At 39.2% G+C, this 53,393-nt stretch overlaps 1 protein-coding gene and 1 long non-coding RNA gene across 2 annotated transcripts; one reads left to right on the plus strand and one right to left on the minus strand.

The window, feature by feature from the left end:
* Positions 1-23,215: 23,215 nt before the first annotated feature.
* LOC133836649 (myosin heavy chain, non-muscle-like) lies at positions 23,216-24,546 on the minus strand. Its single transcript, XM_062267239.1, has 2 exons — positions 23,843-24,546; positions 23,216-23,768 (listed from the first exon to the last, which is right to left on the minus strand). Exons 1-2 carry the CDS (start codon positions 24,544-24,546, stop codon positions 23,216-23,218), a joined length of 1,257 nt encoding a protein of 418 aa, XP_062123223.1.
* A 7,328-nt stretch (positions 24,547-31,874) lies between these two features.
* Positions 31,875-47,620, plus strand: LOC133837406 (uncharacterized). The gene is made up of 3 exons (XR_009893806.1): positions 31,875-32,045; positions 46,913-47,022; positions 47,079-47,620. It is a non-coding gene; the product is annotated as an uncharacterized LOC133837406 (long non-coding RNA).
* The last annotated feature ends 5,773 nt before the right edge of the window (positions 47,621-53,393 follow it).

Below are 53,393 nucleotides of genomic sequence, written 5' to 3' on the forward strand. Positions count from 1 at the left end.
AACAAAAGTTGATTTCAGAATTTTTATTTTTGATTGTGATGATTGTGCATTGAAATTTGATACATTTTAGCCTCAACGGAGTGGGATGTCAGGCAACATGTTGTTGTAGTTGTTGCTGTATGCAAAAATGTTGGCTAGTCGACAAGACTTCGGCTGAGACTACCAAATGCCAAGCCAGCAATAACAAGATGGACTAACGGTCAGACGGCCGGACGGGCAGGCGGAACACACAACCAAACAGACAGTGCAGCAAGCAACATTAATAAGATTGGCATCTGCTGCTTGCTGTTCAAATGTAATTTCTCATAAACAAAACTGGGCTGACTGGGTGTGTTGTGCCTCTGGATAATCTGGGTTTGGTCCTGGTCCTCGCTCGCTCTGGTTCTGGTCCTCGATATGTTTCTTCTCAGCAATTGTACTCGTATTTGGTCATCAAGATAGATATGCTATTTTAAATAATAGTGGGTGGCTCTGGGGTTTCTGATGAAAATAGTAAAGTAGTAAAATGGCAAGTGGATCTGGTAGCCGATTCAGCTTGTTACCAAAGTCTAATTTGTCATTTTCTGGCCACTCACTAATCAATAAGAGAAAGTGTGGCTAAATAGAAAAAATACGTTTTTTCTATTAAAAATCTAGAAGTGGTTTCGTTAAAATACAATAATTAAAGAAGAGTGTAAGCTAAATAAATTTTAATAAGTTTAGTGGACAAAAGTCGAAAAATATATACTTTATACCGCACTATTTTGCTTTTATTTAAAATGGGAAGCTGGTATCTCAGAGTCGAGCACACGAGCCATGTTCAATATTTGGGAGCAGACTGTTCTTATTATAAATTTCATGCAAAGGAAACTCAAAGTCTTCATAAATATTCTGAAGGAAAGACAAACTGAAGAATCTAGTTAATACCAAAGTCGCTCATTTTCAAATAACCCCCAAACACAATTTCTGGTAGGAGGAGTCTGTCCGCAATCGATATCGGAATATTGCCCTACCCTCAACTGTTTATGCTAATTCGGTTCCCCTCTTAACGGCCAACCGAATTCCAAGTTTCAAAAATTTAAAATCTGTTTTTCCTGAATGCTATATGATACTATGAGTGTATGTGGCTGTGGATATGGATACGCATGGGCACAATGCTTTTGTACAATATTTTCAACACAAAATGAACGAAGAAAATAAATCAAATTGATTAAATTCGAACACACCAAAAATGATATCTAGCTTGGGGAAGTCTTTGAGCGGCTGAGGGACTTAGGAATTGTGGAGACAATAGCTTGAAAGAGAGCTAAAAACTCATTTAAATAATAAACCACTAAAAACCTTAGAAGAAGACGAAAATAAAAACAGATACAGAAACAGAAACAACACAAGCAATTTAAATAGAAAACCGTTCACAGCATTCGAACAAAGTGGACGAAAAAGTAAACCATTAAAAATTACTACTAATGTGCACCTTACACAAAGGCCTCAAAAAACTGACTCGAAGTCGGAGTCGGAGTTGGAGTCGGAGTCCGAGTTCGAATGAGAGTGGATTGGATCGCATCACATCGGATGGGATCGCAAAGCTTGAATGGGGGACAAAAGCGCCTCACAACAAAGTCACGAACTTCAACTGAGCTAATGTCTAATAAGTGAGCCCAACTGAGCCGCTCATCTGCGCCGAGACATCTGTGCGACCCACTGCGGCGACAGGGCATTAAAATAAACGAGACCCAATTCATCTTTGGACCTTTTTTGTTGAGCCGCCAGCACCAAGCTCTACACACCGCCATCGTCGTCGTCCCCGTCGTCGTCATCGTCATCGCCGTTGTTTTTGTCAGTGCTTGGCCCACAAGTGCACGAGCATATAAATTGCACAACGAGCTCTGGGAGAAGGGAAAACTAAAACCACTTTACTTAATGAGCATCAAATATCTGCTTGCCACAATTCTCGATACAAATCTATTATTTAGGAGCTGCTTTTGTAGCTGCTGCACTAACGTTTCAATTAATAAACCACCATCATACGCATGCCCCTCTCTCCCCCTAAGTACAAGTGTCAGTACGAGAAGCACGCAGCACACTCCCACGACCCATGCCACAAAGAGTCGGAACAATGGCCAAGTATAATCACTTTGTTTGCACCTTTGGGAATAACCAGTGACAGACGCCGTCGCATGAGTGGAGCTCTGAGCTCAGAGCTCTTAGCTCTAGCTACAGAGGAGGGAGCGGGCATCATCAGAAGAACATACAGGACTCTCACTACTCGCTACTCGCCACTAAAGGGACCCACAGAACGGACCAACGGTCGCATGCAACACAGCAAGCGAGAGGAAGTGAGAGGAGCGAGACAAACGAGGTTTGCATTTATGAAAATGAGCTGCAGCTCTGCGTCGTGCAATTTGTTAACGAAACAATTGACCAAATGTTGCCCAGAGCTTGTTGTGACTTGATTGCTGAAACAACATTTCTCTTGTAGGGCATCAGGTGGATTGAGTCATAAACAACAAATTAGCACCGTGTAATATTTATCCCAATTATTCTTGACTGAATGTTATTTTAAAATGTAAACTTCTCCATCATTTAATCTAAATGGATGCGTTAAAAGTAGTATACTTAAAGGAGTAGTAAGTAGTAAGTAAGTAAGAAAATACCAAATAATTTTCTTAAGATCAATTCACTTGAATCAAGACATGTCATTGCAAAGAGTGTAAACTTCAGAATAATCAATACAAAATGTAAACCTAAATTACGTTCATTCCATACCATAATAAATAAATTTATCGACTATCATCCAGAATGACGGTTTAATATATTTGGATTGGTAACTCGTCATATATAGTATCAATTAAGAGTTCTCTGAAACGGATTATCACCCACAATCATGGCATAAGATAGGCAACCAAACAATAGACCAACAATATTCGAAATCGTAGTGCCAAAGAGCGGCTTAAGCGATTGTCCACCATAGACAGACCCATTTCTAGCAAAGAGAGTGGCAGCGGCTCCATAAGTCTCAAGACAATGCTCTCGCTGATGCTGTTGGCAATTGGGCAGTGGCTTTCAATGGCGAACAGCACGACGATTTCTATGGCGATGGCGATGTCGATGTCGATGGCGTCTCTTAAAACAGCAGCAACATGCTCTACAGGGTATACGAGAGAGGTAATAAAAGTGAAATTAACAATCACTGAGCGCTTTACGGTTGACATTTCACATGACAGTTTAGTAATGCGATTTAGCAGGATAAAGGACAGCCACAGGCTTCTGAGCCATTTAAGGCAGCTGCACTGTTTGTCCCTCACACTTGCACACTATCTATCTCTATTGCTCTCCCGAAGCTTGCCTAGTGTCAGAGAATCGCAAACACTCGCCTCATCTCGGTCGTAACTGTTGTAGTTGCCGGTGTCGATGACGTTGTCGGTGCCACAGTCGCTGTCTCAGTCATAGTCGCAATCAGAGTCAGAGTCGGAGTCGGAGTCAGAGTCGGAGTTGATGTCGGTGTTGGTGGCAATGTCGATGTCCGTGGCAACCGCACCGAATGGTTTTGTGAAGAGAAAGTTAATTAAAATAATGAGTTTTCGTGCAAATGTTACGAGCTGTGCGCCATTCGTTGTGTTGATGAATGTCTGGCCTGTCAAATAAGGCAGCCAGCCTTATCCAACCAATCCGAGCCGAGCCGGCTAAAGTCCCACTTCGAGCTTGCATGCTGTTCTGTTGGTGTTGTTTTACAGAACGGGTATGGCAATAATATAATAATAATGCACTTTTAATTAAATGTAAAACTCGCTCGACTGCATTCAAATCAACGAGCATTTCTGGAAAATTGCACATTTGCGGATTTATCCTTAGTGTTTTGTGTTTTGGCCCACATCACCGAGGGCGGGCGCTCTGGGGCCTGTGGGCATTTCTAATGGGCTAAATTGATTTCAAATTGTCAGCATTTCGTGTGGTTTGACTATCAATATTAGATAAGTGGGCGATTACATTTAAGACTACATTGGAGTTGAGTTGTTCAAATTGAGATAAAGGAAGCGGACGAGTGGTGATCCCTTACTTGAAATTAATGTTTTCCAGAACTATTTAAGAGATTGTGCAATACAAAAATAACCTATTTATTATACTACATTGTGTTGTTATAGTATCTTATTTATACTATATTTTTGAAAAAGAGCGTTACTGTGGATATTTGATAAGGAAAGTTGAGTGTATATTTGCAGATACTCGTAGATTCCTTCTACAGCAACATTCGTAACTCTAGCTTGTTATTGTTAGGCTTGTTATTCGATTTTTGATTTGCGGGGGCGGTGGGCGTGGCAAAAATTTGTTTATTCGAATTGTTTTCGGACTCTTCCTATATCCGCTACATCATAGAGTAGAAGGCTATAATAGGTTTGTGTCGATAAGAAATGTATGAAACACACTTTTTTTGTTTTATTTTTCAAATTAAGTTTATTAATATCTCCACTTTCGCCCATCCAAATCGAAAAAAAGAAGCAAGGTTGCGATGAAACAAAATTTTGAAAATTATTCAAGAAGTAATATAGTACATCGATAAAAGAAATATACCTTTTGGTATATTTTTGAATTTTATATATGTCCATAGAGTGTATATATTTATTTCATTATAATAGTAATTTTATTTTAGTATATATATTTACAATATTTCTCATAATGAAAGGAATATGTCTAATTTATATCGAATATATTTTCTGAGTGACGCCAACAGTTCCAAAACCTACATTTAAGTATGTTTATACAATCTATATCATTAAAACTTACCAATCAATTTATCATTCCAAGTCCTCTTGTGTCAACAGCATATTTGTATGTCTCAGTGTAGTGTTAGCTAGGAACCATTAGTTAGTCTTATTTAGCCATTTGATTACATTGAATAAGCAAAACAAATCAAGTTGTATCGAATCATATTAAAGTTGCACTTAGATTTTCATCATTTTGTACCACTGTGCTGACACTTGCAGCTGTCAAAGTTTGCAACAGAGAGAGCCGTTTGTTGCCAAAACATAAACATGTCAACTGCGAGAGCGGCTGACAGTTAGAGAGCGAGCACGCACTAGCAGGAGAGTAAGAGGACGCGCACACACACACACACATAGACACGCGTGAACTTATCCTTGTGAGAGAGAGAGACACTTTGAGAGAGCGGGCGGGTGAGCGATTGAGCGAGAATCTCTCTCAAATTAAAACACTACGGCACTATGAATACGTTAGTTGCGAGAAGGGAATCAAAATTGGGTGGGGGCAAAGTGCGGGACACGGCTGGCGGACTACGCTACTTTTCTTTGCACGCGCGCGCTTCCTTTCCTTTACATCAGAGCCATCCAAGTCCAATACTTAAATGCGTGAATCTTAGCTCCATGCCCACATGGCACCCACTGGGGCCAGCAACCCAGGTATCCGCGTCGAGACTCCAACTTGAGTCTATCGACACTATTTTCGTCCTTGTGAAATCAGCATCCTGGGCATGACCACGACGGCATCGTTTGCAACGTGGCGGCGGCGACAATAATAACAACAAGAGGTCCCCAGCATGGCAGGCTTGCTCAACGTTCCTTTCCAGCCCTGGTGACGTCTCTCAGTCTGTTTATGGGCCTGGTCCTGGTCCTTTTCCTTTTCCTGGTTTGGCGACAGACACCAATAATTTTTTAATTTCGCGACAACTTCGATTTTGTGACACGAGAAACACGACAAGCGCTTTGTTGTTTTTGTTCTAAGTTTTTTTTTTGATTTGGCAACGTTACATTTTGTGGCCAATTAACATGATTGCCTTGAGTTGCGAATTCGGTACGATTGATTAGAAAAATTTAGAAAAATAGTTGCGTGCTGCTCTTGTGTTTTTGGTTTTTTTTTTTATTATTTTTTATGCGGTGCACAACAAAAAAGTTGGCTGACTGTTCACTCGCGTAGCGTCGCGTTTGTCAAAGAGCAGAGCAGCGAGCGACAAAAGCCAAAATCTCGCATCTCACAGCGAGCATCGACCAACACCAGACCGGGGGCATACACAGCAGCTAAACAGGCTGCCACACAAGGACCAAACGTTGCCGCCATCGAGCGTACCAAAGGCAGCAACAACAACAAATCCACGAGCACAGCAAAAGCAATTGCAAAAAAACAGCAACAGCAACAACAAGAACATGAACACATACACCGAAAACAGAAAACAGAAAAAGTGAAGTGAGCATCAAAGCGCACGGGACAGAATAGTTTTCAACCCGACCAACAGCCCACCAACATCGTTTGAGTGTCATGTACAATGCGATGCGGTACGGTGTGGTGAGGTGAGGTGAGGTGGCGCCTCGGCGCAGCAGCCAAACCCCAATCCAGCGTAACCCCTCTGCGGTGGGCCGCTCTTCAATGGCTGCTGATGCTGATGCTGCTGCTGCGTCTAAAAACCGAAAACAATAAAAAGCTCTAACTGGAGCTTAGGCAATGGTGGCCATTGTCTATACTCTACACAAGCGAATCCCGAAATAAATTCTATGAACTTATCAATACTTATTAAGTGCCAAATACATTCAAGCGTTCTAATGAGAATATGATCTCTTGAAATTAATAATTAATAATGGTTAATAAGGACAACAGTCTGAAAATTATTAACTGTCATCAAACTCGACAAACTATGTTAAATATTGTTCGTAATTTCAAAATAAATAAAAAAAAATTATCATTATTTATATCAATAAGAAAATTAAAAAGTGCCATTTTCCTATATGGCAGAAATTTAAGAACAGTATTAGCTAGCCCATATGCTCAATCAAATATTTGTCTAAAGCCAAACGAAAAAATGCCAAAGCACGCGTTGACACTTTGCGCTCAACACTCACAAACACATCTACATATACATAGACACCAACACAGACACAGACACACACTTCGACACTCGTAGGCAGAGACAGAGACATAGAAAGAGAAAGAGCTGTGTCAGGACATTGGTTTGCTCTCCTGCATTGGCACACTCTGGAGAGAACGCTCGGGGCCATTGGCAACGTATGTCCTGCAGCCCAGAGCGAAGCAGCTGAAACTCTGTGCTGTGCCATCATTTGTAAACAAAGGATACTTTGATGCTCTCAGGGCTGCCAACGAGATGCTGAGAGACGTACTCACTGCGCATCGCATTGAATCGCATCGCGCCCTCATGAAGCTGCGGCCGAAGCTTTTATGGAACGTGCGCGACAGGGAAAAGCTGTCGCCATCGACGTCACCGCCTATCGATTTTCAGACCGCCAATGCGCATGCAAAAGCGCTGCATTTTGACAGCTGTCAACACGCCAGCGATGACACTTTGGGGCCCAAAGACCGGCAGCAGCAGTGACAATCTGACAATCGGACGACGAACGATGGACGATGGACGATGGAGGATGGACCGTGGGCAGGGGACATTGTGACACGCGACAAGAGTCAAGAGACAAGCGACAGGTAACTCAGGTAAACAAATTGAAATGCAAAATGCAAGCAGGAGGAAGCATGCAACAAAGAGAGTGGACGATACACGTTCATTTATCAAATGTCCATCGGGTTCATCAGCAGATAAGCCGATGGCGTCGCCGGAACTTGGATCGCACCATGGCAATTAAACAATGTCACCAAATATTTAGCTGGCAAATAAATGTCACACAAGACAGGGAACAGTGTCGCCCTGGATGAGCTAAATTACATGAGAATTAATGAGCAGGCGTCGAGCAGACTCGCATCACATCATATCAACAGTGAACCCATTCTACATTCCACCTTCTTACTATGAATTTTTGATAATTTAATTAGAGTGCCGGCCAGATGGTTGACCAATTGCTTGTAAAACCTGCGTTACGCCCCAATGCCCAATCCCAGCTCAACTCACTCCTTGGAAATCCTCAACGCACGCACCCGACTGGACACGGACACGGACACCGACACGGAAAAAAAAGAAAGCCTCAACAGGGCAGGCGTTGCAAAAGGAATTTTCATAATTAAGCAATTACCCATTTACCTATTTGCCTTTTCTCATATTTTCCCATTTCTCGCATCGTGTATCGTGTATGGTGTGGGCGTTGTGGCCACTTAGGCTGACCAGGTTGCCATTTGTATTCATTTCGGTCGTGTCGCACAAATGTCATAACCACTTTCTGGGTCGCCTCGGCCCCAGTAAAAATCGAGTCGGCAACGCATTTCCTAACGAAGATGAATTGGTTTTTTTATTTAAATTAAATTTATGCCAAGCCAAAAGCATAAACAGCTCAGCCCTCCATACAACAAAGTCCAACTCGTTTTGTGGCCTAATAGATATTTCCATGTTTGGGCCCATTAAAATCGCAAAAAACAATTGAGACACGTGATTTAAGTGCCGTGCTCTCCTAAATATGCGTGCTTGCCACTCATAAGACAAAGCGTCTCGGCAAAAGCTAAAGTGCCAGACTGATGTCAACCAAATATCATCACCCAAGCCAGGTCAGACTACTCTATAGGCCAGGCCGAGGTGCGCCTGGCCTACAAGCTGATGGTGATCCGTTGATAAGAGACGTTGGCAATGTGGTGTTCGGGGTTATTTGTTAGGTGCAAAAAAAATTATATCTGCTGTCCGAGTGGACAGCACGAATCCATCACAACCAAGTACGCATTCATATCTGTAGCGTGATTACGATTACGGATCCTTCTAACTTTAGCCTGATGGCTATATTTCTCTGGAAATTAACTTGTGACGTACGCGTTGCGGTTGAGACATGTGTGGTGAAGTTCTTTATTGACTATCTAATGCGAAATGGAAGCCAGATGGTCTAAAGATTTTTATTCTTTTTTGGAAGAAATATAGTCAAATTTATATATTTATAGGCTATTCCAGAAATCTACTTTAACAACTATTTCGAGGATTGTATGAAAAACGTTTGCGAAAGTGTATTGTGGCCGGGGGATTACTTTGAGGGGCAGAAATAGATTTGGCCGAATAAATAAAGTATTTTAAAATTATGAACAAAGTCTTACTACTTACTACTTACTACCTTAGAGCCATGTCCGTCTGTCTGACTGAAACACTGCATCTCACAGACTATAAGAGATAGAGCTATATATTTTTTGACAGCATTTCTGATGCTCGCACCCTGATCAAGTTTTTTTCTAATTTTTGCCACGCCCAAAATTAATGATGATTCCTAAAAATTCGGTTGCAATTAAATATAAAATTAAAGAAGTTATTAAAAAAATACGTCTACTGCAATCGGGTCCAAGCTGCCTTAGCTGACAATTTGTTATATTTTTTCGACAAATTGTTAATGCTCCGTTTTACGTATCTAATCCAAATATTCAGATCTTTGTAAATATTCCAATCATAAAAGAAGAAATGAATAAATTTAGTAAGGAATAAATTGATAGACTCCATAACCCCGAAAATAATTTAGCCTTAAGTTTAGTAGACAGTAAGAAGACTGAAAAGATACCACATAATCGATCTCCCCGATAGATAAATCCAACCAAGCAGGGCTCATTAGAAAACTGATGTTTCTGTTATATTAATATTAATTAAATAATTTATTTATTGTTTAAACAGACAGATTGTAAATAAAGGAAGAGAAAAAAAAATTATCTATGGTGTTTTTTTTTATGTAGTCCATTATCGATATACCAAATATGGCCTTCGGTGTATTTTAATATTTTTCAATATATTTATATTATTTCGAATTGTTGAAAGTGGGTAAAAAGTATCTTACAGTCGAAAACACTCGACTGTAGCTTTCTTTCCTGTTTTAATATTATATAACCTCCTTCGCTCAACGTAATATTTTAAAATAAGATTTAAACAAATTCGAAAAACAGACATACATTTAAAAAATTTAAGTAAATTAAATAATATATTGTATAATAAAAACGGGTTTGTGCAAATATTTTTGTGGAGTGTAAGTAATTACTTATATTTACATACAATGGTGTTTTATCGAATTATTATTTATTGCAGAAAAATGTAAATAAAGATAATATTGCTACACTTTATTTTAGACTCAAATTAATATGCAAATATTGTCAAATAAACTATCATTCACTTGAAATATAAATTTAAGTGGTGTCATATACATATAATATATGTATTTAAGTATAAATCAATTATATTGCATAAAATACGAGTTTTGTATTAAATATCCCCAAAATATAATGAGCACTATTTTGCTGGCGTCGTTGATATATTTGAAATAAGATATATTTTATATACATAAATCTAATAATACTCATAAATATATCTCAAATGTATATAGAACAGTTTACTGACTCACTCACAAATGTCATTGCAAATTTCCAAATATTTGAGTAATCTTATATCAAGTACTTGATGAATATTTGCACCTCACATAAGCATAAACCCATTGACTCGTGTGATACCATCAATCCACCACGACGCTGATCGACCAATAAATGCCCGCAAAACAATCACTGCAGTCTTGATGGATCTGATGGAACTGTTGGCGTCGCTGTCGTCATTGGCATAATGCGACAATGTGAGTGCGACAACAGAGAGAACGCTTTTGAGATAACTGTCAGATTGCTAGATATGAACGGGGTTCATCAAGCCACTTCCCCACTGGCCCCTTGGCATTCCCGCTGCCAACAGATGTCATCCAGATTGCCCAAAAATACTCTCGGATTCGTATTGTACAAATAGCGGTTGTGGTGCGCTGCCAAGATAACAATATTACTGCGTACTAAACATTCTGTTCAGATATTGTGATAAAAATATACGAGTTGTGTATTGTATGTATAGTAACAGTTAAAGTGGTGAACACTAGCTGGAAGCGTATACAATTTCAAAATAGTAAAATAGTCCAACAACTGAGCTACAAACTGGAGACGTAGCTACTACTGCTCTTGTTGGTGTGGGCCGCAAATCTGTCACCAGACTAATCCGCGCAGTAAACACGAAAATATTTGAAATGCTTCAGCTTGGAGTTTTCAGTTTTCAGTTTCCAGAGCACATATTTGCCTAGTGCCAGCACAGTAGCGATAAAATGTTAACTCGACGATTAGCGACGTTGCCTTGCCGTTGTCATTTGTTTATGATATAGATACAGATACTCGTAGAAGTGTGTCCGACTGACCGTATGTGCCCCTAACTAACCAAAAGGAACAACAAACTAAAGCAAAATTTGTCTGCATTGCCGATGCAGTGCAGTGGGCAAACAATTGCAGTCTCGTTGCGTTGTGTTTCTTTTCTTTTTTGTCTGATAAGATTGCTCAAGACTGGAAACATTCTCACAGATAGCCTTTGGCTGCGACCGCATTTCATAAATTACAAATCATTATGGCCACGGCGACGGCGACTGCGACGTCGACCGCTTGGATGACAAACAGTCAATTTAGGTTGGACTGCTGCCTCATAATGCAAGTCCATTTTTGACATGTACATGAATTAGATTTTAAAAACTTGTCCACATGCAATTGCAGGACAGTCTCCTGAAGACTGAAGAGAAGACGCAGCTTCAGGTTCAATCCGCCGCGGCGGCGACTTGCCGGTAAATGAGTTTGCTTGTAAAACTCCCGATAAAACGCAGCAGATAAGCAGAAGCAAAGATCGAAGAAACCAAAAAATAGAGAGATAGAGAGAGAGAAAGAGGAATATAGCTGGCAACTTGGCTCCAAGGGGCTGCCATAAAAAGGGTAGTATAACGATTAATTTTTTTCACGTTGACATTTTAGCTTAATTGCACTTCAATAATCCCGAAAAAAGCTAAAGGCAAAAAGGCAAAAATGCGTAAAAGGGCATGAAAAGCGGCAGCCGCGACAACGACAACAACAACGTAGCCGAAGACCAAGAGGCACATACAACTTTAATCCCACGGATATTTGCTGCATAAGCACTACAGATCCACATACATACACACATGCATAGGACAGAAGAACACAACGCACAAAAAAAGAAACAAAATCAAAAACCCCGAGCTATATTGTCAGCAGAAACAGCAGCCAACGCACCGCATGAAGCAGCAAGTGGGCCAACCCACGAGTAACCAACAGTTCAGCAAGATAACCAAACCGACCCCAGAAGCATCCAAAAGCGGGCAAAAGCGGCTGGCCAGCTACCAAAGTTGACAAGAAGTAAAATGTCCGACGGACTAATTGGCTTAAACGCTGGCAAAATTTATTTAAGCACATTAGTGGGATTTGGTTTTTGCCATCCGCTGCTGCTCCCGTGTTCGTTCTGCTTTCTGTCTTCTCATACGTTGTTCGTAAGTTCTCTGAGCAGCTGGTCAACAGCTGCTGCCCCACCACTTCCCACTGCTTAACTTTGGCAATTCCCCTCGAATGCCTTTTTGGCATTTGATCTCCTTGACTCTATGTAATTTACAATTGATTGAACCTCTTCTGTAGGCATTAAAGCGTAGGTGGAACGGAACATTAAGAAGTTAATAAGCTATCAAACCTATCAATAGTTGGGCAAGCTTAAAACAAGTAAGAAAGCTGCAGTCGAGTGTGCTCGACTGAAAGAAACCCAATACTTATGTTGAATAAAAGCAAAACAGTGCGATATTGTTCTGAAAATATTCCGTATTAATATGCCACAAAATACTAAAAATATACCAAAGGCCATACTACATTAAAAACAAGTAAGAAAGCTACAGTCGAGTGTACTCGACTGTGAGATACCATTTTGAATAAAAGCAAAATATTGCGGTATTATTCTCAAACTATACCAAAAATGCCATAAAATACTAAAAATATACCGAAATGATATATTTGGTATATAGATATAGTCCCACATTCAAAATATACCATGGACGGCACAATATACCAGATTGTTGGCCAAAGCAACTAAGACCCCTTAGTAAGCAGGTGTTTTTGCCCATACAAAAGTATTTCTTTAATAACTTCGACAATTTTTATCTGATCGCAACCATATTTTCAGGAATCACAACTACTATAGTTATTATTATATATACCAAAATTCGACTCTAGCTTTAAAATTAGGCTTTGCGGGGGGCAGAAGTGGGTGTGGCAAAAAATTGAAACAAACTTGATCTGCGTGCAAACATAACAAATGCAGTCGAAAATGATAGCTCTATCTCTTATAGTCTCTGAGATCTAGGTGTTCATACGGACAGACGGACAGACAGACAGACAGACAGTCGGACAGACGGAGATGCCTCTTTTACCTGTTACATACATTTCCTGCCGGCACAAAGTTATAATACCCTTCTACCCTATGGGTAGCGGGTATAAATATAGTATGTACCATAGAGTGCAAAATATACCAGATTTTCAGCCAAATCGGGAATCAACAACACTGTATTTATTATTGTACGAGGGTTGCTATTTATATTTCTGGCCTAATAATGAAAATGCGAATATTTATAAAAATAAATGGATTTATTGTTTGTCACAGTATTCTCCAGCAAGATTTATATACTTTTGAATGCCCTAAAATCAATTTTCGAAGCACTTTTTCCACTCTGATTGAGGCACCTCCAAAACATGGTTTTTGAACGCTTTAACAGCATCTTCTGACATCGAAAATCGATGACCACGCCTTTTCGATGATGTGCGGGTATAAAAGAAGTCATTGGGTGCCAAGTCAGGGCTGTACGGCGGATGACCCATGAATTCCACGTTTTGACCACAAAAAAAGGCGCGGGTTTGAGCTGGTGTGTGAGAGTTCGCGTTGTCATGGTGCGGAATGATCCATCTTTTCTTGTTCGTTTTTCGAATTTCTACAAGGACTTCAGGATTACAAATTGTGGTGTACCACTCAGAATTGACCGTCCTACATTGCTCAAGCGAAACTGTCGCCACATGACCAGTTTTACCGAAGAAACAGGCGACCATTTGCTGAATAGTGCTTCCTCCACGAACAAGGTTCGTTGGATTTTCACCTTCAAAGACCCACACGGTCGATTGCTGTTTTGTTTTGGGCTCATAACCATAGATCCATGATTCGTCACCTGTGACTATCTTATAAATGTCTTTTGAAGCACAGGGAATGTATTTTTCAAAATTTCTTTGAACCAATCCACACAAGCCTTTTTTGAGCAATCGTCAAATTGTGCGGGATCGAGAACAATCCTTTTTACGACCAGGTGTTTATGCAATATCGAATGTATTCTGGTGGAAGAAATGTCAAAGGATGCCTCTATCTCACGATATGTCACATGACGATCTAGCATTATCAGTTCACCCACGGCATCAATGTTTTCTGGCCCAACGTCTGTTTTGGACGACCTTCACAACCTTCGTCTTCCACCGAGCATCGGCCACGATAGAATCCATTAAACCAGTATTTCACAGGGCTATAGGATGGCACTTCATCGCCTTATAAAGAATTAAGTTCATCGGTGCACTCTTGTCGTAATAATCCAAGTCGAAAGTTGTGAAAAATTTTGGCTCAAAAGTGTTCACGAGTTAATTCGATTTTTCTGCCGAGGTAAGTTTTTGATTAATCGTTTATCGATATCAAACGTGCTCGTACATGAACAAGTTGTATGGAGCTTTTATTGATAAAAGTCTTTTTGGGAAATAGCCAATTGGTCCTAATATGGCTAGAAGTGACCTAGGCCAGAAACTTAAATAGCAACCCTCGTATGTACGCAAATTCGAAACTCAAGCTTAAAAATTACGCTTGGTATTCGATTTTTGTCGATTCGTGGTGGCATAAGTGGGCGTGGCAAAAATTTTAAACAAACTTGCAAACATAACAAATGCTGTCGGAAAAAAGTATATACATATCTATCTCTTTTGATCTCTGAGATCTGTGTGTTCATACACCTTCTAACCTAAGGGTAGCAGGTAAGTATAAAAATATATTCAACATAACAATCTGATATATTTTTGAATTTAGAACCAGAAGTAACTTCATTCCAAATATTTGTCATTGCATTAAATCGAATCCATTTTAATTAACCACTTGTCCGAGTTGTCACGCTCTTGTCACATAAATCAGTCCACAAATAAGAAGATTTAATTCTCGGGAAATGGACAATAGAAGCTGTTACAGAAGCGCGTTAAATTGTCGCATGCATTAAACTCAGAGCTTGGAGCAAAAAATTTATATTTTAGCTACCTTTTATTTAATTAGTTTAATTCAACAAATGGAGCAAATTTCCCGACTAATTAAGCCGCATAAATAATTGAGTAGGTCGATGGCAATGTGGAAAGTGCAAAATGTATCTTACAGATACGCAACGACTGTTCCTAATAGAAAAATAATGCATATTTAATATGACCAAAGCGTTAGTTCGCTCGCTTGCTCGCAATTTGGTGATTAAATTATTAAAATGGTAATCCTCTATATAGTATGAATGTATTTGTATCCCCTAAATCGGATTCGTTCCCCAAAAGAGACGACATCCCTTACGACTGCCGGCAAAGATTTTGATCTATTGCCTCAGCCTAATACAGTGGAGCCCCCCACACAAGTCCACAAATCCAATTTTAGACAACGACAACAACGAAATCGAAATCTAAATCGTCGCATCGATACAAAAGAAATTAAAAACAGCAACAAATTTCTCACGCTGCTTGCCTGAATGCCTGACTGCGAGACTTCGCTCTGTATATGTGTATCTATGAATATCTATTCGAATCTTTCTGAATCTCGACCCCGAAATGACTTTCACCGTGGCCTGAATCTGAGTGTTTGTACGAGTGAATGCTTGAGTGTATGTGTATGTATGTGTGTGAGAGCGAGTGCGAGTGTGTGTATACATTTCACACCCTCTAAAATAGAAATTATCTTTGTGCATTTACGCAAGTTTTTAATGCTATTAGTTCCATCTTAAAATCCCAGCCCCGTCTCCATCTCTCTTCATCGCCGTGGTCTTCGTCGCTCTCCCTTTCTATAGTATTTTTCCCTTCTACTTTCCAATTGCCTGACATTTAAAGTGAACCAAATTATCTGTTTCTTTCACTCGTTGTGAGTCCTTTTGCGTTCGCCTTTTATTCCATTCTATTTTCTCCATACATTTCCATTTTCTATTTTGTATTTCGTATTTTGTTGCAGCCCCGCGTTGCACTCAACGACGACGACGACGACAACAACAACGACTCTCTGGACGCAATTTTGTTGGTAATAAATCACCTAAAGTCGACATTAAATCTTTTTCTCTTTTTCCTTTTTCTTTTTTTTTTTTCTTTCCCTCTGTGTTTGCTTTCATTTCGTTGCTCTTTCTTCGCACTGACTTTCACACAATCGGCGACATGATGGGCACATTGCACATGTCTCCGGGATTACTGAGGAAGGCGCATTGTTCAGATAGTCCTCTCTAGTACCCCATCCCATCGCATGCTACACCATCCCATAAAGGACAATAGATATGGTAGTATGCTAATACCTCAACAATCAACACATTTTCAATCTGTAAAATGAGAACCGCAGCAGTCACGGCATGCCAAAAATTATGAATTTCAGTGGGCCACATTCAGTTGACTAAGCCGAGCAGAAAATGTTACATTTCCGCAATCAGCAAACAACAAATGACAAACAGCAAACAGCATCACATTAACACTTTACAAACAATAGCTAAAGTAGCATCCATCAAACGCAGCAGCAACAGAAGCAGCCAGGAAGCAACCACCCCACATGATCCATGGGGCCGCAAAGAGTCGAGTAAAGCCAGTTGCTTTGGCCTGTCACAGATCTGTCAGAAAAGCGAGACTGCGAACAATCGCAGGAAGTTCGAGCAACAACAAAAAAGAACAACAGCCTGGAAGGCTCAGGCTCTGACACATACCCAGTCCCAGGTCCCAGGTTTAGGGCAATCCGGCCATATGCATTTGAATTAAAGTGCCAGCAGTAAAAACAACAAATAATTTCGCGCTTGAAAAGTCAAATAAAAGAGAGAGGCAGAACATGCGTTAAACTAATAATTGTCAGAAAAGTCAAAGTCAATTTTGGATTCAGACTCACGATGTACAGCAAAGGGTAAGTGAATGAGTAAGAGCAAAAAAAAAAAACAAATTGAAATTCTCTGTTCATAATGACGCTGATGATGATGACGAGTTACGCCGGCTCTGTGTCACAGTTAACTCTGCCACCACCAACAACAACAAACAGGAAGAAGCTCTGCGACAATTGTATTGTTAGTTGTTATTCTCATATCCTCGAGCATACACAATATCCTTTTCGCCAAGCGGCTGGCCCTCTGCCACAACTATCTCAATCAAATCTCGCAACGCATTACAATGTATTTGTTATGCATTTGATATTCAAGCGACAGTCTTGCCTGTCTGTCAACAATTAGCACGCTATTCATCACGACGTCGACTCTTGGGTGACGACGAGAAGGGTCAGCTTTTGCATCCGCATCCCTACCATGTGCGAGCGTTGATCGAATTATGCGGTTTTCTTAGCTCAGGAAACACACATCCATTTTATGTAATCCGAAATGCAATATGAGATGGGTATCACATTGCAAGAGGTCACAAAAATGCTAATATTGAAAACGATTGAAGATAAAGAAAGGTTTTCAATATGAGTAAGTACGTTCATAAGCCTATTATCTTTATATTAATACTAGAATTAAGTTTAATCCCCAAATGCATTAGAGTGAAGTTATCGCTTTTATGAAGATATTAAATCAACTAGCCAATTTCGTTTGTTACACATGCACAGAAAAAAAATCCGTAAGATCTCAAACTTTGGAATATTAAAGTCAATAACATAATCAATCTTTCGTCACCGTTTTCTTCTCAATATATTTTATATTTTATGCATCAGTCTTATAAATAGTTAGCTTTTAAGCCAAATGATCATTTAAAAGTCAAATGTAAAAGTTTCTTGACTCGCGCGATTCCATTCCATTTACAATAAATTCATTTAGGAACTTTAACTTGATTCGACATTTGACTATTCAAGAAGCGTTCGTTATGGATGATAATGTCGATATAGATAACCAAGGTCGATGAACATTTGATTTTTTTCTTTTGTTGACACTATTTTTGCCATTTGCTCCAAATGTTTTCTAATGCCATGAATCTGCTAATTAAAACATGGACTCTTTTTTCGTTTTTCAACAAACATTTATCTATTTTTTTTTTAACAAAGATACATTTGAAATTAATGTAAAACATTGATGAACGAACGCCTTGTCAAGAGTGCTTGGTATCCATATACCCAATTTGAAGACTCTTATAGCTACTGAGGTTAACAGATCTCAACATAACTGAGCAAGTTATACAAATTAAATTATTATTATTACTAATATTACTATACTAGCATTATTTTTATAGTATTGCTATTTCAATTTGCCTAAAAACAACCAAGAGAAAACTGAAATTTTAATTTATTTTTAGGAAATACTACAAAATGGATTAACGTTTTTGTCTTATTTTTATCTTTCATAAATCTAGTTTGCTTTAGTTTTTCAACATGCCAATCAACATGTTATATAATTTGTGAATACCCTCCAATTGTATGTTAGGAGACAGTAACAGCAGTGTTGCAGATGTGACTTTGATACACATATATCTAACATAGATGTATATATAAATGCGTATATATACATAAGTTAGACATACAAATATATACGTCAGCATTCGGAAATAGCTCAACAAAGTTTTTGGTATTTGTTATTTTGGTTCTCAAAGGTTGAGGCTGGCTGCGTATTTTAATTTTGTTGGGATTAATTTAAAAATACGAAATACAAAAAATTCAGAAAGAAAACAAAAAGAGTTAAGCATTTCAACTTAGTTTCGGAACTTTGCAGCTTCATTTAAATTTTTGATTGGCCTTCCAAAAAAGCAGCAAGCTTGTTTGCCGATCCACTACTGACTATGGAATACGGACTACAGACTACAGACTACGAACTACGGACTACAGCTACAGCTACCTAATGAGCAAATGGCGTTCACTGATCGCTTTAAATTAATCTTTTTTTAATTTCTCGGCATTACCGATTAGATGCTGTCGAAGTTAAAGTTCAGCACAGTTCAGTTCACCGGTAATGTAATTAATATGCAAATTATAAGCTGCGGCATGCCGAGACACATTCACATTTTGTAGGTCTCTCCAAAAAAAAAAAATAAAATAAAACAAAGATCAGAGAAACACACACTCGCAAACACTTCGCATACTACATGGATGGCTAAGCGAAAAGGAAGAAGAAGACGAAAGGTGCTTCGTTTGCACGTGTGACCAGTCTAAAATGATGGCATCCAAAACTAGGAACAGCTAATCAGTAAGAGCAGATACATCATCAGATGCTAGACATGAAAGAGGGACGTGGGCAGCGACTGCCCCGCGACTGCTATTAAATTTGATTTAGCCACCACTACCGATATTTATTTATGAGCACTTCATATTAGCTGGCATTGATTTCGGCTGGCGCAGCGTATCACATAAATTTCCCATTGCGGCAGCCGCCCCAATGGAGTCCGATGGTTTCATTGGCGTCGATGGTGTCGATGGCGGTAGCCACATTACTGTGCACTGTCCGTAACTCATTTGGGGAGCAAGTGGAAGTACCACAATGGAAGTCGTAAATACTCATATACCTGATGGCTGCACTTTTTGGCAATTTTCAGCACCTCAACATTTTTGCCAGTGAATATGATTGCCCGGTCCTCGACTGCTTTCGGTTCTGGATTGCGGTAGATGCAAATTTATGCTCTGGCACCAGATATGACTGCCAAATTGACTCTTAATGATATACTTACGTGTTAGACGAAAGCAAACATTATTTTAGGGTACGTTAAGTGCATAAGATGGCTTGTAATTAATATTTCTTGTATAACATAATTAGGGTCTAGTGTCTATATTATAATTTTATTATTTTACAAATAGTTTAGTAGTTTATGAGCTCGAAATCTTCTTACTTTAATGCACTGTTTTTTCTGATTATTACATACATAATTTTAAAGAGTCATTGTTTTTTGATTTTATTTCTTAATGATAAATACCCAGTTATTGCACAACAGTTGTGCATGCATTTTATAATGAGTTTTAAGTTAAGCCTTAAGTTGTCGGTTCTTTACAAATATATTTATTTTAATTGCGCATTGTATACACAAAAAAAATAAGTTGAAGTCAGGAAGAAAATCTAGAATTAAAATTAAATGATAAAATAATTGAAAAAATAAGAACAATTCTTAAATCACGATTAAAATCTTACAAAAATCAAAGATTGCCTATTATTGAAGTACACGATTGCAATCTTGCTTCAAGAATAGAAAAACTCAAAATTGAACCAAGAAACCAAAATCACCAACTAAGATCAAACGATCTTAAATTTAGATTTTTGTTAAATGTTTTTCATGTTTTTTTTATATAACATATAACAAGAAATATTTTTTATGATTTTTTTATATATTGTCTTAGGTAACAGCAAAAACGCCGGAAATTAGTTTCTAATTTTATGCAAAGGCAACCAGAATATTCACACTTCTAATATTTCAAATTCTTGTTTTAAGAAACAGTAACAAAATTCTCGAATTTGAACATTATTCCAATCTCAAATTCTTTTTAAAATATTAATTTTAGAATTAAAAAGTTCTTAACTCAATATATACAGTATACTTTTCAATCAATATAACAACCGCAAAATGTAATTAGCTTTCTCATGATAGTTCAACTTATGAATACTAAAATCAAAATAAATTGAATATAATAACATTTAAAATATTTTGCTAATAATTGCACTTTATTCAAATTTTAATAATTTTCTATCAACTTCAGTTTACCCAGAACATATAAGCATATGTTATGTTGTTTAGACATCCATGTATTCATTGTTTAAAACTAAATAAATACCCTTTCGAGTGCATGTTTTATTATTGTTGAGCCTGATCATATTCATACATGCATGTTCTAAATGGAGCGATGAAGAAAATTAACATTTATTTATGGCTGCCTCTCAAGTTGAAGACCGCCTCAAAACAGAACCCGCCCATGTGTTTCTCTACAAACAATATTATGTTTGGGTCAGTAGATTGCAATATATAATGCTGAGCGGTCGGTTTGTTGATTTTTCTTTAAAGCAAAAGCTGTCAGTTTTGTATGCGCATACTTTTCATGAAAATTCTTTTTCAAATAAATTTTCCACCCACATATGTTGTTCTCAGCGCCATACATCTTACTAACAGAGAAGTAGACGCCTCGGATGCTCCACAAGAAACTATCGAAAGATGGCAAACGATTTCAATAGATTTCCTTTTCCCTCTTCGATTGGTCTTCTTCGATGCTGGGTCGCGATTTGTTTGTTTATTTGGACATAATGCGCGAATAGTTTCACTCACTGCCTAGTTGGGGCCTCATTCTGGACGAATTGACGGACTGTTATAGCGTCTGCCGAAGGCCCAAAGTGCTTTGATCTTTACCAGAGTGTGATGTGATTAAACGCGTGTGCGTGTGAGTGTGAGTGCAATTGTAATTGTGCGCGTGTGATTAATCAAATGTTTATAAAGAGGGCAAAAGGGGGAGGAAGGAAGATAGGAGTTGGGAAATGGGAAATGGAAGCAGGGCGGGCTCTCTGACCTGCAGCCGAAAATGGAAACAAAATATAATTAAATATTTATAAAAATGTAGAGTAACAACAATGCGTACACTTGTCGGCGTCGCCTGTCACAAAGTGACATTTCCCACATCAACGGAACAAGCCAAACAGCTCCGACCAAGTTGAAGAGCGTCCTACAACAATTTAACATTAATTCGCAGTCAAATAATGCTGCATTTTTTATGCGCAAATATCGTCGTTGTCAAGTGGCAGGCAGCAGTAACAACAACGCAGGATGTGGATCTGCTGATGGAAAAGGGATGCAAACAGGAGGAGGTCAGCTCTGCCTCAGTCACGGACTCGACTCTCGGTCGGGTAAGGGCTGACAAACAAAATGGCACTCTAACAGATGTATTAACGCCCCGCGTATTCGATGTATTTTTAAATAAGCAACCAGACGAGAAACTCGTCGCTTGCACTCAAGCTACTTTTTTGCTGGTGGTTGGACATGCTGCCTGCCGTTCTGTGCCTGACAATGTGTGTGGTGCTCATCCAACCAGCCAGCCATCCAACCATCCAGCCATCCAACCATCCAACCAGTCAGCCACCGTGTGAGCGGCGTTGGCGTCTCTCGCTTGCAAAATGTCAAATGTCAGAATTTGACATGCGTGTGACATATCAGTGGCAGCTTTTACATTAATCAAACTCCCTTTTTCTTCGGCAGCTTGTAGAGAAAACCCTCGAACCACCGACAGACACCAAATGGCGATGACGACGACGACGACGATGCTACACAATTGACACATTGAATTAGGGACATGACGCCTTCTGTTCTTATCGTATATAGGACTTGTACTCATAGTTTTCTGGTACACAAACATCTCGCGGTCCAATTCCCATTCATTCACTCAACTTAAATGGTCTGCATTTCCTCATTGCTTGCAGTTTTCATTTTCAATCTATCCATTTGAGCATTATTGTTTGGCACAGTTTCACTTATTAAATTAAATTTTACTTTAACTGAGAATATCTGCCATAGAGCAGATTGCGAGAGAACTACAAAAGGAATAAAATAAATATATTGAGATACATCAAATTGCAGAAATAGTTCAGAGTGTACTAACAAGTGTACCAAAATTCAAATCTCGATTTCAGTAGATTGGGAGAGTGGTAGCTTTGAGGCAAAATAAACTTGAAGGTATTTTTATATAAGCAATTTTGATTACTCTAATGACTTAACTCTCTTTTTATTGCAAAGGCAATATATTAATACAGAATATATATAAGGCTAGTTGCCTTAGTTTTATTATAATATTGTAAGTTATAACGTAAGTTTAAGTATAACGTAAGTTTAGAGTAATTGATTATTGATAATTTGAATACTGCTGAATACGATGACACGCACGGCTGTTCTGCTTTACTGCTGACCACGGTTCTGCTCGTTCTACTGCTGCTCTCGTACTCCTGCTGTTCTACTCGTACTGCCGCCTATTCTCGTTCTGCTGCTTGTTCCTTCTGTCGACTCCGATTTCTACTCACGCCGGCTACTCGATACTTCCTCACGTCGACCAATCGATATCTGCTCATACCGATATATCGATGTCCATTCACACCGACTCATCGCCCTTTCCATCTTACATTCGGCCACCCTGATTCAGTCATCAGCCTCTGATGACCAGGCTTCTTCGTTGACCTCAGCATAACGCCATAGCTTCATGTTGTCGACGCTTGTAGCGGTATTAATAGGCCCTTCTGTGTTACCAACTTTACGCACCTCATATCGCCCGCTACGCTTTATTTTCGTGACCTCATATGGCCCCAGATATTCGCTAGCTAGTTTCCTACCAGCCACAAACTGCGTACGACGAATGGCAACGAGATCTCAAGTTTATAGCCATGTTCGTTCTTCCTGTTCTTATCAAACGCTTTTTGTAGTTATCCTGTGCATGCTGTATTTCATCTTTCGCTTCTTGCCGAGTCTTCTGTCGCTCCTCGTCGAAACTGTTGTACATTTCGTCATCTAGCATCTGTAGAATTCTGCAATCGGCATCATTTCTCATCTTAACGCCAAACATAAGCTCGAATGGTGAGTGTTTCGTCGATTTGTGTGTGGTACCATTGATGACTCGCTGCACCTTTGGTACAAACTTAAACCATTTGTCGGGCTTATCTGCCGACAGCTTTGAGATTATGGCCAAAATTGAGCGATTAACGCGTTCGACTTGGCCGTTTCCTCTTGGGACTCCAGTGGTGCTCCAAATGTGTTCGATTCCATTCTCCTTAACATACGACTCAAAAGCAGCTGAAGTAAATGCCGATCCACGATCGCTAATGATTCGGCAAGGATTTCCGAAAACGTCGGACCAATTCCTCAGCTTCTGCAGAACTTCCTCACTGCTCGTGGTTTTAGTTGGATACAACCAGACAAATTTTGTGAAGCCATCCACAATTGCAAAATGTGTTTATACTGCTTGGTCGTTACATCCATCTTTTTGACAACAACTAGGCGGCTAGCAAAATTAGATGTGGACTGCCGAATTACGCCTGTATCCAGCCACTCATTGATTTGATGTTTTACTGCTTCAGCCTCGCTAACAGCAATTCGACTGGGTGCCTGCCGAAAAAGCATAATGTTGGCATCCGGCACGATCTTGAGTTGAATTGGGTACTCAGCTGTTTTCTTCATCGCATTGAAATTGCCAATCATTGTTTCCATTAACTGATTTGATTCTACAGTTTCCTTTTCGCGTGCCTCACGCTCGGCGGTGTCGCGCTCCTGGGCGATCTGCTCTGATATGGCTTTCTCCTCGGCGAGAATCTTGTCGAAGTTCTTCTGCTTCTTTTCTAGTTCGAGCACCTTGGTGCGCTGTGCTTCCATCTCAATGATCGCATCCTCCAGCTCTGATTGGATCTTCTTTTTGCTCTTGTCCAGGCGATCGTTTTGCGCCATCAGCTCCTTGACCTGTCGCTCCAGCGCCTCAATATCCTTGTTGAGTCGCTCCTTGCCCTCTTCGAGTTCCTTGGCCAGTTCGCGTCGCAGTTTCTCGGCCTTGCTGCGCGCCACCTTCTCTGCCTCGAGATCCTCTTGAATCTCGGCCAGCTGCGACTCCAGCTCACGCTGTGCCTTCTGTGCGGTGGCTTTCGTGGCCGACTCCTCGTAGACAACATTCATGTTAGGTGCAGCCTTGCAGTTTCTTGACATGTGCCCGTTTTCGTTGCACCGAAAACACTTAACCTCACTCTGGCAATCTTTTCGAAGGTGGTCGTTTTCGCCACAATTAAAACAATGCTGCTTCTTTTCGATTTTAGGCTGTGCGCTGTATTTGTTTTGCTTGGCTGATTTTGTCGCTTCTCTTCTTTCTCATTCGTTTGGTTACTTTCATAGACTTCATACTTTTCTCTCAATTCTTTAAATGACGAACATCCGTAGAAAGTGAATTTAAAGTCGCTTTTAAGATTCAAACCATCCACAACGTACTTTATCACTGATTGTATGTCTATAACTCCACGCGCAGCAATACATTTCATTTGCAGCAGGTAATCGTGAAAACTTTCGTCTTTGTGTTTCACACGCTCAGCTAATTTCTTATTAATTTCGGCGCTTGGCACATTTCCCTTTGCAAATTCTTCAATCAACTTTGTTCGCAATGTATTATATTCGAACACTGCCGTTGACTCCAGAAATAGTGCCGCTGTACGAGTCATCTTGGCGCGCGCTTGGACATATTTCTGCTTGTCACTGAGTCCGTATGCGTCTGCGTTCAACTCAAAGTTTTGAAACCATGCCACCACTTGCATACTATTTCCATCAAACTCGGGTATAATTTTTGCAAAATTTTCCACTACCAGCTTTCCTTCATCTTTTTGTGTTTCGTCAGCTCGGATTTTCAAGGTTAACAGCTGTACTAGCTGCTGCAGCATTTCATTATTTTCGGTAATTATACTCATTTCTGCATGTGTGGTTTTGCTCTCTTTCTTCTCAGCTTTATTCTCCATCATCTTTATACTTTTTCCAGCTTCTTCTTCTTCTGCTATCCTCTGGCGCGATCGCAACGAGTATTGTTGTCTCGCTTGCACTACTGGCGGCTGTTTGGTTTGCTTTTGCTCTGTTTTTTCGACTTTGTTCCACTCATATACATACAGCTCTAACGGTGCTTTTTCCAAGAATTTCACAACCGCTTGCAATTTACGTATGTTGTTTTTTTTTTGACGAGCCTTCTAATTCTGCTGCTGCTGCTTTGGACGATTCTGTTGTTGTTGTTTATTTGGACGAGCCCCAAATATAAGGCTAGTTGGCTTAGTTTTATTATAATATTGTAAGTTATAACGTAAGTTTAAGTATAACGTAAGTTTAGAGTAATTGATTATTGATAATTTGAATACTGCTGAATACGATGACACGCACGGCTGTTCTGCTTTACTGCTGACCACGGTTCTGCTCGTACTGCTCTCGTACTCCTGCTGTTCTACTCGTACTGCCGCCTATTCTCGTTCTGCTGCTTGTTCCTTCTGTCGACTCCGATTTCTACTCACGCCGGCTACTCGATACTTCCTCACGTCGACCAATCGATATCTGCTCATACCGATATATCGATGTCCATTCACACCGACTCATCGCCCTTTCCATCTTACATATATGTTACAATATATGGGTATTCCATGGCGAAATTTGTCCCGTGCGAGACTTTTTACAGAGCCCTGCAGTGAAAATAACATAAACTGAAACAATTTTAAAAATAAGTGAATGTTATTCTTAAAGCTCTAGATAAGCACTAAGATTGATTTTAGGAACTTGATCTGTTTCCGATAAAATATATAAATTCGTTCATTTTATGGTTTTGCGTACGAATTGGTTAATTTTTGCAATTATCACAACAGAAAACAAAACAGAAAAAAAATTCCAAAACCATTCTTAGCTATAATTAAAGTACCTATATAGTGCTATAAAAATAAACTTTTCTTATTTTCAAAATGGTTTCAGTTTATGTTATTTTCAATGTAAAGAGTCTCGCACGGGACAAATTCCGTTTTGGAATTACCCATATTACACAGCCACCCATAATTGGCTTTATCCTGCACATTGCGTTTTTCTTTACACTGAAAAACTACTAAAATCAAGGTTTTTGACTTAGTATGTTATTAAGAAAAAAAATTGCATCAAGAACTTGAAAATCTCACAATTAAAAAACATCTATAACATTGCAAATACATTTAATATAAGACTCACGTTAATATGAAAAAAATTTTATATTTTAGTTTTGTATACTTTTCATTTATTATTTTTATTGTAATTTGCGCATTGAGTTATTCAGTTGTATGTTAAGGGGTAACATCACAGTAAGACTTGTTTTTAGATCACTTTTTTGCGATTTTTTTTTCAATATTAAAAAAAAACAATATGGCTTCGATATGGAAATGTTTCGCTGGAAGACCTCCGAGCCACGCACCACAAGTGGTGCTAATTTAAACCTATCGGGTGAAGAAAAAAATATCTTCATTTAATCGGTATATCTAGAGAATGTCGAACGGATTTTTGAAAATATTGATTTTTGTGAGTTTGGAGAAAAGTCAAAAGTCAAATTTTCAGGAATCATAAATACTATACTTATTATTGTATACCAAAATTCGCAATTCTAGCTTTACAATTACGCTTGTTATTCAATTTTTTGATTTACGGGGGCGGAAGTGGGCGTGGCAAAAATTTGAAACAAACTTGATCTGCGTGCAAACATAGCAAATGCTGTCGAAAAAATTATAGCTCTATCTCTTATAGTCTCTGAGATCTAGGTGTTCATACGGACGGACGGACAGACACACAGACGGACAGACGGACATGGCTATATCGTCTCGGCTGTTGACGCTGATCAAGAATATATGTATATACTTTACAGGGTCGAAGATGCCTCCTTCCACCTGTTACACACATTTCCTGCCGGCACAAAGTTATAATACCCTTCTACCCTATGGGTAGCGGGTATAAAATCCGTTTTGATTTGCCATTACATTGCATGTGAAGGTCCGCCCAAAAAATTGAATAAAGGTCAAAAAAGTTACCTTTAAATGTATTCTAGTATAGTAAAACTAGTTTTTAAACATAAAAATTGAATGTTTGAACATTTTACATCGGTGTTTATTCAATCCTCTTTTTACGAAAAATTTATTGTGAGAATTTAGGTATAATAGAAAGACTTTCTTTTGCTGCGAACGCAATAAGACAATATAGGATTTTTAAGAGTAAATACCTTAAACGACATTGCTGATGATTTAACTTGGATAATACATATTAGTCGCTTAGATGTAGTCGCACTACCATTTGCCTAATGTTTTATGTATGAATATTTATTGCCCGCTATTTTAAAGTTCATCCTAAGATGAGAAACTATTGAAATATCGCTGTTTTAATCGCTTAATTTATTTTAAATTGCTGTCAATCTAAAGCTGATCTAAGCAACAGCTTGTTACTCATCAGTGAAGAATCATCAGCACCATCATATTTTTGCACGACATACAGACCAATTTAAAGACTCGGGCTCGGGCCCGCATGCGCTGTCATCGTTGTTGCTTGAATAGAACTACTTAATCCTAATGCCGTGAAAGCGTGGAAACGAGAATGCAAGTGAAAATGAAAATGAAAATGATTGTAGCATTTGCTCAAATGAATATGTCAAATCATTTGTCAATCGTTTAATTAGCTAAGCGAAGAATCCAAGCAATGGGAAGCAGTTGCCGCCGAGGGGCGTCATGGGCTCCCTTAATGGCCTCAGACGCTACTCTGGCGGTCGTCTCGAGGTCTGGCAATGCTGGCAGGCACACGATCCATCTTAAACTCGTCAATCGGCCTTCCATCAATTCTTCCCTCCACCGGTCCATCTGGATGGCTGAACTGATGTCCGTCCGAGACGCCGCGACGACTTTGCGTAACGAAATGGCGCGCACAATGGAATGCGTGACGAATTCACTTGGGGAAATTTCCAAATAAAATTGGGCGCATGCGTGAAAAGCCGCAGGAGGCAGCCGCACCACACATCGCTGTTTAATTGTGAAACTTTGGCAGAACGTTAAAGCGTTAAACAAAAGGCAACCCCAGCGCCAGCGTCAGCCTCTGCCCCATGACAAAATCAATAAAATAAAATCTCCACGAAAAATATAAAAACAACATGCATAATATTTCTATGGTGTATGGTTAGGCTACTTGACTTTTTAGCCATGCTCTGGCTAATAGACATAAATCATGGGCCGTTTTAGTTCGGTATGCGGCAACTTTCAAATGATGCTCACAAACATGTAAAACATGACGTGGGACAACCAAGCAAATCATATTCATTTTGAGCCTTAGCCTCAGTCGCATCCACAGCCACAGATCCATAAGAACATCACAGCCACATCAACATCAGCGACTTTATCTTAATCAGAGAGTCGTCGTCAGGTTGCGTTCCCCTTTCTACGGTACGAATGCCCCGCAGCTGAGTTACGACAAAATTGAAAACACTTTTAATACGCCTTGATTTATTATCATCGTCTCTTTTGGCTCTGAAGTGTGGCTGTGGTTTTTTGATTCTGGCTCAGACACTGGCTGTGACGTTAACTATGTCTCTAGCTGCTGCTCACAAGTATTATGAATCAACAGAAAATAATTGTGAAGGATTTTTCAAAAGAAAATCGCCCTGTTTTCGGTGCGCAACACGCAAAATGTTGTGCCTGTCATCGTGTAATCATTTGATGTGATCCAATGCGAGGCGATCCTCTCATAAGAATTGTAAATTTTGACATATTCATTTCGAGTTGAAGAGCCAAAAGGACAACTGCGTAAGGTGTTACACGTCATGCCCGTGCCATAAGCGAGCTGTCATGACATGCATTTATGCAAGAGTTACCACCGATGATGACGATGATGATGATCATCATCATCATTGTCGTTTGGATCGATCGAGATCACACTGCGTCATTGGCCTTTTGATGCTAATTTGCTATGCCCAAACGGCTGCTATCAAAATATTGTTAAACATTTGTTTGCCTTGTCTCAAGCAAATATCAAAATACAAATAATTTAAGAGCGGAAATATTTAGTTTATTGCAACTGAGTCCTGTCATGGATATCAGAGAGATCAGGTGCATCGGCATCACGAATTGCGAGTTGGCCAGCTGACTTTGCTACACTTGGAAATTATAAAACAATTCGCTTGAAATGCGCTTTGGCGGGTGCATTTAATTATAATAATTTTGAAATTCTTCTTCTCCGCGCTCTTTGCATTTAATTATCATGAAAATTGCAGGCAACTGGATAAATTTCAACCATCTCATGACCAGACCGATGTGATCTGAGACCGATGTGATCTGAGCCGAGTCAGACCCAACCCCTGAATTCAAAGATCTCAACTGCCTTTTATAATGTCGCTGTTTGCTGCCTTGACTCTCCACGGGGCGCATTTTGCATCGAACTGCATGTTGGACTTCGACTTAGACTGAGACTGAGGCTGAGCCAGGGTCTGAGACAAGAAATTATAGTTACCCATTTGGCAAATAATTTCATGCGTTTTATATTCACTTCTGACAAATTAAAACTGTGTTCAATAAAAGAAGTATGAGTAAAATCTATATTATTTCATAATTGTTGTTTAATATTAAGAGAAATAATGAATCTTGCTAATTCAAACAAAAGAAGGTCAACGTAATGAAAGAAATTGTAGTTTATATATAACGTCAGGCTATTTAATGGTAGAAAAGAGAATACGTACAAACTGTAATATACTCTTATAATAATATTTAAATTACTTGTATTACGGTTAGGATAAATTATTAAACTTGCCAAGCCTGACTTTAAAGTTTTGATAGATATTCTACTTAATATAATCGCACATTCAACAAATAATGTTACAATAGAATTCATATTATACTCATATTATTCCCTGAAATTGGCTTTGTGATATTAAAGACAAATATAATGTTTATAATTATACATAAATAAATTAACTTCGGGATAGAATATAAATATCAAATTAATCGCTGCTAAGCTAAGATGAATAATAAAGCAATGCTCGAAATGACCCCTTTTGGAAATGATATTTCCCAAGTGAATGCAGTAAAATAAGCGAAATTTGTGGTGCAGTGTATAATGTCAGACATTTGATCATATCAGCGCCAACACAGCAAATTCTTGTAAAAAACTGATTTGTAACTTGGCACACAAAACATATACGAAAACATATCGCATATAGCATCCGCAACAACAACTGTTTCTGTTGCAGCAGTAGCAGCAGAAGTAGTTGCAACAGTTGCAACAGTTACAGCAATCTCCTGATGCCCCTTCTTGCCACGCCTCTGAGCATGCAATAAACTTAATACGAAAAGTTTTCAATTTAACAAACGCCAAGAATGCACGCTGAGCGACGCAGTGGAAACCAAAACCAAAACCAAGTGGCCATGTTAGCCATGTTTTCTGCAACTGTGGGCCAGTAGCTGGCCATGGCAGATGAGCTACTGGTGGTCAGATGCTGTACAGGCAACCGAACACCGAATACCAAATGTATTATACTGTATGCTGTATGCCAAATGACCGTCCGCCCGCCTGCCCGGTTGATAAATCACAGAGGCATTTGAGCGCGTATCAATGCGAGGCGAAGTCTGGCAGAGAGTGGCCGGAGAGGAGCCCTGGCGTGGCATTACTGACTGCTGACTGGTGACTGGCCTCCAGCATTGGGGCTACTGTTTTTGTGCTGTGCTGTGCTGTGCTGTGCCCTGTGCTGTGCCCGGTTTAGCTAGTTGTAATTATTTCAACTCTCTAGCGCGAAATTTGAAATTCATTTCATAACTCAATGTAATGGCCTCGGCGACCGCAAAAGCGCAGCAACAAAGTGACTGATGGGCCAATAAACTAAACGATTTTATGTATTTGACTCTAGCAACGCGACAAGCCAAAGTAATGAAAAATAATTAGAAATGTGTTTAAATGCAGTGAAAGATCTCGCCTCGGCTTGACTACCACAAGCACACACATAGAGAACAACTTTTCAGCGCCTTACTTAGACGTCCGGGGTCTTAATGTTTTTGAAAACTGCATTACCTGCTAATTGCCTGTTAAGATATTGTGGCTAATGGCTAATGGCTAATGGGAAACTAGTATACGAAATATGTCCGCTGGCTAACAGTAATTGCTCAGCTTAGCATATAGAAAATATAGCTGTAATCAGCATGCCCACACATACCATAATACTCATCATGTGCACTTTTCTAGCTGTATTAATCAATTAATGGAGAATGAAAACCTGCTCATATCTTCACAGCATCGATTGATTGAAAATCTATGAAGCACTTCAAATATTCATATATGTCTTCAGATAGAGTCGTTCAATATTGATAAATTTCATAAAGAAACAAGTAAGCAAACTACTGTCGAAGTTGGTCGACTATAACATACCCGCTACCCATTTTGAATAAAACCAAAATAGAGTGTTACTATTTCTAAATAATAAATATATCACAATAATATATCATTAGGCGTAATTTGCCACACAAAAGTTTTTCTTTAATAACTTCTGCAATTTATATTCGATTACAACAACATTCTCAGGAATCATAAAAACTACAGTTATTATGTCTGTACCAAAATGCACAACTCTATCTTCAAAATTGCGCTTAATTTAATTTTAATCAACCTCGGTGGAGAGATACCCGGTAAGTAGCGTTAATCGCCGACTATTTCTAACATGTTGAACTTCTCTATATTATTAATCTGTTCTGCGAATTCTCTGCAAATTTGCATCGACATCGAATTTGCATTGACCACGACGTTTTTAGTGGTTTTATTGCCAAATGACATACTTCCATTTTTGATATGATTATGGAACAAGACAAAACCTATTGAGTAAAGTATACCCTTTTTCCTGAGTAATTCTAATCATTATATATTTTATTGAAATGAAAAACGACTATATTGGTTGAATGTATGATCAGAAGTGGGAATGATTTGTCCTCTTTGTGTTTCTGATGAAAATTTTTGTCAATCACAGTAATATTGAGAAGCATTAACTAATGCACACCATACTACATTCCACTCTATTTCGCTTTACTTTTTTTTCGTTTTAATGACCAAATATATTTGTAACTCGGCACATACCATCGCCAAGACAAAACGAATTTTGCCGACAAACAGATATCAAATAGATGCCAATAATATTTTCGATAGAAAAAAAGACCTCACAATAATAATGAAGCATGGCATGATACAAAATACAAACAGCAAAATCAATTAAACTACGATTTCTCTCTTGATAACAATAAGAGCAAGCGCGCAATTTAACTTGGCTATTGAATATGCAGTCCAAAGCTATGAAGCCATGTGCCGAGATTGTAGATCCCAAGCAAATCTGCGTATTCATGCTGTAGACATGAGCACAAAGGCTCAAAAAGCACCGCCACTGACACACTGTCTGTCGCCTTCGACAACTTTGGACGTCGTCTTTGTCATCGTCAACTTTGAGGTCGTTTGCCGTTTTAATGCTCCCGAGCTCCCGAGTGATCCCCAGCACTCGAGCTTCGGCCTGACAAAAGTTACATCAAACCAACTAATTGAGTGGCGAGTACAATGAGCCCTACAGTACCAGTTCCAGCTATAGCAACAGCAACAGCTCCAGATCAGAGATCTCTTCTGGGATCAACACCGCCTTTAATGTGAGCATATGACGCTTTTATAGACACACACACACACACACTCTGAGCCCCATTGCAAAAGTATCTCTGGCTCAAATCAATTTTATCAGACACAAATAAAAGAAAATAACACATGCATTTCGATTTCGGGCGATTCCAACCTTCTCTCTCTTTCTCTCTCTCTCTCGCCTACTCTGTGTTTGTCTCCCTCGGTCTATCTCGTTTTCTCGTTCATGTGTATGTGTTTGGTTCTAAACAATTCAACCGCATATACATTGCTGGCTGTCACCTAAGCTATTAACCTGATTTTCTAGATTTTCAATCAAGTCAAAAACGAAAAAAGACAAAACACGCACACAAAAAGGAGAATGAATGCCCACAAAGCCGTCAAAAAGAGCCGCAGAGTCGCCGAGTCGCAGAGCCGTGGAGCTTCGTGCCGCCATATCTACATACAACAGCAACAGCAACAAGAACAACAGTAAACAACTTACAAAGGCACATAATCCGGTATTGTATCTACGGATCGTCGTTTGTTCGTTTGGCTCGCTAACTGACTGACAGACTGGACACGCTGGCTTAGGTGGTACACACAGCCATACAGGCTGGTCGACAGACAGACAGAGAGAGACTGACTGACGGACGGAGAGACGGAGAGACGCAGGCTGACATGCGCACAGGCACTGGCATTATTATAAAGTCAAATTTTGTTTCGTTTAAATGCGATCTTTACGCTGAAAGTGTGTGTCCCTTTTTTCCCAAAAATCCGAACAAGAGAGAGCAATCCAATCCAAATCCAAATCCATTGCCGCGCCAAGTGGAATAGTGGCAGAAAGAAACCAAAAATTTAAAAATCCAGAAAACAAAAAGGCATTTTTTGATTGAAATCAATTTAAATTGTTTTCTAGAAAAGCCGCTGGGACAGACAAATTCGACAAAAGGCTAAGCGGCATCTGCGTTGTCTATATGATCGCTCACAAAGTGTATCCATTAGATACATTTGCGTGCCTGCATGTGTAGGCCGCAAGATGCACAGGTACAGATATACTCACAGGTACAACAACAACAGCAACAGAATTGAGGATCAACTCGTTCACCAGCAAATATAGTCGTCCTTCTTTTTAAATTGTTTTCAGCTATTTAGCAGATTAACAAAAAAAAACCAATGCCACAAAATCAATGTGAGAACATAAGTTCAATCACATTGAGACATAGAAAATAAGATTCGTGCCAAACATAAATGATCTCAGTATGAAGTTTTTAAGGCAGCATTTATAATAATACTTCGAAATCCACTAAGTATTAAAAAGCACACGCAATTAAAATATGAGTAATTCTATAGCGGAGTTTGTCTCGTGCTACACAATTCACAGTGAAAAAACATTAATAAACACAAAAATTTAAAAATAAATAAAGGTTGTTCTACCAGCTCTCGATTAACACTATATTGAGAGCTAAGATTGATTTTAGGAACCTTTTCTGTTTTTGCGATAAAATATATACATTTTATACCCGCTACCCATAGGGTAGAAGGGTATTATAACTTTGTGCCGGCAGGAAATGTATGTAACAGGTAGAAGGAGGCATCTCCGACCATATAAAGTATATATATTCTTGATCAGCGTCAACAGCCGAGACGATATAGCCATGTCCGTCTGTCCGTCTGTGTGTCTGTGTGTCTGTGTGTCCGTCCGTCTGTCCGTATGAACACCTAGATCTCAGAGACTACGAGAGATAGAGCTATAATTTTTTTTCGACAGCATTTGTTATGTTTGCACGCAGATCAAGTTTGTTTCAAATTTTGCCACGCCCACTTCCGCCCCCGTAAATCAAAAATCGAATAACAAGCGTAATTTTAAAGCTAGAGTTGCGAATTTTGGTATATATAATAATAACTATAGTAGTTATGATTCCTGAAAATTTGCGATCAGATAAAAATTGTGGAAGTTATAAAAGAAATACTTTTGTATGGGCAAAAACGCCTACTTATAAGGGTCTTAGTTACTTTGGCTGACAATCTGGTATATTGAGCCGTCTATGGTATATTTTGAATGTGGTACTATATTGATATACCAAACATACCATTTGGTATATTTTTAGTATTTTTTAAGTATTTTCGGTATATTTTCAAAATGATACCGCAATATTTTGCCTTTATTAAAATGGGTAGCGGGTATCTCACAGTCGAGCACACTCGACTGTAACTTTTTACTTGTTGGAATTATCTTAAAGCAAAAAAATAATTTCAAAATCATTCTTAAAATGCTAATCAAGTGCTATGAGATTCATCTTTACTCAAAACAAGTAAGAAAGCTACTGTAAGCATTTTGAATAAAAGCAAAACAGCGCGGCATTTATTTAAAAATATACAAAAATAATATACCACTAAAATTATAAAAAGAGACATTTTTTGTCTGATCGCAAGCAAATTGGGGGGCGGAAGTGGGCGTGGCTACTCTATGGTGTGTTCTTGTTCGCAAGTGATATTTTCACCAGAGAATTACCCATATATGTATGTATGTTACTTGATGAATTTATTTATTTATCACACCTCAATAACTCTGTAGACTGTTAGATATTAAAATAATTATGATATGCCTAATGAAATCACAATGACTCATTTAAAACAAATATATAATATATTACCAATACCTTTTAAAATTTACAATTGCAATACACACTCTCAAAATAAAAACAAGTAAGAAAGCTACAATCGAGTGTGCTACCCATTTTGAATAAAAGCAAAATAATGCGGTATTATTTTCAAAATATACCGAAAATACTAAAAGTATACCAAATGGTATATTTAGTATATCTATATAATACCGCATTCAAAATATACCATAGACGGCACAATATACCAGATTATCAACCAATGCAACTAAGACTTCTAGTAAGTAGGCGTTTTTGCCCATACAAAAGTAATACTGTAATAACTTCGACAATTTTTATCTGATCGCAACCAAACTTTTAGGAATCATAATTACTACAGTTATTATTGTATATACCAAAATTCGTAGCTCTAGCTCTTTAAAATTACGTTTGTTACTCGATTTTTTTGATTTGCGGGGGCGGAAGTGAACGTGGCAAAAATTTGAAACAAACTTGATCTGCGTGCAAACATAACAAATACTGTCGAAAAACATTATAGCTCTATCTCTTATAGTCTCTGGGATCCAGTGTTTCATACGGACAGACGGACAGACACACAGACACACAGACGGACAGACGGACATGGCTAGATTGTCTCGGCTGTTGATGCTGATCAAGAATATATTTACTTTATAGGGTCGGAGATGCCTCCTTCTACCTGTTACATACATTTCCTGCCGGCACAAAGTTATAATACCCTTCTACCCTTTGGGTAGCGGGTATAATAAATGTAATATTAGAAATACTTTTGTATGTGCTGTTACATCAATTGAATATGTCATAAAAACTGTAGTGCATAATATTAATTAAAAAAGACTGGAGTAGAGATTAAATTAGATACGATGTAATGCTTTAATATCTCGTAAAGCAGACAAAACACAACAAAGAGTAATAAGATTATGATTATGAGTTTTGACCGTATCAGATGGCTTTTGGTTGTCTCTTGATGGCCATAACTCAAACGATTTGTATCTGTTTTGAGAAGTGCTGTGGCTATTAGAATGCCAATTCCAAAAGCTTTCAGTGGAAGCAGTTCATAAAACTCACATAAATGTCACCATGACTCAGATCGAATGGGATGGGAAAGCCACACACACACACAGAGATGATAACACTCAGAGTAACACACCCTTGAACAGACACTCGTGGGGCACCAACTTTCCGGCCGCGAATGGCGGAAATTCAACTTAAATAGCAATTAAAACTATTACTATTCAGAATTTGGGCTTCCGAGCTATCTTTACGAACGGAAACAAGGCGTAATGGGGCATGTAAGACAAATGAACTTTCAACCTGCACGCTGGAAGAAGGCAGCTGGACAGGTGCAGGGATTGGGATCCAGTTCACCGAGCCGTCGAGTCGACCCAAGCCATAAACTGACAACTTTTTGGACAAGTGTCAGCAAGTGTGATTTATGCGCACGCTTACCAAGAACTCGAGCAATCGTCGACGCATGCGCAGCGACCTGCAGGGCAATGTGCGTCGGACATTTGACTTCGGACATTGGACATGACACATGGAACAACTTCCAACTTTCAACGTCCGACATGGTACTAATCGCTTTAATCTCTCAAGTGCGCCTAAAACATGCGACGATGTCCGAGTCAAAGACATAGCAACGTTTCCGTCACATTTGTACATTTTCTTTGACATTGCGCAATTCTCAAACAGCTTAGACACATGTGCATCAATTGTAAAAGGCGCCGGAGGACTAAGGGTCATCGGCATTCGCAGCATAAGAGCTACAAACAGCAGGTTATCGCCATAACATTGCCAATGTCGTTGCTTCAATGGTGAGCGGCGATATCGAAATGAATTTCAAGGCGCAGGCACAGCTGCTGCAATCGAAACATAACAATAAGTAGGCATACATGTTAAGTATATATATAAATATATATATGTGGTATTTACCATTTACCAAAATGCACTCAACATGCAGTTAACGCAGACAAAGGCGAACAGGCACTGTGGGGGCGAACAGGAGGAACCCATAACTTATCTCTGTGGCTATGCGTAAAATATTAATGATTCAATGGAGTTGAGGCAAAAGGCAAAGGCAGAGTGATCATAGCAACACTTAAAATCAAAGCACAGAATTACGTATTAAAATTCAGAACAGCTAAGGAAAAACTGACGCGACCCTGTTGAAAACTCAACGGCAACAAGTGGCAAGAGTTATGGATGGATCGATGGATGGCCGGGAAAACAACAGCAACGAGAATGTGTGCGTGTGATTTCACTTACTGATTTAGATGCAAATCAAATCAAGAGCGACCGAGACTAAGATCGAGACCCGGAAAAATGCCGAAACAATTGGTGATACAAGACCCAGAGACGCTCGCGGCTCGCGTCTCGCAGCTCGAAGTTGGAACTCGAGAACACTGACGATAAGCGAACTATGAATGTGGCATTCAATCGCTTATGGATTTCAAATTTAAATTTAAGACCTTACACATTGAGTATTTTAATGTGGTCACAAACGAAATTCAAATTGGCCGACCAAGCGATCACTCGACCAGTCGACTAGTCGACCACATTGAACGACGTGCTGTGCCTCAAGATGGAATCCAAGTGGGATCTGGAATTGAAGTTGGATCGAATCAGACCGTAGCTGACCTCAACGACGACCCCTTTTGTGTGGTATCACAGACAGACCAAACAGTTGGAGACAGACACTCAGATACGCATCTGAATTGTGTATAAGACTATCAACGAACACATTTATTTCATGTTTATGTTGATATTTTCAAATTTGATAAAACTAAAAAAAAGCGAACAACAATTTTTCGTTTCGTTTTGTATTTATGTTAATGTGGCGGGTTTGCGAGCGGGTTGGGGTCCAAAGCCCTGAGGTCTCGCTCCTCGGTGCATCATTGTCGGTCATCAGTGATCCAATTACCATCAGCATAGCAGTTAGTAGGCACTGTTGTACAAGATGTTTAAATAGCACTTATGCATTTTATTGACATATTTGAGTCGCATTTGATCTTTGCATGGGGCTGGCGTGGCGCTTTTGAGTTTCAGATGCTTAGCTTAAATCATGATAACAGTCTGATTACGAGAGCTTCTGGCATACCATGATAAGTGGACGGTCAGCAGGTGATAAAGAATGAATAAGGAGTAGCTTTGCAGTTGGCAATCTAAAAAACCAATTCAGATCAGCTCATAGAAAGTTATTATTCTTTCTGTTTTATTGTTTATCATTTATTATTGAGGCATCTTGGCAGATTAATAGATTGGTAAAACACTGCATTGGAGTATACGCAGTGAGACGATCTTTGCTGATAAAACTAAGTTATGCAAATACCTTATAGACAGCTCTCTCACAAAAGTAGATGATCTTTGCTTAAATATAGAAAACTTTCAACACTCAACAAATAATACTAAAGTTTTTTTAATTTATAGCAATTTAAATATATACAAGTTTTTGTCTGTAATAACACACACCAAACATGGTAAGGGCTAAGAGGTTGCAATTTGTACAAAACATAGTTTGCATACCTTCTACTCTCCTTCTGTAATTATTAATTTACCAATAAACCTTTGATACATACTCAGTATTTGAGAATTTCTGCATTGAATAAAAAAATATAAATACAGTTTAAAAATAACTTTAACAAAATTTATTTACGTAAATTATAAGACTGTTCGCGACGGTGACTCAACTGGAACTTTTAAGACAACTTAATGATGAGTTTTACAACCACTGAAACGGATTGATCCAAAAAAAGAATAATCTGCTGGTGGACAGCGATATGAGGAAACTTATTTAAATCGAAAGCTCATATGCAAATGAATACGAATATGCATAAATATTATTTAAGTTGATATTTTGCTCATAATTAAAAAAGAAACCAAATGGAAAAAGGAGTGGAGAGGCAAAAATATAGGAAGGGAACAAAAAATACCGCGGCACTGTTCAAATTAAAAATCGAACGTAAATGTGGCGCACAGCAGGACGTGAGTATTCAAGAGAGGCAGTAAGCACACGCGAGAAAAAGAGTGAGAGACAATATGGAGAGAAAAAGAGAAGGCTTCAATCTTAAGGCTAAATTCTTGATTTCAATTCCTGGCGATCCCAACCAGACGACCCGCCGACCACCCGACCAACCGATTCCTAATTGTTGTTGTATTGTGAGGATGAGGATGGGGCCGATACTTAGACCCATTCCGAGACCGAAACCAAGACCGAGACTGAGACCGAAACCGAGGCCGTGGCCATATGATAATTTAAGGCTGTATAACGTCATGCTGTTGCTCCATTGCCATTTATACAAAACGGGCCAAGAGGCCCATCGATCGAGAGGGGGATTGCATTGCGTGTTGGTCTTATGAGTGACTGCTGCCCGCTGAGGCCGCCAACTGTGTCGTGTATCCTCCTTTGATGTGGAGAACCCATGGTGGGGTCTCTTGCTTTTCTCCGCAGTTCGCCTTGCGCTTTGATGCGATAAAAATTAAGGCGATAATGGAATTGAAGCAAATGAGCTGGCCAACATTTGTAAGGCTGGCCATTGGCCGATGCCCGATGGCCGATGGCCATTGGCACTACGCAAACTATGCAGCTGTGCGACAAGCAAAAATTGGACAAGCAACACGCAATTTATGTCAATGTGCGCTCCCAGCTCCAGCCCACACGGAAAATTTGCAGTAATTAATAAAGCGAATACGATGTAGGCAAAGCGTAAGTAAAAAACACCAACAACAAAATGGATAAAATGGAAGAGAAAACTCTCGACATGTCGCTGCATGTTCAATTTACAAGCCACCTACGATGCGGTGACAAACACCCGGCCATAAAAGTTATAGAAAAATCAAATCGTATATTATGCCAGAGTCGCAACTGAAACTCCAGCTCCAGCTCCAACTTAAACTACAAAAAAAAAGAAGAGAAAAAGAAACAACGGCAACAAGAACGGCGGAATAATGTTGCCTCAGCTAACAACTTCATTTCGTGCGACACTCATAAGGCATAAATTTGCTAGACTTAAGCCTAATTTATGCAGCGTTACGGGCCGCTTTCGGGCAAAGGGTCGCCAATGTGGCCAATGGGACGCAGCAACAAGTACGAGGAGTATTTTGTCGCCTCGACAACGACGACGACGACGACGACGAACTCGAACTCGACGTCGACTGCATCTGCATTCACAATTAAACAATTTCCACTAAATCTCGTTACTTCCTTAGCAATTTGTTACGCGCGCCAGCAAAGTTATGTGACGCTGAGCCATAAATTCATGCACCAACCAAACCCAAGCTTCGGTCAGCCGGTCAGCTCCGTCAGCCGGTTGGTCGGCTGCTTGGTTCCTTGGTTGTCCGCCTGTCTCTCTGTATGTCTGTCTGTCGGTCTGGCAAGCCGGTAGGCAGCAGTAGTCCAGTAGTAGTAGTAGTGTTTGTTGTTGTGCAATATTCGCATGCGGCACTTAAATCGTCGAATTTATGTAGCCAACCAGTGGCTGGAATCGCGCCTGCACTGCCATCGAGCTGCTGCATCCCAGACAACTCTCAAATTTGACTGCGAATCTCTGCCTCTGACTGCGCTCAAAACTCGACAGAAGGTGTGCACCGCAAGCACGTATAAACTGCGATTAGGCTACATTCGGCCAGAGCCAAGGCCAACGCTCACATCGACACTGAGTCTGTCTCTGACTTTGGTGCTTCCTCCGAGTCCCACTCTGACACTAGCATTAACTCTAACACTGCCTCTGACACTGACCCAATGCCCGAGGCCACGATTTAAGCTGACTATGCCACTGCCATAGTTATGATCAAGACCTTCGATGTAAAAATTCCAGTGTTATACTTCCACTTACTATATACTACTGATCAAATCTGATTTGTGCATCTACTCAAAGACTCAACACACTGTGAACGATAAGAGTTATTTAACAAGAATTGACATTCTAAACGAATCATAGAATGGATACTGTCGCAAATGCTATTAATAAATGGTAAAACCAATTTTGACATAGGTTTTTATGGGTGATCATATACAAGGAGATAGGCAATTTATTTCAATTTCCCAGCAGAGTTCAATAAATTTTCCTTACCTATCATTAAAATTTTTATCGGCGAATTGCAAAATGTGTCAATTTACCATTACATTATTCGAATTTTATTCATAATAAATAAATAGATATTATTAGTCTATGGTGAAAAAAAGAACAAAATTAAATGAAAGAATATGATATCATTGAATTGGAAATGGTCGATATTTCAGATATTCGTTGGTTACCAAAACAAATTCATGATGTAATTTTACATTATTTGCCAAACATGAATTTAAAGTTCACAATTGCCTTAGTAATATGCGTAATGATGACTCTTATTAAATATAAAATATTAAAATCATTTATTAAAAAAATAATTTAAGTATTTTTAAAAATATACCTCATTTAAATTTATTCAATAAAAATCTGGATATTTTTTCGACAACATTTTCAAAAGAAAATGAGTTGAAGTCTTACTAAAATAATAAAATTTGTTATCTCTTTCACAAATGTAGAAACAATTTGAAAATTTAAAGCACTGTTGTAGTCGAGGCGAGCGCAATGTGCGGCAGTGCATAAAAATATTTTGAAAATGCGCCGGCATAGAAACCCTCCTACTCACTATCCCCCACCACCGAGACCAAAACCGATCCCGATACCGATACCAACACCGACAACCCATGCAACTGCTATAAAATCAAATGCAATCAAAGCACCTTTAACGTATCTTTTGTGAGGTGACCGCAGACGCAGTAGCAAAAAAAGGCCAAAGCAAGAATGGACGGTTCAAGGGGGAGGTTTTTAGATTGGGGAAAATCTTGCGAAAAATAATTTTAATTTATCACTTCCGTCGGCCATTGTGTCGTCGTTCATTGCGCCTAGACCCAACCCAACCCAACTCGGCTCCCCGGCTACGCTTCAGCCTTAGGCCTCTTGGCCTGAGGCCGTGCTAAAGTTATTGCAATCTCTTTGCATTTTCTATATGCATGCATGCATGCTACCATTACCATTACTAATACGACTAGCATTGGTATTACTGTTACTCTTACTATTACCATTTTACTATTACTATTATCATTACCATCACCATCACCATCGCCATTAGCAGCGGCATTGCCGCCACCATTGCTGCACTCTGGGCGCGGTTTGTTTTTAGTTTTGTTTTGTTTTCGACTTTTCTTTAGCTTTGTTTGCATCCATATGCAAATGCAATTTTCGCATTTTGCAGCCACCAAACTAACGGTGTGCGCGCTCTTTTGAGTTATGTGAGTGGGGGGAGCAGCTCGAAGTGGGAAACGGAGCGGGGAATGATTGGGATCGGGTTCGGGCCAATGAGCCTTCGCCACGCAACAATGGGCAGACCGAGCTTTTGAGCTGGCTCCGATGTTGACCCTATTTTTTGGGGTAGTTGAGCCCTGTAAATGGCGTAACATTTTTTGCATGTCTTGCCGTCAACGGCAACGGCAACAGCAACAGCAATAGCAACGGCAACGGACCATTCAGGTGCCCTTAGCGTTGTCGTCATGTTGCCAGCCAAGACACGAGACATTTGCTGCATTCTACTTTGTCTGCCTTGCGTTGCATTACATTGCAGTAAGCCCATTGCAACTAGCAAGTTAATTTAGAAGGTTGTCCCACACCGCAAAAACAGAAACGGAAAATGGTGAAGAAAAAACCCAGCTGCCAGCCTTACGAGTATTCTTGTGTTTTTGTTGTTGTCGACCCCTGTCGCAATTAATCATCGGGACTGGTAAGCATTCGTGTAAGCGCGCTTATCGCCAAAACACATCTCAAGTAGTTAATTTTCAAATAGCTTCAGTAACAGGCTGCATTTTAGCGTTTTAGCGCTTTCCCGTTTCTTCGTTTCCCCAATTTTACCCATTTTGCTCTTTTTTTTGCTGACATTCTTCACAACCTTGTCAACGCTTTTGATGGACAACTCAAGTTTTATGGAAGTTCTATATTTAAGTATTTCATTATACAGTTTTTAAAATAAGCGCAGTGGCAAAAACAAATACTCAATATTTGCATTGTATTGTAGGTAATTAACAGATCACACGCAGCAGCGCCATCAAGTGACGGGTAGTAGTACTATGCAACAGAACTAGGCAAGCTAGACTTGGTCTCAGTGTTACTCTCGGTATCATTATCAGCCACAGGCTGCATACAGTGAGCAACAGCAACGAGAGTCGAGAGTACTCTCAGCAATAACATGCTCCCACTCGGCATTTGATTCGATTTCGCCTTGGTGGTTGCTCTCTCTCTGGCATTCCATCTCGCTCTCTCTCGCTCGCGTTTAGCAACTGACAAACGTATGGCCTCTCACTTCAAATATGGCGACCGTTTTGATTGGCTGACTGCGAACGCGGGGCGTGCCTGCTCTTTTGGTGGTCATGCATGGGACTTGGCGTGCCGGCGAATAAGCTTTGAATTGCAAATTAAAACTTGAGCAAAAGCAACAAGTGCGCTTAATAAAGCAAAGGGATTTTTCGAAAATGAAATCGAATCCAAATATCTCAAATCTCGTCGACTGCCATTGAATAACTTTGAATTGCCATCTGCGTTCAATCAAATTGACCCCAACGACATGCCTACAGGCATCAGTCAGTCAGTACAGTACAGTCAAGCAGATCATACAAACATACAAACTTATATAAAGTAAACTTGAGTAGGCAACAAAACGCAATGTGATATTGCAATTTAGCTGTCAGTTAGTTGCTCTCTGGGCCAATTAACTAGCATGTTCCCGTTGCTGTTGCAATTTAGTTGCCCCCAAGACTCGACCGATGATTTTGCGGTTTTCTCAATGTCCAATACCCATGCCCCCTTCACACTGCATCATACAATACAATACACCGCACTGCACGCTCTCTCCCCCAGCATTCTGAAAAATTGTGTGTTGTGCGTTCGAGTGTGTGTAAACAGCAATTATCTGATAAATGCCCCGGCGCTGAAAAATTGATAAATTGCGCATATAAACGTTACGCTATAATTATGCCATGTTACGTGCAAGTGAAAATTGAAATGGAATTTGCCCGATACTAAAAATTCGCTTGCTATCCTTCGAAGCGAATTGTACACGATTAGAGAACACGCATACTGTCGCACTTCATCTATTACAGGCATATTCATAACAGTTGAAATAAAGGTTGATATGAATATAGTAAGTTTAAAGTTATAAAGAGGAAATATAAATATTATATTTATGAAAAAAAAGTAGCAACAAAAAAATATTAACTCAATATAATTAATCAAAGATGAAATAATCCAAACATTTTAGTTCTATCATTGATGATAACTGTCACACACCTTGCGGCTTACCTTACACAAATAATAATTTAAAAAAAACATTATTTTATATATGTATAATATATATAGAATTTTGGGAACGTTATCGTTAACAGCTTGATTTGAAAAACTACGAAGGAAGAGCTACAGTAAGATCCACATCGAGGTGTTTATAGTATGTTAGATATTCGCCGACTTAAAGTTTTTCCGGACTTTATAATACTATAAGAACCTGCTAATAAAGACACAATTAGTTGATTTAGTTTTCAATCAAGAATGAATATACCAATTCTACTATTTATACTTAATTGTGTTCATTTTTTATACCCGCTTCCCATAGGATAAAACCGTTTTACATGTTTGTTTCTTCAACAAAAATATGTAACATGGCAGTCATTTCCGATCCCATAAAGTATATATATTCTTGATCAGCGTCAACACCCGAAACGATATACATAGCTATGCCCAACTGTCAGTATGTCCGTCTGTCCGTATGAACACCTAGATCTCGGAAACTATACAAGATCGAGCTATAATTTTTTTCGACGACACTTGTCGTTGCTGCACGTAGATAGAATTTGCATTAGATCTGTTCTACACGAACTTACTTCTGCACCTGTAATCGAAAAAAATGGTATCGAGTAAGCGTAAGATTTTTGGTACATATACAATTTGGTTGCGATTAGATAGAAATTATAGAAGTTACTCTAGAAATAATTGTATACGGCTAAAAAGCCTTCAGCTTTCGGGTCTTAGTTGTTGACAAACTGGTATATTTTATACTCTATGTTATGTTTTGAATACACTAGTGTATTTATATATGAAATATAGCCTTCGATTTATTTAAAAATGTTATTCTATAAAATTTGTATTTGTATATTAAAAGAATAATGCCACATATTTGCTTTTTAATTGCAAATTGGTTGGCGGGTATCTCACAGTCAAACACACTGAACTGGAGCTTTCTCACTTGTTATATCCGCTACCCATAGGGTAGAAGGGTATTATAACTTTGTGCCGGCAGGAAATGTATGTAACAGGTAGACCCTATAAAGTATATATATTCTTGATCAGCGTCAACAGCCGAGACGATCTAGCCATGTCCGTCTATCTGTCTGATCTCAGAGACTATAAGAGATAGAGCTATAATTTTCGACACCATTTGTTATGTTTGCACGCAGATCAAGTTTGTTTCAAATTTTTTCCACGCCCCCTTCCGCCCCCGCAAATCAAAAAAAATCGAATAACAAGCGTAGAGTTACGAATTTTGATATATACAGTAATAACTATAGTAGTTATGATTCCTGAAAATTTGGTTGCGATCCGATAAAAATTGTCGAAGTTATTAAAGAAATACTTTTATATGGGCAAAAATGCCAACTTACTAGGGGTCTTAGTTGCTTTGGCTGACAATCTCGTATATTGTGCCGTCTATGGTATATTTTGAATGTGGCACTATATCGATATACCACATATTCAATTTGGTATATTTTCAGTATTTTTGCAGTATTTTTGGTATATTTGGAGAATAATACCGCAAAATATATTGCTTTTATTCAAAATGAGTAGCGGGTATCTCACAGTCGAGTACACTCGACTGTAGCTTTCTTACTTGTTTTGTATATTAAATGTGTGGTATATCTTAGCAATTAAGTTTTTATAATGGTAGTTTCAAAAGTATTTTCAATCTCATTAAATTATCAAAAAACGATGATTGAAATTTCAAGCCTAATTTTTAAATAATATAATTATATAGTAAATTATGGAAATTGATGCGGATTTTTGTATTTATTTATCACCTATGAAATTGAAAAATAAATGCATTTAATTCAAATTGATGACTTAGTGTCAATAAAAGTGCACTTCAAGTGAAAGCTAGTGAATTTAAACAAATTGCTGACATGTAATAAATATAATCATGTGTTTGTTTAGTCTATACCACCAAACTTAAATCGTTTCCGTCTCCAGCAACTTGATGGCATTAGAATACATATGGCACTTTAACAATCCATCAGTTAACAACAAATCTATCATTGTTGTTTCATACCCTGGACTCTGGGTCTTGAGATCTTCGAAATGTGTGAGTTAAGAATGGAGTGTTGGCTAATTTGTTCATTTTTGTTTATGTTTGCAGAAGAGACGCAACTGGAACCAAAGAATCAATCTGCGCGAGATGCATACAGAAACTACAATGTCGACTTCTCCGCTGAAGACGAGAAGATGGAGATGAAGTCGATGGCTATGACGATGTCGATGTCGATGTCGATGATGACGACAACAAGGCAGGCAAGGCAACGCAGTGCAGAGCGACTGCGACTGATTTGTTTATTTATATAATTTCAGTCAAGCTCAATTAGAAACGCATACACACCACAATCTCAATCTCAATCACAATCACATGCATGCGCGTACGCATACAACTGATTTTGGTGTAAATATCTTTTTTGTTGTGGCTTTTGGTCTCGTGGCGTTGTTTGGCTTTGGCGCTTTTCACTTTATTGATTTAAAAAAATGAAAAATTTATGTCTAAACAAAATTGCGCCATGCAGCCAAAAGCCATTGCCAGTCCCTCTAGGAGCATATACATACAATACATACATACTCGTATGGATTGGGAGTGGGATGCAGACCCTTCGCTGGCGCTGTGGTCATTGGCGCCACCACTTAAAAACAACATGAGCAATATGCATGCAATATGAAGCAAGAAGCAAGACGCTTGGCGGACTTTTCGAATGTAAATAAATAAACAACGAGGCAAGCTGAACAAATTGGGCCAACATTTTCTAGCTATAGCTCTCGATTGAGCAGCATTAATATTATTGTATCCGTATCGATTCCTTGTCCCATACAAAAGTTTCGTCGGCAAAAGCCATTTGATGCCTCCAAAATAAGTCCACATAATCAAAAATGCATTGCCAAATGCCGGCAATGCAACAATACATAAATTGCAATCGTTCGTCAGCGAAATAAACAAAACAGTCGGTGCGGCATCAGTTTCAGCTCCAATTGCAGCTACCGTAGCGGTTGCAGTTGCAGTTGCCGTTGCCGTTTCTTCTACTGCTGCACCATATTTGGGCATTCGCTTGGGGTAAGAGATGTTGAAATTGGCATCGAGGAACCACTGACCACTGTTGTCAATACAATAAGAATTTTGAATTCTACATTCTTCTAGGAGACAATTCTTCTGTACGAAACATCTCTGCTTTTCATACCCGCTACCCATAGGGTAGAAGGGTATTATAACTTTGTGCCGGCAGGAAATGTATGTAACAGGTAAAAAGAGGCATCTCCGACCCTATAAAGGTATATATTTTCTTGATCAGCGTCAACAGCCGAGACGATCTAGCCATGTCCGTCTGTCCGTCTGTGTGTCTGTCCGTCTGTCCGTATGAACACCTAGATAGAGATAGAGCTATAATTTTTTTTCGACAGCATTGTTATGTTTGCACACAGATCAAGTTTGTTTCAAATTTTTGCCACGCCCACTTCCGCCCCCGCAAATCAAAAAAATCGAATAACAAGCGTAATTGTAAAGCTAGAGTTGCGAATTTTGGTATATACAATAATTGCTGTAGTAGTTATGATTCCTGAAAATTTGCTTGCGATCAAATAAAAAGTTATTAAAGAAATACTTTTGTATGGGCGAAAACGCCTACTTACTAGGGGTCTTAGTTGCTTTGGCCGACAATCTGGCACATTGTGCCGTCTATGGTATATATTGAATGGTGTTCTATATCGATATATCAAATATACCATTTGGTATATTTTTAGTATTTTTTAACATTTTCGGTATATTTTGAAAATGATACCGCAATATTTTGCCTTTATTAAAAATGGGTAGCGGGTAACTTTCTTACTTGTTAGATTTGAGAGTGAGTTATTATTGTATTATTGAATACAATTTTTCACCCGATTTCAATCTGCAGGAAAAGATGAGACTACATTTATTATTGAGTTTCCTCAATTAAACTAAATTGGAACAATTAGACAATGATCTGTTGGGAAATAGAATAATAACTTTGAATAAACAAATAAGTGGAAATAGTTTTAAATAGTCCATATTGGTTTGACTTCGGCTACTGTTTTGACTTTTCATATACATACAACCGATCAGTCGTCCAGCTTCGCTCAAATAGGAGCACCCAAATATCAAGCATGTCAAAATGGTAAAGCTGGCTTTTACCTAGCATCCTGTAGGCAAGTACCATACTACACATCTATAGTTCTTGCTGTGACATGACCTGATATGCAAATGGTGGGAAAAAGGAACTGAAGTCCAGTGTCCATCGTCTGTTGTCTTTCGCAGTCACAGTGGATTTTCCTTTGTGTTTAGGCCGCAAAGTCAATGCCGCCTGTCGACTTCGGCCTCTTCTGCCTGCCCCTCTTGCCTCTTGCCGCATGCCGCTTGCGCTGACTAAGATTAGGCAGCTCCTGCTGTGCGTTCAAAATTTGACTACTGCTTTCACTTTAGTCTATGTCTTGGTCCAACCGCTCCTCGCCTTTCTCTAAATATTATGATAGCCTACGCCGCCTTCGCCGCTGCTCGATGTGTTTATGTGTGACATATACCACGAGTGTGTGCCACACACTAACGGTGTGTGGTCTCCGATCATACGGTCCCGAAAGGCACATGCGAGAGAAAGCATTGCGGGCACTTGAGCAAGCCATTAACCTACCGCAGTTTGTATAAACCAACAAACAAATACAAACACAAATTAATACTTTTAAAATGTATGTAGGCTCTGTACCACTCTGATTTTGTTTTGGGGATGCAAACTGTGAGGCGATTTACGACTTCCTTAGAGCATCCTGTGCTGATTTTTCATGAGCCTTACCTATACAGAGATAGAAATCTTGAGTAGGGTCCGAAGGCTTTCAGTCAAATGTTTTACGTCTAATTGATGCACAATCGTAGCTTCGCTTTCAACAAATTAGTCGCTTTACGATTGTCAAAGCCGCCAAATAATTTTGCAATCAGCAACGAATTTAAGCAGATTCCCAAACGAGAAGAACGGATACTGCGATTGCAAGTTCGACTTAGATTGCCGCAAGCAAAGGCCAGTTGCTCAGATCAGATTAAGTGCTTATAACATGGACATGACTCTATTGACTAACGTGCAGTCTCAGTGGCAACTGCAGCAACAAAAGTCAATCAGGCACAAAAAGCATCTGAAGTCACAGTCAGCACCACAACCACAGCCCTAAGATCTATGAAGGGCCTTTCTCAAATAACCGCCAACACACTTTCTTAATATTCTATAAAAATAGGCGTAACAAAAATTTGAAACAATCTTGACATGGGTATATCATCGCATCTGTTTACGCTGCTCAAGAATATATATACTTTATGGGGTCGGAGGTGCCTTCTTCTGCCTGTTACATATTCACTTCCACCCTATGGGTAGCAGGTTTAATAATAATATATATATATATATATATATATTTAAGTATATTAAGAATGTGATCAATTATTGAATTGGCTAGTGCTTCCGGATAATATAGCTCAGCTGTGAAGTTGGGCTAACTTGCACGATACAAGTTCGGCTCCTCAACTTAACTACAGATATTCATCTTAATTGAAAGAAGAGCTTAAGCTTCCCTCAATTGGCGGCATTAAATGAAACCATAACGGACCGGAGCTGTTCTCAAGCTAAGCTAGAGTTTCAGCGTCAGCTTCAGTTCGAGCTTAAGCTTTGTTTCCCCATGATGCCTGCCCACTTTGGCATATTCTGCTCCATTGTTCTCTTCGCGACGAAGGCCAAGCAATACTGGAAGCTGCTGTTGCTGGAGCTGGTGCTGGTGCTGCTGAATTGTAGCAAATGTTGTTGTTGTTGAACAAAAATGTCAATACTCTGATTCCACGAAAAGCCAAATGCATCCACATCCCAACTCGTTGACGACGTGGCTTTGGTTGTTCATGTGCATGTGAATGTGAATGTTCACGCAAATGAAGGGATGGATATACAGGCATGTCTACAGTTCATCTCCAGGAGAGACCCTTGCAATGTTTGTAGCTCTTGGACGAATCCTGCGTAACTCAGTTGCTGCCTATTACAGATGGCAGCACTTGCAATCGAGGAACTCAATTACAAATGGCGGGCATCACTCCGAGTGAGGCTCAATCTTACTTGGGCACAAAGGCAAGCGATCCGCCCGGCGGCGGCAGATCAAAAAGCTTCGAATGGCTCACAGTTCAATAGGCTTTGTGTCGGGACTGTAGACTTGGACGTGCAAGTGGCGACTGGGGATTAGGGGCCTTGGCCTCAAGAGTAAGAGTAAGAGTAAGTTGGCAAGCGGCTATAATGCGCTTGGATATGCAAAATTGCATTGAAATTTGAATTGAATTCAAAAGCCCGTTGGCCATTCCGAGGGGGTGAAGTAACTGTGGTGGTGGATTGGCCGAATTGATTGCGCGCCGTTTGCCAATTTGAAAGAAATCAAAAACTCAGCCGACAACCTATCCTGCACTTACTTGTTGTTGCTGTTGCTGTAGCTGTTGCCATTGCCGTTGATGTTACTGTTGTTCTCGTTGTTGTTGTGAGTTGTTCGACGCTGTTGTTGCCTTTTGCAAATTACGCAACTTGCCGAGATCAGCTCTTGTTTTTACCACATTGTTACAAGGCGCAAAGAGTTTACAGCTGCCGCAAGTTGCCAGTTGCCAGTTGTAATATTTCCAGATGCCAGTTTTAAGTTGCCGGTAGCATTTTTTGGATCTGAATTTGCATGCCAACACCGACGAACATAGCGCACCGGCAGTCGCAAAAAATGAGCCTCTTAATAGCCGCCGACAGTTACAAAGTGCCAGACAATTGTGGCAAATGCCAAAGCGGGATATGGCTTGAGTTTCAGCTCCCAGTTGCAATCTTTAACAGCACATGGGCGTGATGCTCGGGGGCGTCTTTGGCTTTCAATTTACAATCGACCTGACTACACCTCTGGGCGTTGCCGATCCGCCAAATCCAGTTCCAGATGCAGATGCAGCTGGCAAAAGCAAGCAAGAGTTTTAAACAAATCATATTTGCAAGAGGTTCTCCCAACTTGCAACTAGAAGGAGGACTATCTGTGCCCAGTCATTCATGATATTTGATCTAGAGAAATCAGAAGTTGAGGTGGCATTATATTCAAGGAAAACAATTAAGTAAACTATAGTAAGTTCGTTATTATTTTAAGACCATTTTACGAGAGTCATAGGGAAAGATTAGACGTTCAGAGAAAAAAGGTTTATTCAAAGAAAAGACTAAACACACATTAAATATTAAATAATTAAACATGATTGTGTTCCCAAACGCTACAACCAAGATTCAGGTACATTGGTGCAAAGACAAGACAAATAAATCCATTTTAATATCTTGTCAAACATAGTTACATACTTTTTAAGCAATTCTAATTCCTCTTGCTGCGAATATGATAGATATGCGAATATGATAGAGACTCATCTAGCAAATATTGGTGAAATAAAACACATTTTAATTTCTGGTTATATTTATATGTATAATATATATACATATATATATATATATATATATATATATATACATATATAATATTTTTTTGAACAATCCATGATTTCAAATAATTTAACAAACTTTAAATTTAAGAAGACACTAACTAATTCATAATCCGAGTTTGTTCATCTTTGGTTAAATTGGTTAATCATCGCTTGCAAATAACTGTTGGCCGATTCGTGCGATCGCAAAATAGTTGTTTTTGTCTCCGACTCTGAGATTGAATTGTTCATATAAAAATGTTGCTTGCGCTCAGCCATCGTGAGGCATGATTGACGAAATAAATAAAAGTCCAAAATATACTTCTCCTTGTTCCACTTTTCAAGATGGTTTAAATTGAATGACTATACGATGTCGATTCAGTAAGAATTTAATGCTGCGGGCTGTATGGAAATTCAATTTATCCAAACCAATTCAGGCATTCATTTGATGGCTCATTATAGGAGCAGCAAACCCTTCTCTCTATAGAAATCTCGAAGCTGGACAAGGCGAGGGGGAGTAGTAGGATTTGATTTGTAATAGAGTCAGGGAGGAGGAAGAAAGAAAGGAAGGAAAGGCAACAAACAAATCTTGGCTGTCATACGGTCTCAGCAGTGGTATTCAATTGTGAAATGAGCGTGAATCTCACACGGTATCATGATAGTCGGCAAAGTGTTGCAGGATATGAAGCATATCTCCGGTCTGTAGGCAGGACATTTCCTGAGCACATGTTAAGGTAGGGGCTGAATCTGAAGGCTAGGCTGGGTTGGGCTGGGCTGGCCACCATATATACATAGCTGTCATATATCGCATGTATGATTTTCTGTTGGGATTTGCGGCAGGATATTGCCAAAAGGATGCGCTGCCGTTTTCAGCTTGCTGCCTGCTCAACGGTGTAATGATTTGATGGGCATATGAATGCTGCCGCATGTCATTTAGTTAGGACAAAAGCCTTGAGTGGCAAC

The sequence above is a fragment of the Drosophila sulfurigaster genome, chromosome 2R (assembly GCF_023558435.1).
Source record: "Drosophila sulfurigaster albostrigata strain 15112-1811.04 chromosome 2R, ASM2355843v2, whole genome shotgun sequence".
Taxonomy (NCBI): domain Eukaryota; kingdom Metazoa; phylum Arthropoda; class Insecta; order Diptera; family Drosophilidae; genus Drosophila; species Drosophila sulfurigaster.

Excerpts from the sequence above, each read along its gene's own strand:
- LOC133836649 (XM_062267239.1), bottom strand. The coding sequence starts at position 24,546 with ATGAATGTTGTCTACGAGGAGTCGGCCACGAAAGCCACCGCACAGAAG. Across the intron at positions 23,769-23,842 it reads ATGGATGTAACGACCAAGCA|TGAGGAAGTTCTGCAGAAGC; the intron begins GTATAAACACAT and ends AACCACGAGCAG.